The 72089-nt window shown below is 37.4% G+C and overlaps 1 long non-coding RNA gene and 1 pseudogene across 1 annotated transcript; one reads left to right on the top strand and one right to left on the bottom strand.

Moving 5' to 3' along the window:
• Positions 18960-66043, bottom strand: LOC109728391 (annotated as a pseudogene).
• Positions 51222-52924, top strand: LOC109727763. The gene is made up of 3 exons (XR_002220823.1): positions 51222-51750; positions 52265-52360; positions 52558-52924. It is a non-coding gene; the product is annotated as an uncharacterized LOC109727763 (long non-coding RNA).

Here is a 72089-nt window from a genome sequence, read left to right as displayed (position 1 = left end):
TAAATGCAAAATCAAGAAAACCACCAACACCCTCCAAGTATTGTCTACTTCCCCTTGGCCAATGCAACCATCCTTTTATAATATTCAAATCCATCAATAATTGCACAATATCTTAAGAAGAGCAAAAAAAAAAGAAAAATCAATTAAAACTAAAGAAAAGAATAAAGTGAAGAATAAAGAAAAAAGAAGTGAAATAAAAAGAAGCTTAATAATTGAATTGTGACAACCATCGGAAGGAGGAAAAAAATAACACCTCAATGAAATTCCTAAAAGCAAAAGGTTCAAGCTTGTGACAGAAGCTACTAAAAACTTTAAAACTCCCTTATTTAGTATTTGCTTTCTGAAAACATAAAGCATCTGAAGGACTATGACACCAAAACTCTCATTTCAATGTTTCTTTAAATGATCTTGTTCTTTGCATTATAAACAAATGATATGACATCTCCCGGGAGGAAAACAAACTCCTAATCTTATAAAATTACATCTAATTGGAACTAAACATGCATGAATGCAAATAATAGCACGGATCGTACGGCTCAACATTCAAAATAGGCAAGATATGATAAAGTTCATTGTGATAGCTGAGCAGAGGTCCACCAAAGCAACCAAGAAAGCATGATAGAACAAGCTATTTAGTTTGAATTACGTAGAACATTTTCACCTCAGCAAGCTTCTAAGAGCTTATATAAACTTACTAAATCAGGAAGTCTTTAAAAAATAGAAAAGAAACCATAAACCTCAGTGAAATTATTTTGACCATGTCTAAGTGCACCCTAGTCTTTTCTTTTTAATTTGTAGTCGCAATCATTTATATGAAAGAAACTAAAGGACTATCCAGAAGGTACTTATAGTAATAGTCATCTAAAGTAACCAAGAAATAAGAAGTGTAAGATCAACCTGCACTCCAGTAAGAATACCCAAGTGTTAATGAAGAGGGAACTACTTCGATATTGCACAACTTCTTTAGTGAGTCCAGCTTTTCATCAACGATCTGGGATAAATCTGTTTAATTTATAGGAATTAATCATCAATAACAAATAAAAACAGAAGAAGATCGTAAATATCATACATTACAAATCACGAGAAAGTGAAGAATCAGTACTACTATCTCCAATCAAAAATTCAATCCAACTTTTCTTTTTCTTTTCCTTTTCCATTTTATGATAGAAATAACCAGTAAACACAATATAACAGCCACTATCAGGAGTCTTATCTAATAATTTAAAGGCATGAGTAAAGCAAATTACCTAAATATTTGTCATATATACTTTTGGGAAAATCAGATGGCAATTTGATCACGATGTTGAGAAATTGCTTGCATATTATTAAGTTACCTAGCTACACTAGTGTGGTAAGTAAAATGATGGAGCAACTTAAAGTGGGCACACTAGATCCAAAATTATTTCGCTTAAGAAATAGTGAAACAAATGGTGGATAAAATATTTCATAACACTAGTAGACGTTCTGAGTATCAAGAAATTCAATCCAAAGACATTAATATGTTACTTACCAGGGTGTTGGATCCTGTCAAATAATACAGCGAGGCGATTTTTCTCAAACTTTGGATCTTCAGTTATGGGTTTGATATGAGGCTTATCGGGCATGTAGCTGGAAAATGAAATGCAAATTAACAATTTTCACAAACTTGTCCAACGTGAAGAAATATAGAATATAAAAGAGCTAATGGGAGATTTTAGTTGGAGCTTGAGTATAACTCTCCAAAATTTATCCCTGGCAGGTTGGCAACCTTATCTATTGAGCGCAATGTACAGCCCCCATTAAGCCTAATAAAGTTTTGCCTTAGGATTTTATCACAAGAAGTTGAGGGCCCAAAATCAAAAGGTCTAACTATGCAAAATCAAACATCACTAATGCAAAAACTTTGATTTGAAGGCTTCGCCTCTGCTATAGTGAAAATTTCTTACATGGATTTTAATAACAATCAAACACCACTATCGCAGAAGCTCTAATTTAAAGTCTCTGCTTCTGCTATAGCAAAAACTTGTGAGATGGATTTTAATGACAATTAAGCATCACTTTTGCAAAAGCCCTAACTTGAACCCTTGCTTCTGCTACAGTGAAAATTCAATAGATGGATTTTTAGTGACTATAAACATCACTTTTCGCAGAAGCTCGAGTTGGATCAAATAAGCATATAGTCCAAAAAGGTCAAGAAAAAAGAAAGAAAAAAAAAATCACAATATCAAATTCCTAAATTGTTTCATGAACAAGCCACATTGCCTTATAGTGTGAATTTCCTACATCAAATCTATACATTTTAATAATCCAGCTCCCTCTAAGCTACCATTGTAGCCAACTAGATAGTACATTTGCTTTTGTTTTGCATTGTTAGGAAATCAACTGATCAATGGTTCGGAATTAAACTGATTATTAATGATAGCCTGTAGAGTACAACTAAATTTGATAACAAAATACTACAGTTGGTAGAAACTATGTATCAGAATTAGAAGGAATTAATCTGAAAAATATAATCACATACCAAATTAAGTGCTCCTCCACTGTAAGATCTTAAGAACAAAAACTGTCACGCCCGGGCCCCAGCGGAAGCTTGCCCAGTGCGTGTCCAGACCCGCCATATGCCAAGAACATATAAGGCGTCTACAATAATCATAACGAGAAAACACAAGATAAAAGTAATGTCTAGCATGATATCAGAGCATGGAATATAACTACTCCCCAAAGACAAGTATAGGAAAGTAAAATAGCTAAACAATAATAATCCACCAAACAATACATACAACATGAAATCCACATAAGGTAAAACTAAATACAAAATGGTGGTCTCTATACATCAGGAACAAAACATCTCTCTCCAACTACAAAAAAAGGAGAGATGACCACTTAGCAGAAACTCCCAGCTAAGTCTAGCTAGTCGCGACCCCCTTGCCGCGGTCCCTAACCTCTCCTGATATGGATGGCTCTGTAAACAAAAACATCAACAAAATGGGAATGAGAACTATTAGTCAATAGTTCCTAGTTGGTAAGCCGCCGACATCAGCGAATTACACCACTAGGTCATCGAGGCATAAGTAGTAAATAAGCATAACTAGATAAGCAACATGAATATTGAGCAAGTAATAATTTACTAAACTACTATGCCTCCATTTAAGCATAATGTTTAGCATGTAACGAAGCTATTCTAACATGAATGTGTAACATACCGAAACTTCGGTAGAAAATATCGAACTTTAGCCAAATTGACTAAAGCGTGCGAATGAAATGGTTGGGCAAGTTTCAATTAATGTTCCAATAATGTTGGAAGGGTTAAAAGTGAGTTCTAAAAGAGTTAGGATGGTTTTAGCATCGACCGGTGCGAAATAGGGTCGAAAATAAGCTAAAACTACATTCTAGAGCAAAGTGTACCGGTACATGTTGATGGTTGTACCGGTATAGCAAGCGACCCGAGGAGAAAACTTGCTCTCGGGTTTGAGAGAAAAATCGAAAGTGTACCGATACAAATGCTACGAAACCGAGAAGCAGCTCTTGGGTTTTGTCTCTGCGCAATTGTGTTACTGGTGACACGAGGAAGTGTACCGGTACACTTTGGGCTAACAGCATAGAATTGGTCTATTGCGAATGGAATTTTGGGGGGCTTAGTTGCATTTGTAGCAACCTATAAAAGACCCCAAACACTTTTCCTTCACAGCAGCCCCTCCTCCCTCATTTCTTCTCTCATTTCTCTCTTTCTCTCTCTAGAAATCTCCACAAGAACAAGGAGAAGAAGAAGGAGAAGGTGAATTTGGAGGGTTTTGGAGCTTGGGAAAGATCAAGAAGCTCTCCTACAAGGTGGACTTGGAGAAGCTCGGGCTAAGGTAAGCTCTCATGCAAGAATACATCTAGGGTTTAGATTTCTATCATAAGATCTAGAGTTTTGATCTTCTTGCAAGCTTTAAAGCATTGGGGAGGCTTGGAAACACATGAAGTCCATGGTTTCTCAAGGTGCTCTCATGGTGATCACCTAGGGTTTGTCTTAGATGCCCTAGGGTTGGTCCAAATGGCTTAGTAAGGGTATTAGAGAGCTTCCTAGATGATTCTAAGCTAATCTTTATTTAGGGATGAGATCAATCTAGGAAAATGGCAAAGCGACATTGTTAGGGCACCAAAATTGGGGCTTTTATTATGGGTGGGTTTAAATGTAAATTAACCCTATACAAACCTAATTGCTAGGTATACGAACGCGTTGGTGAAGTCGATTCGGTAATTCGTCGAGCCTACGCGAAGTTATTGAAGAAACGGACTGTTAAAGCTTCGTTTCCTCCTGGAGGGCCGAGGCGACGTCCTAAAATCATGAAAACGGAATCGTGGGCTCATGGCAACTAACCGTCGACCTTTAATTTCCGGATCGTGGATTGGAGGCCGTTCGGGTGGTCGCGCGAGAGTCCGGACTGAACCGGGCAACAGGTGCCGCGGGAGGCCGATTGCAAGTAACTACAAGCAATCGAAAAGCGTATTGAGGTGGGTTGTATTTACCGAAGCGACTAGGTCGCCTGTATGTCTAAGATGAGTGTTTATCATTGACACATATAGTGGTAGCTAATGTTAGAGTATGTGAATGCTTGAAATGAATGCTATATGGGCTACCAATGAATGCATGAATGACATAGAACAGAAATGCTAGATAAATGCATTGATTAATGCTAAGTGAATATATGATAAGCATGATATGGAAATGCTAAATAGATGCATGTGGATAATGCTAAGAAATGCAAGTTGACATATAGAGAACTATGTTAAATGACATGTGCATGTGGACGTATATATATACATATAGATCGAGTGGCATTGAACCTGGTGTCAATGACATAGGTTGAACAAGAGTAATATTGAACCTAGTGTTAGCAAACATAGGTTAAACAAGAATGGCATTAAACCTAATGTTAGAAAACATAGGTTGAACAAGTGTGGTATATAACCTAGTGTTAATAAACTTAGGTTGGATAAGTGTGGCACCGAACCTAGTGTTATTGAACATAGGTTGAANGTGTCAATGACATAGGTTGAACAAGAGTAATATTGAACCTAGTGTTAGCAAACATAGGTTAAACAAGAATGGCATTAAACCTAATGTTAGAAAACATAGGTTGAACAAGTGTGGTATATAACCTAGTGTTAATAAACTTAGGTTGGATAAGTGTGGCACCGAACCTAGTGTTATTGAACATAGGTTGAAAATGAACCTAGTGGCATGAACCTAGGATGGATAAGAATGAATATGAACCTAGTGTTAAAGAACATAGGTTGTGGAATAAACCTAGAGTTAAAGTAAACCTAGGTTATGTGATAAAGCATCAAGCCTAGAGTCAAGTGGATCTAGGGTGGAAAGAACATTGGACCTAGATAGGTCGATACTATAGGGTTAAGACCAACCCTTGAGTTATGTGAAATGGATTTCGGAATCCCAGAGCTTATGGATCACATCGAGAGTGGTGTGGGGCGTGTGCGACGATTTCGCCGCCCGGGGCCAACCATCGACGTGGCGTGTGCGACGATTTCGCCGCTGGATGGTTATGCCGGTTTGTGGATTGTATCGCCGCTTGACTTGAGTCATTGTCGTGGCGTTTGTGCCACGATTTCGCCGCCGGGTGGCTCAGTCATAGAGCGTGGCAGGTTGTGGTAGGCTGAGGTGCGTGCAAGAGTTCCTTCACCTCGAGCCGACAGAGCGCGGATTATTCGCAGTTGATTGACTCACGATCGAGTCGAGTGGCATAGTGTGACTAAAGTAAGAGTAACCTTAGGAAAGAATGACAATGAGCATAATATGACTAGGGTGCGAGAACCCTTAGCTAAGAATAAAGAATAGCTAAGAATAAAGAATAGCTAAGAAAAAAGAACGGCTAATAAATAAGAATAGCTAATAAAGTAAAGAACGGCTACAAGTAAAGAATGGCTAAGAATATGAAGTAGAATCAATTAATCTACTTGCATGAGTTACAGGTTTTGCATATTGCATTTTGTGAGGCATGTTATTTGTTAGTTGCATAATAACATGAAGATATATGTATCTGTGGATGTTTTTGGACTAACATGATTGCAGTGCCTGATTGGATCTATTGGTCGAGCTTTTTTCTTGGGTGGCCGTACCCACTGGGAACCATGGAGTTGGTTCTCACCCCACGTTGTTTTGGGGTGTTACAGGTACACACGTGAGCGGCGCGGCGGCGCGAGGCAATGGTTTAGCTCCGTAGATAGCGCCCTACCCCAGAGACCAGAGATAGAAGCACCCCAGTCGGCTAGCTAGGGGTATAGACAATGAAAAGAATACAAAGGGATCAAACTTGTAATAATTGTAACAATCGGATTGTATTTTGGAAGTTCAATGTAAACAAACTGTATTATTTGGACTTTGAGAATGAATGCTTGTAATAGCAAGTAGTTTTATGTTTTTGGTACTTCCTTATGCAATCTTTGGTCGAAATGTGTTCCTGGTTGAAACTTCGTGCATTGTATTGATTGCGACGCCTTGGACGTACAGGGGAGACTCTGTCCGCGGTACAGGAAAAACCCTGTTCATTCGGCGGTCTATTGGCGTGCCCGAACCTGACCAAATAGGCGGGGCACGGGGCGTGACAGAATAAGTATGTCCAACTAGTATGCACTATTTAGTAGTTGTCACGCCCCGAGCCCGGTCCTATTTGGCCAGTTCGAGCACGTCGAACAGACGTCGAATGGACAGCACCTCCCCCGGTCCGCCCAAGGCTCAACAACAAGTACAAATAGAGTATAAAATTTGTATATGCGGAAGTATACATAATGGCTCGCACGAGGGCAAGCAATAGCCAAAGTGAAAGTACTATATATCTAATCAACATACAAGTAATATGATTAACTTTAAATCACATACATGCATTCAACTTTTAATAAAATTCTTATACAATTCTTTGCATCATTTCTTTTTACATCACATATTCTCCCAAAATAAAGCTTTTCATTTAACGTCTTTAATACAACATTCATACAACTATAATCATCAAAATACAAAGATGATATATAAAAGATATGCAACTAAACCCAAAATGAAACCAACTCGATGGTCCCCAACTATGGCGTGATACCCTTACCGCGATCGTCCGTCGGCTCGCTCGGTCCCGGCTCTGTGGAAATAGTGGGGTGAGAACTACAACAAAGTTCCCAGTAGGTTCGGCCGCCGACCTCGCCGACTTTCCCACTAGGTCTAAATCAGGCATAATAGAAGAAAGAATAAATAGTAACCAACTAACAAATGCAGCTAATATGCCTAAACAATATAACAATGCTATGCTCAAATAAAATGCTCATGATGAATGCAAAATCATAATTCCATTGCCCAATATCTTGGCTAACCCATAGGTTTCGCCCTCAACAAACTCACCAACCCAAATCCCTACTATCGGGGAGATATTCGCTGCGACCCGACGAGACCGTCCTCTGGGGAGATACTCGCTACGACCCAGTGATGACTACTCTGGAGCTCATCGCCCGAAGGGGAGCTGCCGCCCTCGAGCTAAGACTAATGGATGAGTACGATCAATCCTTAACTTTAAGGATTTCAAGTTCAATCCAATCCTCATTAGGAGGGTGCAATGCTCATATGACCCTTAACTCTAAGGTTTCTATGTTATAATGTTCTTTATGTCCTTTACTTGCATTCTTTACTTGTTTTGATGCCACTCGACTAAGAGTTCAATCCTAGCATTCATTTGTTTACTAATGCCACACACACACTAAGTGTTCTTTTCTCATGCATTTCTTGTCATTTACTAATACCACCCAATCCATATGTCATAATGTCATTTATTCTTTACCTCTTCTAGGTCTTTGTCACTACACATGCATACATAGGGTTCCATATGTTCTCAAAGATTTACAACATTTTAAATGTATCTTATACTCAAAGCATGCAATCAAATACACTCACATCACCCTATTATGCATGAACAAGATATATATACATATGCTCAAAAATGACACTTTTAAACATAAGAGGAAATCCACCGATTTCGGAAAGTACCACCCACTTTGTATGGTTGGAAGGGTGCTACGGTTCAATTCTTAGAATTTTTGGACTCCTATTCCACGTGCTGCGGCAATCTGTACGATAAATGACGTTTTGTCAATAACTTTGCGTACACTCGTCGAATTGTCGAACCGAGTGCACCAACGCGTTCGTTATACCCCCAATTAGGTTTATACATGATCAAATTAGATCAAAACCCTACTTGAGCAAAATCCCTCTTTGGGATGCCCTAATATGACATTTGCTCAATCCTTGAATTTGATCTGTAGAACAAGCAAGAGAAAGTTCGTTAAACCTCTAGGAACTAATTTAGAACCTTTTCTAAGCCTTTCCAACCATTTCTAGGGCATACAAACCGAGCCCTAGAAATCCACCATGAGAGCACATGAAGAAAGCTTGGTTTTCATGTGTTCTATGGCCACTAGAAGGTTTCTACACTTGTAAGAAGCTCAAATCCAAAGATTTAGGGCGTAAAATCCAAGCCCTAAGCTAGATCTTACAAGAAAACCTTACCTTTGTTCTAACCTCTCCAAAGTCCACCTTGTAGGAGAGTTCTCAAACCTTCAAAACCCAAGAAATCTCCTCCAAATCCTTCTCTTCTCCTTCCCCTTAGCTCCTTGGAGAGATTTCTAAAGAGAGAAAGAGAGAAATGAGAGAGAGAGAGAGAGGGTGTTTGGCTGTGGGAGAGAGTGGGGAGAAGTGTTGGGGTGTTTATATGTTGTAACAATTACAAAAAGGCCCCCCAATAATTCAGATTTGCAGCAGACCTCAGTCTGCTGCGAAGCCCATCTGGTACCGCGGTACTACCCTCACGGGTACCAATACTCCCCTGTTCAGCAGCCCAACTCGAGAGTTGCTGTCTCGGGTGGCTGGTCTGGTACCGGTACCACCCACGCTGGTACCGGTACGCCAGTGCGCAACAGCCAAACCCGAGAGCTACTCCTCTCGGGTTGCTGGCCTGGTACCGGTACCTCCGAACCTGGTACCGGTATGCCAGTGCCCAGAGTTATGTCCTGGTAGTACTCCAGCACTTCTTCGCGCCGAGCAATGCTAAAACCTCTCTAACTCTTTTAGAACTCAATTTTGACCCTTCCAAAACCTTTGGAATGTCAAATGGAACATGTCCAACTATTTCTTTCGGACGCTTTAGTCAATTTGGCTAAAGTCCAATATAATCTACCGAGTTTCGGTATGTTACAGTAGTGATGGTCACAATATACTTTTAAATGTCATTGTTCAATTCAACTAAGGCCTACACAAGTGTAGTCCGGCTTGCGCCGTGCCTAGTGGCCCCATGGTAGTCAACATTCTTTCTCTAGGAATGAGCCTTCCCTACGGCATCCCACTTCGGCGCCCAACCCCGCACGGGTGAGCATGTGTCGCGTAAGCCAACTCCGGAGTGCCGGCTTATAGGGAGCAACCTTACAAGCATGTGTGAATGAGCACAATGGCAAGCAAGCATGATCATCCATATCAAGTCTTCGGTTATCATGTCTAAAATATGGTACAAGTAGTAGCGACCCAACGATTGGTTTTTATGTCACATTGTAGAGGTTTAGTCATTTACTAAGTCAAGTGTCACTACATGATGTTCATGTTAACTATGTCAAGTCTAAATCACTTGCCCATGGGAATGTAAAACTTGTCAGTTCACTAATCATAATATGATTTCTAACATGGTATGAAGGATATCTTTTCACATGCAAGTTTCATATACAACTCTCACTCTACTATATAGAGGATGTAATCTCGACACATAACATGTATATCTTAAGCATTCAAAATTTCATTTAGGCTACAACTAGCATGAATATGCTTGATTTCCCATTTTACAACATAGAGAATGACATAGGAGGAGTTCACCCATTTCGGTGATGTCAAATCTACCGGATACCCTTCGAAACTCCTACGTTTGCGCGAACGGAGTTGTCCACTAGCCTCCTAGCACCCTAACAAAAATTCTAAAGGGGTTAGGAGCATCGAAGGAACACCCCACGAAATTTTCCAAAAATCATACCGAAAATAAGTAGAAAATATCTTAGATGAGGAAAAACCCTTCCAAACTCTCAAAGGAGGTTAGGTTGCTTCAATTTCAACCTAAAAGGAAGTATTGGAACCAACAATTAAGCCTTAAAGGCTTTACCAAGAGAAAATTCAAAATGAAACCCTAATTTTTCAAAACTAGGTTAAACTCCAAAAATCTTTCCAAAATCACATCTCAATGGAGCAATAATGCTACTAACCTCTTATTGAGCTCCAAACCAAGCTAGGATGATGCTAGGGTTGGAGATATTTCCTCAACCAAGCTCTATTCCTCAAGTCCAAAGCTTCTCTAAGGTCCAAGGATCATCATCAAGCAAAAAAGAAGAAAAGGGAGGAGATCAATTTACGAGAAGGGTTATTTGCATACACGTCCCTACAAACATAGTGAATTGCGAAAATATCACTGCAAAACGGAAATTCCATAAGTTGTCCCTGCAAAAGACCTAAGTTATGCAGATATGTCCCTACCGTTAAGGTCTGTTAGAAAAATTGTATTAACCACGGTTAAAATACTTAACCATGGTTAATTAATAACGTAAATTGACGGTTTCACCCTTCTTCTTTTTCCTCCTCTTCCTCTTCCATCTTCTTCGTCGCCGGCAGCGGCGGCGACGACGGCGGCGAACCCTCTCCCTCTTCCTCTTCCTCTTCTCTTTCTCTCCCTCTTTCTCTTCCCCCTTCTTCTTCCTCTCCTTCTTCCTCTTCCCTTTTCTTCTTCGCCGGCGAGGGAGAAGATGTGGCGGCGGCGGCAATGGCGAACCCTCTCCCTCTTCCCTCTTCATCTTCGCCTTTCTTCTTCCTCTCCCTCTTCCTCTTCCCTCTTCTTCGTCCCCGGCGAGGGAGGAGATGCGGCGGCGGCGGTGAAGGCAAACCCTCTCCCTCTTCCTCTTTCTCTTCCCTCTTCTTCTCCCTCTTCCTCTCCTTCTTCCTCTTCCCTCTTCTTCTTCCTCTCCTTCTTTCTCTTCCCTCTTCTTCATCGCCGGCGAACCCAACCCCGCGCTGCCGCAGCCGCCGTCCACTTCGGTGGCCCGAAGAGGGAGAGAAAGGGAAGGGGAAGAGAAATATTTTGGAGGGATATATTTGTGAGGGCAAAAAAGTCATTTCACAATAAAACTGTTAAAAATTAATAGTTTCCTAACAGATTTCAACCAGAGGGACATATTTGCATAACTTATGATTTTTGCAGGGACAACTTATGGAATTTTCGTTTTGCAGGGATATTTCCGCAATTCACTATGTTTGCAGGGACGTGTATGCAAATAACCCTTACAAGAAATCTCAACCCAAAGAGAAGAAACTAGAAAGGGGAGGAGAAGAGAGCCTACCTCTTTTCCTCTAAGTCCCCAGCACAAGAGCTGAGTAGAAGGGAGGTGGGATATATATATATATATATATATATATATATATATATATATATATATATATATATATANATTATGGCCCTATATATATATATATATATATATATATATATATATATATATATATATATATATAAGTGGTAACAATCCCCAGAAGGCCCCTCACAAACAGCTAAATTGTAAACTGCAGAAAAGCAGTTTGCTGCACTGCGTATCGGTACTCGAAGAGGAGTACCGGTACCCGACAACCAACCCGCAAAACCCGTCTCTGTCAATCGAGTTATTTACGGTGTACTGGTACTAGGCAGCAGCACGCGCGAACTCGAGCCTCAGGTCTGCGAGAAAATGCACTGGGTACTGCTACCCGCGTGATGTAGTACCGGTACCCGACCCAGTACTGGTACCCGGCCAAGTCAGTACCGGTACTCAGCATCTCTCAGTTCAAACCCGAGCGCACCCCTCTCGGTCACGCGTTGGGGTACCGGTACCGCACTGTGGTACCGATACTCAGCACCCCAAAACTTGCAATTTGCAAATTTTGGTACTAAGCCCCCACTCTCGCTTCACAAAATGCAAGTACTTGGTCGACACACAGCCCACGACCCTCGAACATACCCAGAATAGTATCAAATACTATTCGGACACTGGAACCTTGCAATTTGTTAAAGTTTAGTGTGCTACAAAAACCCTAGATTGAGATTAGAAGCCTATCCTGCACTCAATCCAAGCTCTTGAACTTCTCCAAAGTTGATGACGAGGAGAGGACCAAAATTAAGGACGTTGTTGTGGCGGTGGTGGTGATGATCGAGCTACGCAAAAATGTCTCACGGAAAGAGAAGGGATCAACATGATATTAGAGAAATCTCCATAAGAGACACGGTGAGGTAGCAGCTAGAGCTCGCCATTGGAGATCGTGAGGGAGGCGAAACGGCGGAGATGATGCAGGGAAAAGGGATTGAGAGGAGCAAGGTAGGTTAATAGGTATCTTTTTTTTTCTTTTTTCTTTTTTTTTTTTGGGTGCTTTAGGTCTGGTAACGGAGGGTTCTTTTTTTTTGAGTGGATGCACCGTGCTTCAGTCAAAAACCCAACTTTTTGAGTGGATTAATGCTTGCACCGAGCTCCACTCAAAAACCCACTAAAAAAAACCCACTGCATTAACCCACTCAAAAAAGCCCATTGCATTAACCCACTCAAAAAGCCCACTGCATTAACCCACTCAAAAAAGCCCACTGCATTAACCCATTGCATTAGCCCACTCAAAAACTTTGGGTAATGCAATTTTGTTTGGATATATATGGGACACTTACATAAAAGTGTCCAAAAAATATGTCTCTATAGCTTAATTGTGTTGTAGTATGGGTCCCATCATCCTCAAATAAAGGTGGTACATTCATGTGGATTTAGCCATGAGAATTTATGTATAGCTATAGATGTATTGTTCATTCCAATTAATGGTGGAAAAAAGAGTGATATGGCTTGATATTATTAGTCATTACAAGACCAGTCGGAATCACTTGAGTAAAATACAAAGATGCCACATTTTAGCACCAGTAAGAACTTATTTCGGTCGTACAAGGAATGCAAAGAACTGCATCCATGAACAGCATCAAGAGGCATGCACTACATGTTGATTCTTCTCTAAAGAGTTCGGTTAATCTCACATCTGGAACTTTTCGCTTCTTTGCTACATATATGCCAGATATATATCCTCTATCTGTATTCAACAGCTTTTGTTAAACACATCTGCATGAGTCTACAATCGCAGGCGACTCATTATCGCAGAGTACAGTGCAAAGTGCAAAGGTAAATTCCAAGCTCGATCTTTTCAAGTACAAATTTGAATGTATTGATATTTATTATATCTGCACGATATCTGTTCGAATCTCAAACTATTTCGTTTTTGTAGCTTGGGCTTTTCATACTTAAGCATCGGTGAGTCAAACTACAACAGATCAAACTCCAACATAGATATGCATCAACTAATTAATCTGTCGGATGTATTTAATTTAGAATGTATATAAAGCTGCTTCTCGTTATTTGATCGAAAGGGGGTTCGAGTAAGCGATGACGAATTCTCCTCGACCATCCAGTAAGCTGCACGGAAACTGCTCGATCCATTTGACTAGGATTCCCATATTATTTTGATTGGCTTTCATTAGTGCATGTCTGATGCAAGAATGATTCAATTCATCTCTCCTGCTGCCGTTGACTTACAACAGAATGGCATGCAGCTCATCATGCATGCATGCACTTTTATAATCCGGATTTTAATTTAATACGCCTCCGAGACGAATTACGAGCGGAAACGGGGAACATGAACAGGAACCGACAGAATCTCCCTTGAATTGATTTGAAGAAGCAACTATTATTAGTAGTAGGTAGTAGTAGTATTAGTATTATTAATTATCGGATGCATTAATTATTAAATTTCTCGTCTGCTGCATGTATTAATTCTCATGTTCTGACCGATCGAGTACAATATTGCACGTCGACATTGATGTTTCAACTGCCTTCTGCTTCTCTGTATATATATGATGCTTCGAATTTGCTCCCAACATTCATTCATTCATTCATTCATTCATCGTTCTAACACGAATCGTTACCATGGGCTGCGTGGGATGCGTGGGATGCATGGGATGTTGTGGCTGCGGCTGCACGGAACAACCGTCGGAGAACGGTGGTGATGAGAACGGCGTCGACCCCATGGGGCTTCTGATAGCGCTGATCATCGCCCTCGCGCTTATGGCGATGTGCTATAAGCCGCGGCCCCGACAAGCGAAGTTCGCGGTCTACCGCTGATGCTTCTGCTGACCAGAGCGTACTCAAATATTTCTGTAATAACTCCTCAAACATCAATCCATTTTGTCTTTAATTGTCACGGTTGTAATTCCTTGGGGATCTCTTTTGCTTTCTAATATATAAACATTTGATCTACGAACAGTAATCAGGGAATTATAAGGTTTACTTTCTTGCAAGAATATCTTTTGTTTCTTCTATATACGTTGCATTCATGATATGCAAGAGTCCGGCCAGCTGGAGTGCTTTTGAGAGCCCCAATACTATTAGGGCTTGTTTGGTTCAAGGGTGGAATTGGAATGGATAATGGAATGGAAATGAATTGGAATGGCCCACTCCCCCAGGACGTTTGGTTTATTTGTGGATTGGGAATTGGAATGAGTTATTCACATTTCATTGTTTGGTTCGTATAAACTAAAAAAATAATAGGATACTATAATACTAATTTTACTCTCAAATATAAATTTATATTATTTAAAATTTATGAAAAATATAATATTATTCTCTAATAAGTTTTCCAAAAAAAATATCAAATTTATTTTTAAAAACTTTTATTGATGTGGGTTAGGGATAGGGTTTTGAAAGATGATAGGTTTTTTTTCTTTTTTGATGAGAAAGGGGTGAAGAGAAGGAGGGTGAGATGGTCACATGGGCTTCGAGAATTTAGTGGGCTTTCGGAATAAAATTTCAATCCAGGTTAGAAGACCGGAATCAAGTTGAAGGCTAATGGGCCATTCCCATTCCAGTCCGGAATAGGAATCCCAAACTGATTCATGCGAACCAAACAAAATTAACCGAATTTGATCAAACCGATTCCCATTCCATACCCAAAATGGATGAACCAAATAAGCCCTTAATAATATTCCAGCTGGAATCGAACCCCAATCTCTCTCGAACAGGATCCAAGTTAGTTAACAACCACTGATCGAATATACGAAATTAATTTTATCTTTCCACAAATTAAGTCGAATGAAAGAAACTACTAAAAAATAAATAATCCTTCATCTGCACAAGATACAACCTTGAATCTATTCTTCAATAATAAAAGAAGACAAAAGAGAGTTGCAGACAATTAAATTAAAGCAAGATGCATGCTCAAAGGAAGAAGTACTATTGGCATTAATTATATGCTGGGTTAATAATTTACATGCAATTGGTGAGAGCATAAATTAATTAGTTCACCTAGCTAGGCTTGGTCATGCATGGCTTATTATTAATTAAGTAACCTAGCTAGGTGGCCATTAATTTACAACATGAACTAAGGAAAAAATAAATAAATAAATAAATAAGTGGATATGATAAAAAAAAAATTGTTCATTAGATATAGATCAAGTACGTCATATTGGAATTTGAGATGTTACTAAATATGTCAAGAAGGAATTAGAAGTCCCGCGGGATTCAAGTCCAAGAACTCCTACCTATACTTTGATACAGTGAGAAATAAATATATGTAATAACCGCTTAGCTCTAAAAGCTTAAGCTACCAACGAATAGTATTTTAAATATCTATATTCAATATGACATTGGGCAAACATATTCAAGCTAGGTTTGTAAGATCCCGGTAATCCTTCATATTTTCTATTAAAAATATTCAAAACCTATCAACTCAAGTAGAGTAGTTGTAAAATGCGGTAGTAAAATAGTTAAATTATATTGTAGATAACTAAATGATAGAAATACCAGATTAACATGATTTAAGAGATATGTATCGTATTTCCATGCTTGATGGAAATTATCAGTAGTCCATTAATAAGATATACAAGCTAGTTATTAACAACATCTCAACTCAAGGGGCTTAATAAGTTAGTAAACAAATTTATTATTCCAATTAAATATAAAATATTGGACATTTTCGAATTATTACAAATCTTGAACCAAACTGCTCCATATAGTAAATCTCATCCGCGGGAGGTTAATACGATCAACGTAATATGCAAGATGTTTTATTCATAATAGATTAAAAAATTTAGAATTTTCTTTTATTTTTCAAATCTTAGATTATGATATTTCTAGTAAGACATGCATCTAATTAAGTTACATGAAACTTATAAAATTCTACTTTAACTTTTTTTAGTGGCCACAAGTTTTTCAAATATAGAAACTGAATGAAGCACATGCAATGATGCAAATGCATTTACCTTTATTTTTTTATATATATATTTGAAGTTTGATATATAGAATGTAATTTTCTATATTATATGTCAATGTGCAGAGAACAACATGGTTAGGTGACAATTCATGAAAATAATAATAATAATATGTTGGAGGTTAGGGTTTTTAGGTGCTTAAAGTATTACACCAAGAGACGTCAAGTTTGGAACGCTCAACAGTATTACCTCCAGCGTAGGAAACCCTAGATTTAATAAATAAGCTATTGGGCTCCAGAGATATGGGCCTTAATACGCTTTCACTTATTGGGCTTGTATGTGAACATATTATTGGATTATATTATAACAAAATATCCAATAACAATATATCCAACATAATATGTCCATCTCCACATCTCCTCAACTTTTTCTGAAGTGAGCTCCACCATTTTCCCATCTCTGTTACTCTGGCTTCTTTTTTTATTTTTTTGATTTTGAAAGGAAAACAAAAGAAAATAAATTGCAGTTAACTTTTACAGAGCACCCCTTGGTAAATCGTATTCGAAATATAAACCTTCGCTCTCATTTTTTTTAAAAGAAAAAAAACCTTTTTGAAAGAAATTGCATGCAGTTAATAACAAATAACAACATGCCATGCTTTTTTCTTTTCTTTTTTTTTTTTTTTATAATCAGAGAACAATAAAATTTGCATGCTACTGTCATGTAATTTGCATTTCAGTTTCACCATTTGTGACGTGCAAAAATGTCTCACTTCGCTATACATTCAAATGGTAGATTCTGGCGAGAATATCAAACATAAGCCTTGAACGGTAAAAAATCGCACGATTCGTCCCTAAACTTTAAATTATTGTAATTTCTGACTTGAACTTTCATAATTATTATAATCAAATTTCGTTACTCAATTTAGTTGACTAAATGTTGATGCATTGCCGAAGTAAAAGCGATGTACCATCTAAACTATCGACTCATCATCAATCACGATACTGCTACATTACTCTATATTAGCGATACTTTAATATTTAGTCAACTACATTACTCAATTATCACTCAACAACATGATATAATTGTAAGTAAAGTTAAAAAGTAGAACTAGTAATATGAATGTTAAATATAAAGTTATATAAACACCATTTTCTAATAATTTAAGTTTTTAGAGTACAACGATTGTTTCATATAGTATCAGAGCAGGAGGTCCTGAGTTCAAGTCATGCCAGACCTCTAACATAATTAATTTTCTTTTTTTTAATTCAAATCCACGTCATGGGCCTTGCAAAAAGTCTCGAGCCCAGACGTGAAAAGGAGTGTTAAATATAAAATTATATAAATATTGTTCTCTAACAGCTTAAGCTAAGAGTGTATGTATAGAAAACATGTATCCGTGTGTCTATAAACGATTTGTCTATAAAAAAGGCAACAAGAGTGTTTGTATAGATAACATGTTTCAGAGTCTAAGTAGATTCACACAGGTATAGCTTTAATATTGTACATAAAACATCCGTATATACATCCTAAAATATATACAACCCAGCCTGTCTCCTCCGGCTCAATATGTACAGTCTAATGTACAATATAATCATCCATTTGGCACGTCGTCGGCGGAGGACGAAAACGCCGACCACTTGCCAGCACATCGACGGCCCCAACGAAAGGGAAGATTTCATGATCATCCACTTCGCGCTTGACCGCCAGCAGAAAAGAAGACTTGATGATCATCCGTTGGCGCACCAACAACAAGTGCAAATTTTGGTCAAATTAATTAGGACCAAATTTTGGTGAAACTGAACATTTAGAACTCGAATTTGTAAACTCAAACTTAAAATTACATTTAGACAAAACTTGAAACTCAAACATTCAGATTTAAACTTTTAATTTTAACTTTAGATTCAAATGTGGCCAAGTCAAGTACTTTCATGTGGCCTTGGGCCTCATCTAGCCCAGAACATATTACAAACATATGTATATAATTATATATATGTATAATTATAAAATAAAATTTTAAAAAATTATATTATTTGTTTGCATATAAATTATACTAATGCAACAAATAAAATTCTAAAGTTAAAAAATTATTAACATTTAACAAATTTATTTTTCATCATTTTCTAAATATACAAATTAGACAAAAAATATATTAAAACTTACCTAACCAAATTTGATCACATCACCTAATCAAATTTAACAAGCTCCTTTCCCTCTTTGCACTTCACCGGAATTGACTTCGCCCCGTGGAAGGGCGAAGTCAATTACCCTATTTTGAGTGAACTCGACTTTCGGCCGTAATAAAATTACGGTAAAACAAACAACGAAAGTGATAGTTTACGGCATAAACAACTTCCCCCGTCTCCACTTCCCCCCTCACTTTCACCCAAACAAACACACCCTTAGGGATGTCAACGAGTCAGATTCGGGGCATAGTTTCAAAAATCAGAACCCGAACCTGAATATCAAAACATGAGCCCGAATTCGAATCCAACAGATTTTAAAAATCCATATTCAAATTCAAACCCGATCAAAAAATCGAAACCCAAATCCGAAACAATAATTTTTCTTTACAATATTTCAAAACATATTACATTAAATCAAAAATTTTAAAATACAAACTCAAATACAACATCAAACATATATACTATACTCCTGATCTTGATTACAGAATTCCTCCAATCACTTTTTAAAGGATATTTATTTTCAGCCGTTTATTTTTGTGTCCACTTGATGAACAAGAGAACAATATCGAAAAAACATAAAATTTGGTTTCTAGATGCTTCAAGTGGTATAGATCATGTTCAATGGTGTCGATTGTCGATTTGGAGGCTCCATCATTGAAACCAAACAGGTGGCAATAGAGCACGTTTACTACTGATAACATTTCAGCTAAACTCTCTCTCTCTCTCTATATATATATATATATATATATAATCAAGGTTCGAATGTCGGAATTTGACAATTAGATCCCCGAACAGCTTTATATAAAGATCGTGCGACGACACTTCTGTAGACGTCCTCCTCCCTTTTCTTTAGAAGGTAGCGAATAATGCGCTCGACGTCAGACTTAACTTCCAAGTACAAGTCATTCGCCGCATTCTTATCTGTAACCACACTTTCCTTTCCGCTTGTGGTAATGGGTTTACCAAATAGGTAGTAGAACCTCCCCAGGCACTTTTGGATATACTCCTGGGAAGAATACATCGCGGCCATCATCCCTACAGAAGCATCCCTATGTTAAAGGATTTAAAAATAATATGTACTGACGATGGCGATCACTAGAAGGAGATCAAGCGCCCGCTTACGGAGCAGATCATTCGCCACTCCCTCAAGCAGAAGTTTCTGGAGACCATTTTGTTCGGGAAACAAAAAGCAGAAGCTCCAATTTGCGGCTTTTGATGCGAGGAAAAACTTTTAAGATAAGAGAACTTTCATTGAATAACTCTTTTAAGTCGTCCAGCACTTCTGCAGAAGATCTAACCAAGCCAAACTAGCGAGTAAATTTATAGAAACGTTACCTCAACTTCAAATTTTGGGTATAAGCTTTTATCATGTCTTTTCCGAAAGGAAGGCTCATTATGTCATCATGGTAGAAAAGCAACTGCAGGAGAAAAAGCCGAGCATGACATTAAGCAACTTAATGATGCCATTTAGAAAGGAGACGAACAAAAAAAAAAAAAAAAAGTTGCAGTGAATGAGAAATGAGGTAGTAATGAAAAAGCATTGAAATATGACTAGAAAGTTGTGTATATCATGTTCTTCCTGCTAGGCCGCTATTTGCAATTTTTACCATCGAAGAGATTGGAAATACAAAAAGTCTCAAAACCACAATTTCCTGAATTGTGATCCGAGTAAATATTCAATAAAAAAAAATGTCAATCCAGAAACTATACAAGAGGACGTGAATTTTGAAATAACATCCCCAGCAGGTTTGTGTTGTATTTCTCTCCGAAAAGTAGCTAGATCTATCACTATTAGCCAAGCCATTTAGATGCTTACACTCTGTTATCACGAGAATTTCCAATTGATTTCTTAACTACTTTAGAATTACGAGCGAAATGTCAAACTATTAAATAACATCCTCAGCAGGTTTGTGTTTATTCGTACGTGTGATGTCCGCTCTTTTGTTTCCCATCCCTAATCAAATTTAAATTTGACAAAGTAATTTATCTATCGCGTTAAATTCGAAGTTGTACAGTACATCTATTTCATCGAATTCAACTTCAATAGTTTCAGATCAAAATCAATATTTTGGCACACTAGTCCAAGAAATTGAAATATGGTTAATCAAAAACAAAATTTTCTTATACTTTTAAGGAATCAATTTTTGTTTTATATTGGAGTCTTTACTACTACCTCTCCTGCTCATTAATCAAGATTTTAAGTGCCCATCGGCACGGCCCATGCCCCACCATACTGTGCCGACAAGATATCAGCATGATACATCCCCGATGCCGATGGCACGCTCGACATCCTTTTTCCTTTGATATTAGCACGCAGTTATTTCAATAAAGGGCAAAAGATTTAATAGAGATATATAATAAGCAATTAAAATATATTGATGCTAAAGAAAATAAATATTTCATGTCGTTATGTGTCGGCAAACATGTCTTTTTGTGACCGACACACATCCACACGGCACGGCAAGCAAATTCTTGGCACAACCCCATGCCACGGTACTTAAATTCTTGCTGTTGATATATTCGAAATGGTTCATTAAGAGAGAAGAGGAGGGGTCAGAAACGAATGATAATTTATCCATTTCATTCTAAGAAACTCTCACCTGAGAACTATTTTCATGCATCTTATAATTGAGATAAGTGAAAAAAGCTTAGTTCAATTCTATGAGTGAAAATGCAGTCATTATTCCTGTCATACATATTATACTTCCATGAGTGAAAATGCAGTATAATCTTCTGGTTAGTTCAATTCTACTTTCGTTGTAAACAAGATTTAATACTTAAACGACATAAAGATTTTAATGGTTCACTTGACGGGTACGCTGACATTCAGATGGATTTCTACAGGCATTAATTGGTTGAGATTGTTTTTTCGAATAATGTGTTTCTTTTTTAGCTAATACAAAATGTATTAACATAGAATTAATAGTTCATAAATAATTATTTATGATATAACCCAGTATTGTTGGATTTAAGGGTTGATGGTTGCAGTTATGAGAACTTCTAATGCAGCAAATGCGAATAGAAAAGAAAGCATGTTTTTCTTTAAATCCACAAAGAAAAAGTCCGCACTTTCTCTGGCATTTAGCAAAAGGGTAAGCTACAACACAGGTCACTGAACTTTTGATTAAATTTCATTTACGTCACTGAACTTTAATCATTTCAATCAAAGGGTTGAACTTTAATTTCGGTCTCAATCAGGTGACTAGTTTAATTTCGACTGATTTCTGATGAAGTATAATTTAGCCGCTAACTACGCGACCAACAAAAGATATGAAGAAGGCTGCTAGTTATTTCAACTGCTGTATCATCTCAAAATTCTTATTATCTTATTATTATTCATCGGTTATATCATCTCGCAGAGGTGATCGATTTACTGCCGATTGAGCACTCGAATCACCACCAATAATAGATAGATTAGTATCGTGTCATCTCTCTCTAAAAAGACGATTTAATAACTGAATTACCACCTAACACATAATTTATCGTTTTGTTGGAAAAGTTACGGGGAATTTAACGAAGTCACCTAATGGAAATGGAAATGGAAATTAAAGTTGAATGCTTTACTTGAAACAAATATAAATTTGGTGACCCAAATGAAATTCCACTCGAGGTTCAGCGATCGATAATGTAATATCTACGTGAAATATAAAGACATCAGTAAATACTGCAATGGAGTTGGGAGCGTAATTGGAACTCATAGCTTACTTCCACTAAATCATCTGCGCCGACTGCTCCAAACGGTATGATTTTTGCCCCAAATTTAGCTGCCATTCTTACAAATTCAGGCCGACTTGGCCGAAATAACTTGTGCTCTTCACCCTGGGCCATCCAGGAACAGAAAAGGGCTATCAAACATTCTATCATATTCTCATGCATTAAATTACAGGAATATTTGTAGACACCGCGTCCTACAGAAAATAACCATGACCAGAATATCAAAGCAACACTTGCAAGTTACTATCTTGCCATTTTCATTGGTTGAGAACATCACTGGACTAGTAGCTTGGTACAAGTCTCTGTTTGCATGAACCAGAGCTGTTACTCAAAGGTAGCACAATTAATCTCACAGGATATTGATTTAATGGGCTTTTTTTTGTACACATCCTGGCAAAATGATCTATTTAAGAAGCTTGTACATTTACATTCCTGTAAATTAATCTGTTTAGATATGTAACAGGCCCCGTAAAATTTGAATTTTCATATAAACCCCCCAAGAGCGCGATTTTTGACAAAAATACCCTTATCTTAAGTTGACGAGTCATCCAATTCATGGAGAAAAGTTGGTTTTGTATTAAAATAGGTCTCTTCAGGAGAGATATTTTTGCAGGTACGACCTCGTAAGGGCAAGTAGCAAATACTAAGATTTTGTAGGGATATGCAAGTAAAAGGGTAAACTCCCCTTGTGGCTTAGCTCATTTTTTCACTTTGCCACCCTGTGGTTCAAAAAGTTTCACTTTGCCCCTTGGTGGTTTAAATTTTATTTCACCAAAAAATTCTTCAGGGTGGCAAATTAAAAGTTTCAAAAAAAACTATAGGGCGGCAAAGTGAAAAATATGCTAAACCACAGGGAGACAAAGTGCAACTTTTGAAACCACGGGGTGGCAAAGTAAAAATAAGCTAAACCATGGGGGGTAAAGTAAAACATCTTGAACAACACGGTGGCGAAACAAAAACGAGCCAAATCACAAGAGCAAGGATTTAAGTGCCGTGGCACGGGGTCGTGCCGGAAACTTGTCGGCACGGTACGGCATGATGCGTACCGAGCCGTGCCGATGCGTGCCGGTCAAAAAAATTCTTGTGTGCCGACACATAATAGTATGAAATATTTATTTTCTTTAGCAACAAAACATTCTAACTATTTATTTTTTCTTTTTATCACATCTTTTAAACTTTATTGAGGAAATTATTTACTGATTTAAAGAATAGAGTGTTTTGAGCTGTGCTATCGGCACAGGGTTTGTATCGTGCCGGTATCTTGTTGGCACGGTACGGCACGGTGGATACGGCTCGTGCTGACGGGCACTTAAAACCTTGACAGAAGGTCAGTTTGAAGTTGACCATAAGTAAAATAAAAAAAAAAAGAATAGTTTTTGCAAGGTAATATATTTTGATATTTCTTTGATTAAGTAAATAGATCATAGATCATTACCTGGTTGCTTTATCCAATTCTCTCAGTTCTGTCAAAGTTGGTGGTAGGAAATCAGATATGCGGTCATACTTCCTTGAATGACGATACATGTTGGAACATTTAAGAAGAGTTGGCAAATGGACACCGTGTTCCTGTATTATATGAGGATAGTACAAGCTTTGCCAAATTTGTAGAGTGATGATAACATACGAAAAGCTCAATAGCAAAAAAAAAATGAATCGACTCTGATAAATAACGAAGACCTTGTGACACGCATGCCAGTTAACTGAATCGCACGTTTCTATATAATATTCCACGACTAGAACTTGCATTCTAACTCATCGTAATATGTTTATTTAGAAAACTTATAGTGGCTATGGAGATATTCTAGTGTTCTTAGTTGAAAAAGGACAACTTAGATCTCTCTCTCTCTCTCTCTCTCTCTCTCTCACGCATGCACGCCTGTGTATACTCATGTGTGATTAGCTCCTATTTACATACCAGAAGAAGATTGTGTCCATGATCCTCGAAGTAATGAACTTTGCAGTTGGCTAATAAATTTTGAAGTCTTCCAGCTTCAACTTTGCTAGGAAGCAAATTGTCGCGGCAGCTGAGTAACAACACCAAAAAAAGCATGATTACTTTTCAATGGATGAAAATGTTTGATACCAAGATTTTAAGTGCATAGGCATGTATAATGACTATAACACCGTTCTCCAGCAGCCAGAGCCATGCCAGTAACCGGTTTTTCTTTAGTTTGAGGCTGTGATGAGCCCTAGTCGGCAAGACATGGTGCCATGCAGACATGTGGCTTGCATTCCGTTGGCATCAAGGGCCTCTGACTGGCACACTTTTGCACTGCCCTTTCTTGCTTTCTAGGTCTAACTAGGGTTTTGTGTTCAAAGATTGTTTGGTGATACAAAACGATCCAAACTTCTTATTATGTAACATATGAGCAATGGTAGGTTAGAATCTTACAAGATAAGACTACACATGTAGTACAATAGCCAGAACCACCAAGTTACCACAAAAATCTACATGTAGTACTTAGTGGAAGGATGGCTGTCATCTAGTTGATCAAATCATTTAATTCAAATTTTTAATTACCTATATTTGGAAATTTGGTAAAGTTCACTAAATCTTACAATTTGTCGAGAAGAATCTAAGATTCTCCAACAGAAATTGATGGTAAGAAAATACAATAAGTAGATCAAGCTGATCTATACATCATTTACTTCAAAATTCTATATTTATTTTCAGATTCTATGAATGAATTTTGATAGACACTTAGTAATTTTTAATAGGGATAACTTCAGAAACCCCCCCCCCCCTGTAGTTTCGCATTTTTTCACTTTAGTACCCTGTGGTTTAAAGTGTATCAATTTGCCCCCCTGTGGTTTCGTTTTTCTCCTTTTTTTTATCAATTTTATTGTTTTTTTTTTCTTAAATCAGTGACAAAATTAAAATTAAAGGGTACTAAAGTAAATATTCGGTAAATCTAGATAGATATCTGATGATTTTCTGTATATAATTTAACGAAATATTAAGAGAAAAGCTATAGAAAAGATAAAAACAAAACTACGGGGGGGCAAATTGATACACTTTAAACCACAGGGTACTAAAGTGAAAAAGTTGGAAACCACAGGGGGGTTTTTGAAGTTTTCCCTTTTTAATATGTTTTACGTTATATGAATCTTAAGTTTTCAAAATAGATCGATCCTAGCTAAGTAGCTAGTAAAAGTACTAGTTTTTTTTTTAAGCACTAATCTCATTCTCATATTTCAACACTAGGTAAAATAATTTTTCTTAAATGTAATAAGGACTCTTTTATTAAGTTATGAAAGGGAAGGCCATATGCAGTTGAGGCCTGTTGACCAGTTGTACTTTCTAAGTTATAAGAGCTCTAGTAGTTAATGAAAAATATATATGAAGGCTTTTTACTTGGGGCCAACTTAATGCTTTTACTCATTTTCTTGCAAATTAACACTGTAATAAAGAGAGAGAGAGAGAGAGAGAGAGAGAGAGAGTCCGATTACTATACTATTATGAGCACGATCGCCTTTGTACTAATATGCTGTTTTCGATAATAGAGCTTCCGAATCAACGATCCATCTCGTTAAACAAAATTTAGAGAATTTAAACATTTTAGAAATCGAATTCATGATTTTTTTATTAAACAAATTGGTTGAATTTTGACAGAAAATTCTATTCACTATTTAGATCAATAACTCCAATCGTGAATTGGATAACTCGATCCTCTATTTTTAGTAGGTTGTTCAATTTTGGCCATTTATTATCTACCTGCTTGATAGATTCTATTATAATTCCAAAAAATTACAAAATTTGGTTTCTAAGTACTTTAAATGGTTTAGATTATATTTAACAGTATGAATCATCGATTCAGAAGCTTTATCATCGAAAACAACTTATGAGTACAAGGGCCTCCGTAGTGATAATAGTATAGTATCTCTCTCTCTCTTTATATATATATATATATATATATATATATATATATATATATATAGTAGGTTAAGTAATAGATCATGTCAACGGTGCCGATCGTCCGATTTGGAGACTCCATCATCGAAAACAAATGGGTGGCAACGGAGCCCGTTTGCTATCGATAATATTCTAGCTCAACTCTCTATATATATATAGAGAGAGATTTTGCTAGAATACTATCGGTAGTAAAACGGCTCGGTTTACTATCGATTTGTTTTCGATGATAGAGCTTCCAATTGATGATCGGCACGCGTAAACATGATCTAAACTATTTAAACTATCTGGAAATCAAATTCACACATTTCGATATTGTTCTCTTGTCCATCAAGCGAACTGAAAAATGAACGGCTGGAAATGAATATCTTCAAAAAGTGATGATACAATTTTTATATTTGAGAATCTAGAGTCTAGATCTTATTTTAAATAGTTTAAAGAATTTTTCAACAAAAATTTAGTTGATTTGAACTCTTCGATACCGTTAAACGAGCAAACGCACCATATGGCCATAAAATTATAGATTTTGTGACCCTTTGATCGTTCAGTTAGTGATGCCAAAAATCAATGAAATTTGATTTCTAGATAATTTAAATGTCTAGATCATGTTCAACGGTGTCGATCGTCGATTTGGAAGCTCTATCATCAAAAAAAATCGGTAGTAAACTGAGCAGTTTACTAACCGATAGTAGCCCAGTCAAACTCTATATATATATATATATATATATATATATAGAATTAGGCTACTATACTATTTATAGTATCGGAGCTCCGGTACTATGTCTTGTTTTCAATCTTAGAGTGTTCAAATTAACGATCCACACCGTTAAATATGATCTAGGGTATATGAAGTTCTTAGGAATAAAATTTTAGTTTTTTTCGACATCGTTTACTTAGTAAATAAATTATGTCAAAATGGACGGTGGAAATTGAATATTCTTTAAAATTTGAGCATAGGACTTTTAAATTCAAGATCAAGAATGTTAACCTTAATCTAGATAGTTTAAAGTATTTTCTATCAAAATTTGAAGAAATTTAGATTCTTCTATACCGTTAAACTCCAAACTTGCCATAGTAGCCATTGAAAATTGACAACTTTGAAATGGTTTGATCATAAAGTAAACTATGTCGAAAAAATATTAAATTTTATTTCTAAAAACTTTAAATACCCTAGATCAGTTTTAACGGTGTGGATCGTTGATTTGAACACCCTAAGATCGAAAACGAGGCAATAGTACTAGAGCCCCGGTATTACAGATAGTATAGGAGACTAGCTCTCTCTCTCTCTCTCTCTCTCTCTCTCTCTCTATATATATATATATAGAACTAGGCTAGAATACTATTAATAGCACAAAGTTATTGGTGCTATTAGTTTTTTAGCCCTTGGATTGAAAAATGTGCGGTTAGGTTGATGTGGGCCCCTAGGGTTGAGTGGGTGGTTGGTTGAATAGTATAATCTAACGGGTGAAAATAATCAAAGGATTAAATCTAACGGTGAAAAACTCGATAGTATCCCAGCCGGACTCTCTCTCTCTCTCTATATATATATATACAAAAAGAAATTAAGTTGTTGAAGGACATGTGGAATTCAAATAAATAATTTTGCAATGCTATATATGTAAATAATCGTTTATAGTTATTTAGTATCTCAAAGATGTTATCAAGCTGAGACAAGGCATGGAAAACAAATCTTTTTTCATTTTTCTTTTTCCTTTTAGTTTTCGACCTGGCTAGTAGTAAGACTTCCGCTTCAACTGCATGCAGATGGGAGATCGCATAATGAAATGAGCAGCAGAATTGACAAGGCCGACTTTCCATGAAAATGTGTCCCTTGGTAATTTATCAAGAAAACACTGCAAGAAGCCCGTCAAAATCATTTTTAGTACAAGGCATTCTTCTAGTTCGAAAGCCAAAAGTGAGAAATATGATTATAAAAGAGAGAAATATGTCAAAGAAGCAAGACCAATAATTTTTCAATTAAGGTAAACACCAACTGTACACATGCTCCAAGGCCATAATAGGGGTTTAATTGAGATTGCAGTATGTGTGTTTCCATCATACGAGTTTCCCCAGAGTAAGCAAGCATTTAATGCTCAAATTTTTTTAATCCATTTATCCTTCGAGTACTGAAGAATGCTAATTTCATTGTGCTCCATAATTGTAGATGCTTTGTACAAGAAACCAGAGAGAATTTCAAAAGTTTGCATATCAAAGGGAAATAATAATAGAAGTCCAATAGATGTGTCAAGGACATTTGCTAAAAGTAAATACGAAAAGCATATTTAAAAGAATGTTTGAGATAATCAAGTAGAAAATAAAGAATCAATCTCACTGAGATTTGCATTGGTGCAGCGAGGTTCTTTATAGATTTGTTGAGTGCTTCCAATGGATGAACCCCATTTTCAATATTACTCAAGGCTGCCTTTACTTCAATATCTAAATGCCAACAAGTAAAAACAACTAAACAAGTCAAGTGATGTTCAAGAAAAATGGTAAGTGTTTGTTTTTTAATTTTTTTAAATATAAAATTTTTGTATATCAAAAAAGTGTAGGAGTGGATAGTGGATTGCTAGCAATCCTTTTATTCAAAGTGTTTATTTGACAACAAAAAGCAAAAAATGTTGAAAACAACTTCTTTTTACTTCCAATTTTTTTTAAAAAAAATAAGTCGTCATCTACCATTTGATCGGATGCATTGTAAACTAACCAACTATAACAGTAAAACAATAGTCTTTCTTTCAACACATCAAATTATACAGAACTAACGTTTGAAAAAACAAAAAAAAATGGCAACAATACCGAACCAGGCCTAAACATTTTGTTAGCAAATCAGTTTATTAAGATTTATAATCAAAACAAATTATCTTGCTCTGAAAGAAATATAGTTTTATTAGAAAAGTTGCTCATCTTCAAATTTACAATGTAGTAGGCATGTAGAGTAGACAAAACAGAATGCGAGAACAAGAGTAAGAATATTTGATAAGATGATAAACCAGGAGAATAAACAAGATCCACTTAAAAATACAACGAGTAAGCTGCTGTTGTGGTTATTCGAGCAGCACATGCAAATTCACGAAACAAATTTGTTGTTTTGTAATATCATCTTAACTCTTAAGTTTCTCTATTATCATCAAAAGATTCAGACGACCTCAATGGTATCATTGATTGGACAATAACACATGTATATAAAGGACTTTTTTATAAAATAACCTTTTAAAATTTTATTATTTGCGAAATAACCTTGCCAAAATTATATTTAAAAAACTAATCTGTTAAAGACGGTGAATGATTCACCGCTTTCATAAAGATTCTAATTTCTCAGAAAAGCGGTGAATCATTCACCACCTTTCACTTATTTATTGTCTCTTTCTATAATCCTAACAACCACATAAATATTTCAACAAATCACATATAATCTTAAGTTCTTAACAGCCTGAAAATTCTAATAATCTATCCATACAATCCTGACAATCAAAAAGATACTAATAATCTATCCATACAATCGTAATAATCAAACATCACATATAATCTTAACAATTTGAAAATCCTAATAATATATCCATATAATCCTAACAATCAAAAAAATTTAATCTATCCATATAATTCTAACAATCAAACAAAAATTCTAATATTCCACACACAATCCTAACAACCTCACTTTTTTTATTTTCCGTATAATCTACGTACAATTTTCACAACCTTATTTTTTTCTCTTTCCCAAAAAATTATGAAGCAGACGGTGAATAATTCACCGTGTTTTGAGAGTTAATTTGCCAAATATAAATTTGATAGGGTTATTTCGCAAATTATAAAATTTGAAATGGTTATTTTGTAAAAAATTCCATATATAAAGTTGTAGTGCTCTTAAGATGAAACGCCATGTTTCTATCAGTAAAGCGCCTAGACATATTAATAGCATTTCAAGAATAAAAAGTATATTTAGAGGCACCAAAAGGACACAGTAAAATTTTTGAACTTGAGAATAAGTTTTAGAAAAAACCAGTATAAGGAATAGAACATCAAACAATCGCCAAAATTGGCAGTCATAACTTCATGGAGGAGCTATAAATTACCAGCAAAAGTTTGAAAAAATTGGCTTACCGAAATTGAGGCTCAATAAATATGTTACTGTTATGTCTTCTCGATTAGAGAAGTATTTGAAAATCAGGAGCAAAGGCTGGACTTGTGACTTTCCAAATGATGTAGCTGAGAGAAAATGCAAATAAATTACAATCCACCTAGTATTTGTCGGCGACAAAGAAAATGTTCACTGACCTGGATTAGATAATACTAGAATTATATCAATGTGAGGATTACGAGCAGCTATGGCAAGTGCTAAGCATCCTCCAAAAGAATGGGCCATTAAATAAATTGGTTTGTTTGGAGAATTGGAATGCTCAAGCCTTACGGCATCTTCCACGAATGTAACAAGTTCTACAAATGACGGAAGTAAAACAAATATGTTAGAACGAGTAAATCAAATATGCAAGTATAAAAGTATCTAATAAACAGAAAATACGCAGCAACACTTTGTGTTAAGAAAGGTCCTATTAGCATTCTCAGAAAGTCAAATGCTGAAAAACATGTTATATTATCACCTTTTAATAATCGAGGATCCTAGAATTTTGAATCTTTTGTCGGAGGACCTTATGTAAATTTTACATTTATATGTAATAAAAGTCATCATTTCATGTGGCAAATAGATTTTTTTTGGTATTTCAAGGATCCCTCGTGCTCATGCCTCTTATGAGGTGTGAATGAGACTTCGTCAAAAACGGAGAGTTGTCGAGATAGTTCAGTACGATAATAATCATTATGAAAGTGGTCCCCTCTTTGAAATTATCATTTTATGCGACTTTTTTCGAAATTTTCGAAAGTAAAAGGTCTACGGGCGAGTTGGCTAGGAAAGGGTTGTGCTAGCTTAGAAACCGAAGCTCGAGGACCATTGTGCGATTTGCCGCGACCATATTAAAGGGGGATGAGGAGACCTTTAGGGTTTCATTTGCTTTTCTCAAATCGTAGTCCCCCAAATCTACCTCACTCCCCCGTGCTCTCTTTCCTTGTTGTGCCGTTACCATTTAGGCAAGCCACCAATCGTAGCGACTAAGCCGCCTCGTCGACCGAGCCGCCCTGTTGTGCGGCCGCATCTCTCCTGACCGAATCTGTGATATACTGAACTTTAGCAAATTGGTAAGGTTGCAGTATAAATTTTTTTAATCGGAATTTTTTTACAGTGTTTGACTGGATTGGAGACGTTTTGGTGCGAAATAGGCGGAAAAACAGACTCAAAAACTCAAGAATTAGCTTGTGGGGACTAAAGTTGAATATGTGATTTGTGAGGGGCCTTTTTGCATTTTTGCTATCTTTAAGGCATGGAGTCCACAGAGGCCTCCATCCTTAACCCTTCTCCTTTGTTATCTTCAAAGAGAGAGTATAGGAAAAGCGGTTAAGAGAGAGAGAGAGAAAGAGAGAGAGAGAGAGAGAGGCGAGCCTGGTTTCAAGTAGCGAGTCGAGCGTGCGCGAGCGTGTGTTTTTCGATGTTTCAAAGTCGGGTTAGTGTCACTTGACCAGTTGAAGACGTTTTGGTGCGAAATAGACGCAAAAACGGACTCAAAAACTAAAAAATTAGCTTGTGGGGACTAAAGTTGAAATATGTGATTTGTGAGGGGCCTTTATGCATTTTTGCTATCTTTAAGGCATGGAGTCCACGGAGGCCTCCATCTTTATCCCTTCTCCTTTGTTATCTTCAGAGAGAAAGTAGGAAATTCGGTTAAGAGAGAGAGAGAGAAAAAGGCAAGCTTGGTTTCAAGTAGCAAGTCGAGCATGCGCAAGTGTGTGTTTTTCAGTTTTTCAAAGTCGGGCTAGTATCATAATATTATTATTTTTTTGTTTAGACTCTTTTGATAAATTTTGTATAAATTGAGAGTTAGAAACTGATTTCTACACGTTTTAGGAACTGATTTCATGCGATTTTGACGAGGGATGTTTTGAGCTACTCTAGGGTGTTGTGGCTGCCGTTCAGACTAGGAGAGCAGTAGCGGATCACCACGCTATCCTGATAATCGTTCTATTCCTCGAATTTGCGATATAGGTGGGTTCCGTGTTGTCAAAATTGGCGGACTAACTTCTATGTCCCTATTATATTATTTAGCCTATGAGATGACCTATTGACATAGTTGAGATAATAATAGTATTTTGAGACCTATCTGTAGAGTATATTGAGACATGCATATTTTTAAGAGTGATAGATAGTGTGAGATTATAGCTGTATTTGGGACACTATGATAGTATTGTCATGATCTGTTTGATCTCGCATTTGACTACAGCCTGCATGCTATTTTGAGTTTGGCAGTGATACTATATTCGGTTGGGTTAGCGCTCTGCGAGTACCACTCTGGAGGTAGGCTATGAGGCAGTATCATGGCATGGGCCAGACAGTAGACTACGTGGTACGGACCACTATAGGTTGGTGCTGGACACGAGGCGGTGTAGGCTAGACATGATTGTTGAATCGATCACTATGATTGGGTATTATTGCATTATTTTATTCAGTATCTAATTGATGCATGACATGCACGTTTATAGTTTTCAGTTATATTATAGAGGCATTATAATAGTAGTTACATTCAGCAATTATTCATATTAGTATCTGTTTATTTCTATTGATTAGTTATTTACTATTTCTGTCTCTTATGGACCTATTGGTGTAGACAGTCGATGGTGTCGACCGTACCCACTGGTGCCTATTGATTATAGTTCTCAAACCATCTTAATCTTTATTAATATTTTATTTCAGAGCCTTTAGTACCAGTGACTGATCGAGATAAAGGGATTACGAAAAGTTAGCATCTTCTATCCTTTTTGTGTGTGTAGTTGGACCACCTATTCCTATGTATCGCAGCCTGTACGGTGTTTTGACGTTTGGAGTGGTCAAAGAAGTTATACCATTTTGAGGACTGGTGTGGTGATGATTGTATATTTACAGTGCTGCTATATTACATAGTTTTTATTTTACTTTGAAACTTACTGTTCTTAGATTTTAGTTAATTTTTGTTGGACAGGTTTTATTGACGCTTCGTATGTATAAGGTGTATCCTTGTGCATGCGGCAGGTCAGTTAACGTAACTCGGGCTTCCGTTGTCATCCAGGGCTTGACAGAATCTCTCCCTTTTTTTTGGCCACCATCTGGCTGGACATCCTTGCCTCGACGGCCCCAACGTCAGGGAAAATAACTGGTAGCCTCCCTAGCAGCCGACGGCTTTCCCCAACCTGGCGACTTCAACCCCCATAGCCTTCTCCACCCACCACTGAGTACGGGAAAGTTTTGGGCCGAGCTCCCTCATCCGTGCATCCGGAAGAATCTGGCATCCAGGAACCACATTCCATGCATCCACATTGTATGACGAGAGGTCAAATCTACCTCAGCACCGCGGCTTAATTCCAGTTGAAGAAACGAGGTAATGATCCCCCAAACCTCTTTGTTTCTTTTATCGCATGTGTGGTGGTTCCTGTTTCGAAGTCGTAGGCCATGTTTATCGTCGAAAAGCATTCGTGGACAGAGGATCACGCTGGTTGAGACCCTGGGGTAGCCGTGTTTGCGACTTAAGGCTTAGGCGGCCGAACCCAGGGTAGTGTTCGCGACCATGGCCAGATAGACCATGCTGCTTGGCCAGTGCAGGCGGGCTAAGGTGCGGTTACACCTGAGTGGCTGAGCACACCTGGTCTGGCCTACCTTGGATGTCGAGCTATTTTACGACCTTCTTGTGAGAGCAAGCCTTGGATTCGGCCTGCAACGGTTGCATATTTTTTGCACATTGAATCTGTAATATACTGAACCTTTGTAAATTGGAAAGGTCGTAATATGAGATGATAGTTAGTACTTTTGGAGAGTTTTGTGTTGAGTTGGGTCCGTTTAGCACGAAATGAAAGTGAAAACGGAATTTAAAAATTAAACCTACTGAAAATTTAAGTTTTAGAGTAGTTCTAGATGCCCGGAATGGGTTGTAGGGGCCCGGAAGCCCTCGGAGAATCGAGGTGGACCAGACGCCCGAAAAATATTCGAGTGGAGTTCTGGACGGTCGGAAGTCAGTGAGAGTCAAGTCCAAAGGGTTGGGGTTACTGCTTACGCGATCTTGCGGGTAGGGGTGTCAACAAGCCGAACACGAGCGAGCTGGGGCCGGCTCGTGTTCGGCTCGTATTAAACGAGCCCGAAGCACGAGCGCGCTCACCAAAGCTGAGCGCAACGTAATAGTAAATTACAAGAATTAGATTGAATATATATAAAAAATAAATTTATAAAATCTTATCCATTAGACTTTGATCTAATAGTTGAAAGTTTACATATAAATGAATCTTTTTATAATTGAGCTCGTCTTTATATTTTTATTTTGCTAAAAATCAAATAATAAAAATATATATTATATATATAATTATTTATTTATATATATAAATATATATAAATATAAATTAAATAAATTATATAAATATAAAATATATGTATTCGAGCTGTTATCGAGCCGAACAGGAGCGAGCTGACCCCAGCTCGTGTTCGGCTCGTTTATTAAATGAGCTGAAAAATTCGGCTCGTGTTCGACTCGTTTACTTAACGAGCGATTCGATCTCGAGCTCATTTCGAACCGAACACGAGTTGGCTCACGAACAGCGAACTAGATTGCCACCCCTACTTGCGGGTGCCCGATAGCAAGGATTTAAGTGTCGTGGCACTGGGTCGTGCCGGAAACTTGTCGGCACGGTACAGCACGGTGTGTGCCGAGCTGTGCCGAGTCGTGCCGATGCATGCCAGTCAAAAATTCTTGTGTGCCTACACATAATAGCATGAAATATTTATTTTCTTTAGCAACAAAATATTCTACTATTTATTATGTCTTTTTATCACATCTTTTGAACTTTATTGAAGAAATTACTTACTAATTTAAAGAACAGAGGGTTTTGAGCTGCTCCATCAGCACAGGGTCTGTCTCGTGCCGGCATCTTGTTTGCACGATACGACACGGTGGATACGGCCCGTGCCGACGGGCACTTAAAACCTTGCCCGAAAGTACGATGGACGCCCGAATGCTTTTGACAGGTGCAGCCGAGGTGACTAGGACCCACTACGTGAGTTTCGGACGCCCGAGAGGTGGTTTCGAGTTCCTGAAAGTTGAGCTAACATTGCTAATTAAGTTTTGGACATCGAGTTAATGTTTTGGGCCCCCGAAACTATTGGACTAAGGAGGTATCATGTCACGCCCGGGCTCCAACGGAAGCCCACTCGGCGCGTGCATAGACCCACCGTGTACACCAAGCACCCCTGGTGCACACTAGGCGTCTACAAACTCAAGAGAGAAAAGGAATATATTCTAACATGATGATCAGAGCAAGTACAAAATTCTACTATATAAACAAGTCTAATACAAATATACATTCACAAGGTATATACAAGAAGTACACCTTGAATGCTAGGAAATCTCTAAACAAGTACACCTTTCATACTAAAATCAAAAGAAAGATGTCAATGGGTCCCTCTATAGCAACACCGAGGAGGTTCTAACTAGTCGCTAATCCCTTGCCACAATCTCTAACCTCTCCTGCTGCGGAAGGCTCTGAAAACAAAAACAAGCAACCAATGGGGGTGAGACCTATTAAACAATAGTTCCCAGTGGGTGAGCCGCCGAGAATAGCGAAATACACTAGGTCAACTGAGGGAAGGATAGTATATAACAGAAACATAAAGCATAAATGTAGAAACTGAAACGAAATGGTTCTACTACTATCCTGCCTCTAAGTGATAATGTCAACTAACATAAATGTGGTTCTACCATTGTCATATGTACAAGTATAAATATACAAGTTTTCATATATGTCCATCTTTATGCTAAGAGCAATAATCTTTATGCTAAGAGCAATAGCTAAAGGAAAATTTTCCATTATCATCATGTGGCTACACTACTATACTGATCAATATGTGTATAGGTTTACTACTATTAAGTTTGCAAATATAAGTAATGACCAACATGAATGTCCAACTACTCTGAATGCATCAACTAGTGGTGATGTACAATGTCACAATGTAATAACCAACTTGAATGTCCATCTACTATGTATACATCAACTAATTGTGATGTACAGTGTCATTACTATTTTACCCAATCAACGGGGAATTTACACATGGTAACGTTCCGACTTGTACCGTGCCTAACAGCCCTGTGGTAGTCAACATTCTCACTCTAGGAATGAGCCTCATCCACGGCATCCCACTTCGGCGCCCAATCCCACACGGGCAAGCATGTTGTCACAAAGGCTAACTCCAGAGTGACAGCTTGTAGGGAGTGACCCTTACAAGCTTGTACGAATGAGCACAAAGGCAAAACAAGCGTGGTCATATGCGTCATGTCCAAGGCAATAGGTCTCAATTATCATGTCTAAAACATAATCTCAATCATCTTCTCCAAGGTCGGGTACTATAACATATATGCCATGTTTATCTTCTCAATCAACTTGGGGGTATGGCCCTACCAATATGCAACATGTCTCAAACATGTAAAGGTTTACATCTCATTTATCCTAAAAAGGATGGTTCTATATCTCATGCATGACCATAACGGGTTACAAATGTATACTATAGTATGTAAGAGAACAATTTACTAATGCCATATTCAAAAAATACGAGGATGTCAACCAAGTTTATATTTCATGTCATGCATGTGTCTTGCTACATAAACCTCTACCATATAGAAAAAGAAGTTCATCATGCAAGCAATTACCTCTCATTTGACTAAGCAATTATATAAATTTGTCATTCACGTCTTAATAAAGTCATTCCATTGAGCATGCGATGTTAAATGCACATGATAGTCCAACTATATACATACTTATAGTTTACATGAGAGTAGTTTAACCAAGTACTAAAACAAGTAAAGAAATAGGTTTCCAAGCAACTTATATGTCATGACATGCATGCATTTCATCTCATATAACTCTACTACATAGAGAGGATGTAATTCTTCATGTAAAGTATGACCAAATCATATGCTCAAAAATTCAAGAATGCCACAAGGCGCATGTTAAACTCTTTATTAAGTCCTATAACATAATAGGAGACATAAAGAGAGTTCACCCATTTCGGTGAGGTCAAACCCACCGAATAACCTCCGAAACCTCGTTCGCTCCTCCGACGAAGTTGTTCCCTAAACTTCTTATGCCCTTAAAAAAATTCCTAAGGGGTTACAAGCTTCAAAAAAGCTTACCACGAAATTCACCAAAATCAAATAGAAAAATAGGTGAAAATTACCTTAATCCAAGAAAAACTTGTGCAAAGCCCAAATCGACACAATGGCGCTTCAAATACAACCTACAAGAGTGCTCTACGCTTATCAATGCCACCCAAAAAGCTCACAAAAGGAAAGCCCTAAAATAAACCCCAATTTTCACAAAACTAGGTTTTCTTCCAAATTCTCTAGCAATCTCTTAAATAGAGAATACAAGAATACTACTAACCTCAAATCAAGCTCCAAACCAAGCTATGAAGTACTAGAGTTGAAGTTTGATCCTCCAACAAACCCTTCTCTTCAATCCCGAGTTCCCTCCAAAGCCTCGATGCATGCATCCAAATAGAAGAAGAAGACAGAGATCAAACCCAAGAATTAGAGGGTTAGGGAGGAGAAATCCAAGAGAAAGAGAGTGCAAGAACTCACCTCCACTTCTCTCAAGCTTCAACACAAAAGAGAACAATGAGAGGGGTGAAGGCAAAGATTAAAGTATCGGCCGGGCCGCACCGTGCCGGTGCGGCACGTACCGTGCCCCCAAGAAAGGGGCACGATACGGGGAGGTCTCGGACCCCCCTGTGTGCCGCGGCACCCCCATGCGTGCCCCACAAGACAAAGCGGCACGCGTGAGGGTGCCGCAGCACTGTGCCGTGCCGCAGGGATTTTTTTTTTTTTCTTTTGCTTTTTGGTTTTTTTTTTTTTGTTGTCTTTTTGCATTTGGTGGTTTTCTTTTGCACTATGGATGCTTTTGGGTTGTCTTTTTATTGGAGGGGGGTTTGGCCCTTGGGTAACCCGAAGACCAAGGATGCTTTCTTTTTTTAATGATCACCCTCCCCTCCTCGTCTTTTCCTTCTTATGCTTTTTTTTTTTTCTTTTGCTCTTTGCTTCTTTTTTCTTTTTTTTTTTTGTCTTTTTGCATTTGGTGGTTTTCTTTTGACTGTGGATGCTTTTTTTTTGTCATGTTCCCCCTCCCCCCCTCGTCTACTTAAAGCAACTTCCCCCTCTCTTTCTCGGTTATCCTCTCCTCTACTCTGTCTTTTTTTTCTTCTCAGTGTCGATATATCTTCCTAAAATTATTTAAAGGAGGCAAAGACGTTGCATATCGTAGATTTGCTTATTAGGTAAGTCAAAAAAATTATAATTTAATTTTTTTATTTATAAATATAGGAGTTAATTTTTATTGATATATTCGATCCACTACAAACATCTATTTTCTTTACACAAATTATGTTATCAAACTTTTTCGCACCGCGAAACTTTTGGCGAATCAAAGTAAACAAGCTTGGAGGTACATCAATCTTAAAATTTTATTTTTGCATTAGAAGATTTAAAATATTGATAAAATCAGAAGCTAAATTAAATCAATTGATACTTATGTTTATTTAATTAATTTGTCATTTAATTTATTACTATTTTTTGATGATCTAATAAGTTTTCTAAAAAATTTAATAATAAAGTATTTTTTAAACAAATTTTAAATAAAAATTTGTAAGTTAAATTTAAAAATTATTTTTTTGTATCTTATAAAAGATAGTAATTCGATCGAAAGAAAGAAAAAATAGATGTCTTTGTATTTTAAAAATTATATCATGCAATAATTTTAAAAAATAATATAAATAATTTTAAAAATTAAAATTTCCAGAAAACTATTTCTTTAATATTATATTTTATAAATTATTGAAAAATGAATAAAAGAAAGAAAAAAAATAAAAAGAATTTTAAAAGTTAATCATTTCTAAGTTTCTAACAGATTTTCGAAGAATTTTTTAAAATTTAGTTTCTTAGAATTTTGATCAAATATTTTTTAAAAGAATAAAAAAGAAAAAAATTATGAATGTAATTGTGGTTCTATTTTGATTGTTCTACTCATTATATACTTTCTAATCGAATCAATATATAAATTTTGAAAAAAATTATAAAAAAATAAAATTTTCTATAATTTTATCTGCGCCAATTTGCATAAAAAATCCACTTATTTTGGACTTTTGCAAAACCGGGCCACATTTTTCGTTTTTGCAGATTTGGTCCGCTTTTTCAGCAAACTGACCAAAATACCGTTATACCTTTTTCTCTTTCCTCTTTCTCTCTCCTATTCGTTTCTCTCATTCTTTTTTCTTTCTCTTCCCAGAGAGCGGCGGAGACGAAGCGGAGGCCCCCTTATATCTTTTTCTCTCTCATCTTTTTTCTCTCGTTCTTTTTTCCTTTCTCTTCCCAGAGAGCAGCAGAGACAGAACGGAGGCGACCTGCTTCGATTTTGTCCGGCACATCCTTATTCTCACCCGCACACCCCCATCTTCCTCGCCTCCGATCCCGTCGAGGCCGCGCCGCGACTCTTTTTTTTTTTTACCTCTCCGACTCTCCTACACTGTCTCCGACGACGACGCCTCTCTTGCCCTTCTCCGCTCTTCTCGTTCTCTCCCTCTCCCTCCTCCTCTACCGCCTCCGACGACGATGCATCTTCGCCGGCGCCGACGCCGACACCGTGGAGGTCACTGCATCACTGCAGCCTCGGAGCGGGGATCCTTAGCGGCGTCGACGCCGGCGCTGTGACCGTTGGCAGAGAGGGGTGACCAAAAAAATAATAAAAGAAGCAAGAAAAAAATAAAGATAAAAACTTATAGAAAAATAAGGATAAAGATGAAATTCCATCGTTAACTGCAAAAAAAATTATAAGTTGCATTACTTAAAATGTAAACTGCAACTTTAAGACGAAAATTACACTCTTTAAACGAAAATTACACTCTTTGGGAGATATTTACACTGTTTTTTCTCTTATTGCACTCTTTCAGATGTAAACTGCATCCATTAAGATGAAAGTTACTCTTTAAACGAAAGTTGCACTGTTTCTCCTCTTGTTGCACCATTTCTCCTCTTGTTACACTGTTTTTTATCTTAAACTGCACCCCTTTAAGAGATATTTATACTGTTTCTCCTCTTGTTGCACCGTTTCTCCTTTTGTTGCACCATTTCTCCTCATATTACACTATTTTTTATCTAAACTGCACCCCTTTAAGAGATATTTATACTGTTTCTTCTCTTGTTGCACTGTTTTTTCTCTTGTTGCACTATTTCTCCTCTTGTGCATGATGGATGCAGTTTACATCTGAAAGAGTGCAATAAGAGAAAAAACAGTGTAAATATCTCCCAAAGAGTGTAATTTTTGTTTAAAGAGTATAATTTTCATCTTAAAACTGCAGTTTACATCTTAAGTAGTGCAACTTATAATTTTTTTTGTAGTTAACGATGCAATTTCATCTTCATCCTTCTTTTTATATAATTTTTTATCTTTATTTTTTTCTGTTTTTTCTATAATTTTTTTGTCACCCTCTCTGCCAACAACTACAGTGCCGGCGACAACGCCGCTAAGAACCCCCCGCTCCGAGGCTGCAGCACCGCAGTGACCTCCACGGTGTCGGCGTCGGCGCCGGCGAAAATGCATCGTCGTCGGAGGTGACAGAGAAGGAGGGAGGGGGAGAGGCGAGAAGGGCGGGGAAGAGCGAGAGAGGCGTCGTCGTCGGAGACGGTGGAGGAGAGTTGGGGAAGAAAAGAAAAGAAAAAAATAAAAAAAAGTCGCGCGCGGGCTCGGGGCTAGTCGGGAAGGCAGAGGAGGTGGGGGGAGGGGGGGCGTGGACGAGGGCAAGGGCGAGGGCGAGAGCATGAGGGTGAGAGGCGAGGCAGACCGTTTCCGCCTCCGCCTCTGCCTTCGTTATTTTTTTCGGCGAGAAAAAAAAAGAACGAGAGAAATGAAGAGGAGAGAGAGAGGAAAGAAAAAACGTAATAAGGGTATTTTGGTCAGTTTGCTGAAAAAACGGACTGAATCTGCAAAAACGAAAAAGGTGGCCCAATTTTGCAAAAGCCCAAAATAAGTAGATTTTTTATGTAAACGGCCTTTTTATCTGTTATAATTTTTATAAATAAAAAAATAAAAATAAAAAAATTTCTAAGTTGATACATATGATTCTTTTTTCATCATGTCGTTCTTTTTTTTATTTTTCTGGAATAGATTTTATTTGAGTTGTCTGTATGTCAGTAATTATAGATCATAATGCCACCTAAAAGAACAGAAGATTATGGTTGGCAACATGGACAAATGATTAATGGAAATCGATTTCATTGGAAGTGCAATTACTGTAATATGGTCGGAATGGGCGGAGGTGTCCCTCGCCTAAAGAAACATATCGCTAGAGGTTTTTCTGAAGTATCGAACTGCCCTAAAGTCCCTCAAGAAATAAGACATGCAATGAAAATTGAATTAGAATCTTCAAAAATAGCAAAAAAGAAAGCAAGGGATGATCAAGATGAACTAGATAAACGAGCGGGTGAATATCCCTCTACTAACCCATATGAAGGTGTAGGTGATGAATTAAATACTGATACTAGAGCTACGATGGAAGCATCTGTACAAGAAAGATGGCAGCAAAATGAAGTCCAACGACATATAGCACAATTTGGACGCTCTCAGTTTGATACTGGTGGTGGGTCTGTGTAGCACACTGAACTTTAGCAAATTGCAAGGTTCTAGTGTTGGAATGGTATATCGAGATTTTTTTGGTATTCTTGAGGGTCGTTGACTGTGTTCCAACCAATTACTCGCGTCTTGAGAAGCGAGGTTGAGTACTTAGCACCAAAACCTCAAAACTGCAGGTTTTGGGGTACTGGGTACCGATACCAGAGAAGGGGTACCGGAACTGCGTTGCGTAACCGAGAGGGGTGCTCTCGGGTTTGAGCTCTGCGAGGCAGAGTACCGGTACTGCATCGCCCGAGTACCGGTACTGGACCTGGTACCGGTACTGCATCGCGAGGGTACCGGTACGCAGTGTGTTTTCTCGCTTGACCGAGGCTCGGGTTTGGCGAGCTCGGCTGCGGGGTACCGGTACTCCGGCCCGTGTGCCGGTACGCAGTGCAGACTGCAGACTGCTTGTTTTTTAAGGGTGTTTTTGGACTTGTTACAACTCTATATAACCCCCGACAGCCCTTGGAAGCTCTTTTGAGCCCTAAACCGTGGAGAAGAGAGGTAGGAGCTCCCCTCTCTTGATTTTCTCCCTTTTTCTTGTGATTTAGCTTGGTTTGATCTCTTTTTTTTGCTTCTCTTTGCTCTATGTTGGTTTTCCCATCTTGGAGAAAAATTGGATTAAGGATTGGAGCTCATTGGAGGAAAGATCTTCAACCCTAGCTCATTCCTAGCTTGGTTTGGAGCTTGTTAAGAGATTAGTAGCTTTGATCTTCTCTTTAGATCATGTTTTGTTGGATTTTCAGAGATGAAACCTAGTTTTGTGAAATTAGGGTTTCTTTTGGGGGTTTTTGATTTGTAGCCTTTGGGACTAAATTGATAGGTGTAGAACCTTCCTCTAGGTTGGATTAGAAGTGCTCTAGCTCTCATTTGGAATTTGGGAGGGTTTTCTACCAATCTAGGTGAGTTTTGACCTTTTTATGGGTTGGTTAAAGTTTAGCTTTTGGGGTGTTCGTTCATTGCCCCTAACCCTCTTAGAACTTTCATTAGGGAGCTAGAAGACTAGTAGACATCTTCGTTAGTACAAACGAAGGGGTTACGAGGAGTAGTCGGTGGGTTTGACCTCACTGAAATAGGTGAACTCCCCCTATGTTATCTTTTATGTTTTAAAATGGCAAATCATGCGTATTCATGCTAGATAGAGCATAATGGAATTTTAGAATGTTTAAAATGCATGTGTTATGTATCATGTTTTCATAGCCTCTATGTAGTAGAGAGAGAAATGCATAATAGCTTGCATGTGAAGTGGCATTCTTGTTCTATTGATAGAGATCATGTATTCTTTCGTTAAATGACAAGTTTTTAAATACTTATGGACATAGAACATATGCTTGCCATAGTAAATCATAATGTCATGAAGTGGCATTGGACTTAGAAAACGATTAAATCTCTACACTATGACATAGAACTAGACCTTTGGGTTGCTAGTATTTATACCATATTTAAGACATGACGACCATGTACTTGAGATGATGACCATGCTTGCTTGTCATTTGTGCTCATTCGCATATGACAGAGGGGGAAAGTGAAAAATCGGGTTTTGACAAAGGGTTTTCTGTAATTTAGCCTTTAAATTTTTATATCTAAATTTAACTTTTTAATTTTCCAATCTAAATTTAAATTTTGAATTTCAAATTTAAAATGTAAATTTAAAATTTAAGATTTGAAATTTGAAATTTGAAATTTAAAAGGCTAAATTACATAAATTTTCCTATCAAAACCTGATTTTTCACTTTTCCTCCTAGTCATTTAAAAACCTACACTTTGCCCCCCTAAAAAATAAAAAATATTCACTTTGGACCCCACAGTGTTCCGTTAGGGTTCCGTCTATATCCTATTATTATATATTTTTTTATACCGAAAATACCTTTCTACAGACAAAGAAGGGTTGGGGGAGGAGAGGAAGAAGGAGAGGGCATTTTGGTCATTTTATCAATACTATTAGCACCGTATCCCCTGTAAACATTTTTTACCTTTTAGAGGGGCAAAGTGTAGGTTTTAAATGACAGGGAAGGAAAGTGAAAAATCGGGTTTTGATAGGATAGTTTTCTATAATTTAGCCAATTCAAAATTTAAAATTTAATTTCAAAACTGAAAATTTAAAATTTAAAATTTAAATTTTAAATTTTAAATTTTGAATTTTAAATTTTGAAATTTCAAATTTGAAATTCAAAATTCAAAATTCAAAATTCAAAATTCAAATTTTAAAAATTGAAATTTAAAATTTAAAATTTTGAATTTTGAAATTTAAAATTAAAATTAAAATTTAGAATTTTGTAATTTGAAAATTAAAACTTGTAATTTTAAATTTTAAATTTTAAAATTTTAAAATTTAAGTTTTAAAATCTGAAATGCCAAAATTTAAATTTTATCTTAAACTTAAAATTTAAAGTTTTTAATTTTAAATTTTAAAATTTGAGATTTGAAACTTAAATTTAAAATTTAAATCTAAATTTTAAATTTTAAATTTGAAAAGTTGAGATTTAAAAATTCAAATATGAATTTAAAATTTCAAAATTTAAATTTAATGTTAAATTTATACTTTGAATCTAAAATAAAAAAAAAATTTGAAGTTTGAGTCCAAAATAAGAATCAGTTTTGGAGAAGCAGCTTTTTTCTGCTTCTGATTCTGGAGACTTCAAAATCAGTTTTCTGATTCTAAAAAGTAGAATCAGATTTTCCATCTGTCGTTTCCAAACGCTCTACTGAGCTCAAAAGTAATTTTGGAATCAGAATGACTTCTGAGAAGCTAGGCCAAACACCCCCTATATCCTATTTTGTTCTTGGTATAGATTTCTTTGACATAAATTATTGTATGCTTTGTATCCCGATGTCGTGCATGCCTAGCGAAGACTATGTCCATGTAGACAAGAAGTTTTTTGTGCATATGATGGATCTGTTCATGTCCGAGGCCAGGGTTTGTTGCGCTATTCTGGTTTTTTAAAAAATAAATAAGTGCTTTCCAGGAAAACACTTTCCAAATAGGCCCGGGAAGTGACACACCCACAAGTGAAAAAAAAAGAGGAGGAACTGTTGGAAAAAAAATGGCTAAATTACCTAAAACCTCCCTGTCAAAACCCGATTTTTCACTTTCCCCCCGTCATTTAAAAACCTACACTTTGCTCCCTTATAAAATAAAAAATGTTCACTTCGCCCCCTACCGTTAGAAATCCGTTAGGATTCTGTTTATAAAATATTATAATATATTTTTTTATGCCAAAAATGCCCTCAGCCTTCTCTCCTGTGAATATGGTGAGGGGCAAAATGGTGAGGGGCAAAATGGTCATTTTATCATCACAGTTCACACCATACCCCCCTGTGAACATTTTTCATTTTACAAGGGGGCAAAATGTAGGTTTTTAAATGACATGGGGGGAAAGTGAAAAATCGGGTTTTGACAGGGGGGTTTTCTATAATTTAGCCAAAAAAAATTGTTGCATGATAAAGAGAATAAAAAAAGGAAGAAATCCATAGCAATGGCTTTTCAATTTTGTAATAAAAATCAGAAATAAGGAACTTATCCTGGAAATCATCTTATAATATTATGTGGTCACCGTTTTTCTCGAGTACTAGATAATTAATGATGACAAATTTTAAGTCCTGCTTACGCTAAGATCGGGCTTCCTTTTGCACAAGCTCACTCACAAACTGTTCAACACAATATAAATTATATGCTGCAAATGTTTTCTCTTCTCTTCTCACCAATTCTCTAGATTTCCCTTTCTTAACAAACAAAAAGAAATTTATGGTGATTTGTGTGAACACCTGAACAGTTAAATTTGTGTTACTTCCTCATTTAAATATTGTTGTAACATTTTATTATTAAATAAAAGGCTAAGTTATAGAAAAACCTCTTGTAAATACCTTTTTTTACTTTCCCTCCCTAACTTTCAAAAACCTACATTTTGTCCCCTTAAAATTTCAGAAATATTTTTAAAGGGATATGGCATTAATAGAGAGGGCAAATGTCACGCCCCGCGACCAATACCAATTTGGGCCGGCCCGAGCACGTCGAACAGACGCCGAACGGACAGAATTTTCCCTATCTGCCCAAGGCTCATCACGTGTACAATTTCAAGAGAACGGTCGCGGGGCGTGACAGCAAATGACCAAATTGCCCTTCTTCTATAAGGGAAAAAATAATTTTTTAATATATTTCTGTCATTTTGAAGAGCATTTTTAGTATAAATTATAAGAAATAGACGGAATAGTGATGGAACCCTGACAGAGAGGGGCTAAATGTAACAACTTGAAATGTTGAGGGGGTAAAATGTAAGTTCCTGAAAATTAGAGGGGGAAAGTGAAAAAGCGATTATTTATAAAGGGGTTTTTTGTAATTTAGCCTAAATAAAATATTTTTTTTCTTTGATAACCTATGAAACCATAGTGGAGTTGCAAGTAAAATTATAACTTCTTTTGCATTCACTGTAAATTCCTCTAATTTGTGTCTTTTGAACTTATCTAATGTATAAACATTCACTACTAAACCTTTCTTTTTAATTCTACTACAACACAACTAACCTGCATGCCTTAAATTGTCATAACTTGTGTAACCTAAACTTTAACTAGTTACTAAATGTTATGTAACATATGGTTTTCAACTCTCGTAACCTATCGACCTATGGTGCCTATAAATTGAGTGCTCTTCTACACCTTTGAGACACAACAAAAACTTGTTATATTAGAGAAAGAGAGAGGCCAAAAAAAGGTGTTCTTTTTTGTGGAGCTTTCGTCTCATCCACTTGTGCAGAGTTGGTAAATACACAACGAGGGCCGAGCCGTTGTATCCTAGAGGGAACAAGCCAGTGTTCTGCTGTACCAGTTCGAGGGCTTTGCCAACCGCAAAGGGCATGAATCTCCTTAAAGAGAGCAAGATTTCTGTACATCGGCTTGATTGACTTGTCGACACTTTATATATTCTTTTGTAGTCTAACCTCTATTTTTTTGTATTTACACCAACACATATCGTATTGAAGAACAAGTACATGTAGAGAGAGAGACGTGTCAGCGACTTAGAAAAATTCTGCACAGCCCGGTCCCTGGCCCAACTCCGCAAGCTAAACGGGTTATCAATGAGCTCGATTCCAGCCCCTCTTTGGGAGAACAAGGGTTGCAAACTGCTACCATTATGCCTTATTATGCCTTAGAAAAAAAAAAACTGCCAAGAGTTGTGGGAGACTTGTCACGCACCGGGACCCAGCGGAAGCCCGCCCGGCGCGTGCCCAGACCCGCCATACGTCTAAAACGTATAAGACGTCTAAAACAACAATAATAAAAGCAATAATAAAAGACATCTAGGAGTATCAGAGCATAATAAATGTCTAAATGCTACAACAAGGATAAGGATAAAACTGTAAGTCCACTAAATAAAACATAAAGTGATACAAGAAAATCCCAGATACAAGTGCTATAGGTAGATACATAGGCGGTCTCTATACATGGATACAAAAGCCTCTCACTCTCTCTCAACTACAAAAAGAAAGAGTAAACCACCTAGGCAAAGTACCGCTCCTCGCTAGCTAGCTAAGCGATCCCCTTGCCGCGATCCCGTGCCTCCGCCGGTGCCGAAGGCTCTAAAAAGTAAACCATAAAACAGGGGCGTGAGAACTATTAAAAATAGTTCCCAGTGGGCAATTACTGACTTCAGTGAATGCACCACGAGGCCCAAAGCTACAAAAGATGTCAGTGACTATAAAAGTAGAAAAGCGAAAGGTAAGTAAAAAAAATGTAACTTACTACAACATGATATCTCTACTTAGCATAATTAGCATAAGTATGAAGCAACTATGCATGAAGTAAAAGTCTCCAACTATCATAATGTTCACAATGCGAAATAGTAAAGTTTCGTGGTTTACTATTCTAGTCAATGTCCAAGTAGTACACTAAGTCATTATCTGTCACATGTCATAATGAATACTCAAAGTCAAATCTGAAGAGACCCACCCGAAGGCTGTTTATGGCCCTGAGACCTACCCGTAGGCTGTCTGGCCGGTGCCGAGCCTAATGGCCCTGTGGTAGTCATCATCCCCACCCTAGGAATGAGCCTGTCCCACGGCAATCCACTACGGCGCCCAATCCCGCACAGCGAATATGAATCGCGATGGCTATCTCCGGAGTGCCGGCTTGTAGGGAGCGACCCTCACAAGCATGTGCGAATGAGCACAATGGCAAGTAGTCAAACGATCTGTCGCAAGTACCAAGTCCTCATGTCTAATAATATGGAATGTATCGAATATCCCAAAGGCCTATCTCTATGTCATCATGTCTCTAACATAGAATATATAGCAGATGTACAATGGCCTATCATCAGGTCTCTAAGTTGCATTTTCATAGTTTACTAATTCCACGTGCCCCTTTATGACACTTTTGTTCAACGAGTCCCAAGCATGGCATTAATATATTCATGATGCATAGTTCACTCAATTCTAGCATGGAGACATGTTCTCAACTTGCACAACCAAGCACTATCTACAATGCATGCAAACTACACATATAGCTCTACTATATGGAGTACAAATTTTACGATACATGAGGTATGCATGTTAAGTGTTCTAAAATTCATATAAATCATGTTTAGCATGAATTTGTATTCAAAAATATTTTACAAAAAATTTAGAAGGCATAGGGGCCATTTTGCCCCATTTTCATGAAGTCAAACCCACCAAAATCGACTTCTTCGTTTCGCCGAACGAAGGTATCCACAAGCTTCCTAGTACCCTAGAAACATCAAAAATAGGGTCACCCAAACGAAACGAAGAGCAAATAGCTCAATCATTAAGCTTCTCAAGCTAGGGTTGGGAAAAACTCACCTCAAGTGGAAAACCCTCTCTTAATCTTCAAATGGAAGGTAGGGGTTTTCCAATCTAACCTATATAAAGATTCCAAACCATTCAAATGAGATCAAGAAGCCTCAAATCAAGAATCCCCAAATCTAACCCTAAAATCCAAAATCTAGGGTTTAAACAAGCAAAAAGCTCCAAAACTAAGATCTAGAGGAAGGAACCTTGCCACTTACCTCTAGGATGCTCCAATCTAAGCTCAAAATCTTCTAGGGTTGAAGATTGATCCACCACAAAGCTCCAAAAGCAAGCTCCAAGCCTCCAAAGGTGAGAAATGAGGAAGAAGATGGTGCTCCAAGGCCTCCAAGCAAGCTCCTTCTCCTCTTCTTCTTCTTCTTCTTCTTCTTCTTCTTCTTCTCCCTCTCTTCTTCTCTCTCTAGAATGCAAAGGGTTGAGAGAAATGAGGGAAAGAGAGAGAAGAAGGGCTCTCTATAGGCTCTAAAGTAACAAAATCCTGATAAGCCCCTCAAAAATCCAAAATCACATCAGCCCGATCTGGGCAGTTTTCGCCCAGAGGGACCGGTCTCTCAGCCTGTCCCCGAAAATCCAACGTTCGGGAACCGGTCTCTCCCTGCGCGGGACCGGTCTCTCCCCGAGCAGACGCGCTCGGGGACCGGTCTCGATTGCCAGGGACCGGTTGCCTCGCCGGCTGCGCAGCACTGTTCACTGGGGGACCGGTCTCTCCTATCAGGGACCGGTCCCCGAGAGTAAAAACTCTCAGGACTCTGCCAAAACTCTCAAGATCGAACTTTTAGGCCGGTATACCATCGACGGCCCTCCACCAAGTATGGAAAAGTTCGGAATACAAATCGAACACTCGAACCTCGCAATTTGCAAAGGTCCAGTGTGCTACAAGACTCTTGGGCTTTGCATTAATAAGGGCTCATTATGTGCATTAGTGGGTAAGTTATGTAGGCAAGATTCATTGTATCTTTAGGCCTATAAATTGTGGGAATGGCTAAGGCCAAACACAAGAGAGTGTGCGTGTTGTATTCCTCTTTTTCTAAGTAATTGAGAGTACTTAGCTTTTTTTTGTGGGAAAACTCTATCTCTCTCTTTCCTTCCCTTTGCTTACTTAGTCGTAGAACGCAAAGGTTCAGGCTAGCAATAAGGAGCAAGGCTTGTCTATCTTTGCAGAGAAAGGTGAGCACCGCTCAGGCGTTGCAAGCAAAAACGCTAAGTCCGTGACAATTGGTATCAGAGCCAGTTTGAGCAAGGAACCATGTCAACATCCGATGCTGGAGTTATCGATGCTGGGGTTGACCCTCCAAGGCAACCTTCCAAGCAAGCAAAAGCAAGGAACCGCCGGCAATCACGAGGGATTCCGCGCCATTGGAGGACCGTCTCGTGCTGTTGGAGGACATCATGTTGAAAATGGGTGTAAGGTACACCAAAATAGCTAAATTTAACTCGTTTAATGATGAAGTCCGCAGCATGGAGGAAAGCGTCGCTACTGCCATGGCGACCTTCTGAAGCGAACTCGAAAAGCTCCATGGTAACATTACTCGTCATGATGAGGAGCGAAAGAAGCCAATTGAGAAATTCATTACTCGGGTTGACAAGGTCAAGGACCTCAAGACACGGGTGACGATCCTTGAGAAAGTGGTAGGGTGTGGTCATAAACCACAAAGAGAGCAGGGCAATGCTGTCCAAATCGAGCAGGGCGAGGGCAATGCGAAACCGACGAAGATGGGTGCGCTCAGGCTTGTAAAAGCAGTTTAGGGTCTGGCAAGCAGCAGCAAGCCCCTCAACAAAGAGCTCTTGTACATCGATGTGACCTTCAACTGCAAGGCCACACGAGCGCTGGTCCAAGCACTCATCGACGAGTTCCAGAAGCACTGCGCAACGAGGATGCCTGTACATTAGGTGGGGGAGAGTGTCGGGGACTTAGAAAATTTTTGCGCAGTCCGATCCTTGGCCCAACTCCGCAAGCTGAAACGGGTTATCAATGAGGCCCGATTCCAACCCCTCTTTGGGAGAATGAAGGATTGCAAACTACTGCCATTATGCCTCATAATGCCTTAGAAAAAAAGTGCCAAGAGTTACGGGAGACTCTTGGGCTTTGTATTGAGGAGGGCTGATTATGTGCATTAATGGGTAAGTTATGTAGGCAAGATTCATTGTATCTTTAGGGCTATAAATTGTGGGAACTAGTGTTGAACTCGCGCTTCGCCGCGGACAGTTTTAACACCAATATTTTGATGTGAATTTTAATATATAATAATTGTGAAAAATGAGGAAAAAACAAAATTAAATATCAATACATATATATGTAAGAGAAAGCAAAAGAATAGTAGCCAAGAATGAATTGCTATGCAAAAATAAGATGGAATAACAAACTATGCAAAAATAAGAATGATTACTAATTATTTTAATACATCTATAAACTCTATTAATCCCCATTCTTTTTTGCCACGTGTCCAGTTTATCTTAATCCAAACTTCGGCCACGCCTCTTCAATCGCTCCCCAATTCCCACCACTTCGATCCCTGCCCCGCCTCTTCGAACCCTCCCCCACAACCGCCGCTTCGATCCCTCCTCCTCTTCGATCTCTCTCTACGCCTCTTCGATCTCTCTCTACGCTTCATCATCTCGCGGCGATTCCTCCGCCTTTTTCGTCATTTCGTTTTTTTTTTCTCTCCGCCTTGGCCCCCGCCCCTCTCTCTCTCTCTTCCCCTCCGATCCCGCCTCTCATCTCTCCCCGATCTCCCCGTCGAGATCCGCGGCGCGATCTGCGGCGCGATCTTCGCCGGGATTCGCAGCGGGGGGAGAGGAAGGTGGCGTCGTTGAGGGGCTGGTAGTCAAGGGAGAGTGATATCTTCTTCTTCGATCCTTTCTCCAATGGCGATCTCAGGGACGAAGATGAAGAGAACGATGATAATGGTGAGAACGCAGGGGAGGAAGAGGACACGTACTTGAGCGACGGTGTAGAAGAGGAGGACGACGACTCCGACTTCGGGGAGAACATCCTCAACGGCCTCGAAGACTCCGCCGTGGTCGAGGATTGTTCCTGGTCCGTCTCCACGGTGCGATCACAAAACCCGAACCCTAATCTCCTCCTCTTCCTCTTCAGTCGCGTTGCTCGAATAAAATTTGTGTTGCGTTCTTTTGTATAAATTTTCTGTTTTGGATCGCGCCTAACGCTATCGATTGATGTGTCGTGAGTGTCGGAGCTCGATTGTGAATTGTTCGATTGTGCACTGTTTCGGGATTGTGCCTGATCGATTTCTTCTCTCTGATTAAATCACTTATTTAAGGAGTTTTATCATCTCATCATCATTGCGCATTTTTTTTTTATGGTACAGATTGCGAACATCTTAAATATACTTCTCATTTTTTGAAAATAACATCCGAAATTTACTTGAAATTTTGTTTTCGAATAGATAGTTTGCTACAGAATGCGAATAACATCCTTAGCGTCTTTGTATAAATTTGTGCCAAAACTATGAGGACCAAGTTTCTTAGTACAACTTGGACTACGTCTACTATTTTTTTTTTTTATACTCTTCCTGCTTACATCTGAATGAAATTTTGTTTTAGTGCCGTTTGAGAGGTAAAATTGATTCCAATGGTGTTGTGGCTGCTTTCCTCGAGGAGAGATTAAATATGGGTGTCAACTTTATCCTTTCTACAGAGGTAAGCACTATAAAGGTTCTCCCCACCGCTCAGTTTACTGTTGCGGTTTTTATAGATTTTGTTTTAACCTTTCTATCATAACTATAAATTTGTTTACTCATTGTCAACTGATTTGCTGGGGAGGCTCTGATGGTCCTGTAAGACCGTGTGGAGCTTTATTGTAAACATTTTTGTTTCTTTTTGATGAATTTCCGCAGATCGATCATCTAAAGAAAGACTACAAATTTGCGTTTGGCATGACCTTAGGAGAATAAATTTGCTTCTAGACAACATATATCAGAAGATAAGATCGGGTTTGCGGCTACTGGTTTTTCTGGAGAGTGCCTGTTCCGAAGATTCTTTTCGGCTCCTCAAATCCTAGCAGACAAGTTTAATTGATATTGGATAGAAAATTAGGACATTTTTGTAATCCATGATTCGATTCCCAACCCGTTTGCGAGATAATATGTCGATGCAAGGACATGATTCTTTGTCCATCTTTGATGGAACAATGTAAAATCATGATTTGATACCTGTGTTCTTTTCTACCAATCAAGAAATGTTTTGCGGTCTCTTGCTTTTGGTGCTTCGTGCTCTCTGTTTGAAAATTGAAAGCTGATGGTAATCGGAGTGCCGGGCATAATTGCAATGGTTTCAATTTAACTATATTCTGCTATGTTAGCCTCTGCTTTCTGTTGTTTTTTGCGCCTCTACTTCCTTTGCAGGTTATCACAAAGGAGTATCTTTTGGTGGCGCAGGTAACCCAACTGTTTTCTTTTTGTTTGTTTTTTATTTTTCATCTTAGGTTTATATTGTTTGTTCCTTTTTTAAAGCACGCTGTGGGCCACGCAGCAACTGTCGTCGGGGGAGGCGCGCATGGCGGCCGGGAATGGAGTGGGCAAACTGCAGGCTCTCAACAACGGCGCACAAAGCTAGCTTGCTATTTACTGATACTTTTGATACTTTCTAAGGTTTGTCTTTTCTGGATTCTAATTTCTTAAAAATTAGTGCATGTGCTTTACACTTGAGATTTCTTACATGCTCTTCCTGCCACTTCTTGATCCCGATTATTCCTATGGACAAAATAATGCAGCATTATTGTCATAGTGTTGAGGAGGATGTATCACCATTTCTATTCTTATGTATACTACACGCGGCTGCTTGCAAAATACGAGAATTTGACCGCAAGTGGGTGCCGTTCTTGCTTCAAGACTGTGATGAGAATTCTCAGCAGTGATCAATATTGATAATCCAATTGCTCGAGGTATTAGACTGCGCTTGAATGTCAGTCTTGCTTTGGATTATCAGTAATGATAATTTCCTAAGATCATTTTAATCTTTTAAAATTGCTTACTCGAAGTTACCTATACTTCATGAAGCTACTTTCTTACTAAGAAATTGGTGAAGTCCTTTTTACAATAGTCACAATTATATCAGAAGAAAAAAAATGCTTGCAAATATATAGGACAAGAATGCAAACAATTGATTATTGGCATAGTTTGAGGCTATTATTGGCATTGTGTTGCTGCTTTTGTTTCTAACCTGCATCACAGTTTTGTCGGCTCCTTTAAGAGGAAGTTTGCAGGTTTATAATATTGATATTATAGTTTTTAGTATCACAGCTATCATGCCTCTTTTGCCCCAATCCTTCGGTGCATTGTTACTTTTATAGCTTAGTAAATATATGTCCTCTGAATTGTTGGTCTGTATACATTCTCTTTCTTACTTTTATAATTCTTCTTATATATTTACTATTTTGTCTTACTTCAGCTTTTTCTACAGGATCTCAAATAGTTCTTCAGTTTAACTATNATCACAGCTATCATGCCTCTTTTGCCCCAATCCTTCGGTGCATTGTTACTTTTATAGCTTAGTAAATATATGTCCTCTGAATTGTTGGTCTGTATACATTCTCTTTCTTACTTTTATAATTCTTCTTATATATTTACTATTTTGTCTTACTTCAGCTTTTTCTACAGGATCTCAAATAGTTCTTCAGTTTAACTATGCATCAAATTTTATTCTCTTAGTTTTATTTTTTTTACTCTTTATTTGTTCTCTATGTTGGAAGTATGATATATTATTTATATTGTAAGGAAGATAATCAAATATTATAATTTAAAGAGAAGAAAGAATAAATTTTATTACAAAAACTAAAGTTAAATATCGAATATTACCTATCCGCCGCATCGCGCGGGTCACTACACTAGTATATAAGTAATTTGGATTGATAACAAACTATGTAATTATGCAATATGCAAACATATATTTAGCTTGAACAATTTATTTTTTAAACAATTCTAAAATAAAACAATTTTAACTTTTGTTTTCGAAAAATTATAAGGATGGATAAAGTAGAAAATATTATAGAGAAAAAAGGTTTAGATGAAGCCTGTGACACCTTCCACCCCGTCGGCACGTTTTCAGGGTGGTGCAACACGAATCCAAGTAGCTCTCAAAGGTCCAGCAAAAAATACAAAAGAAATATAAAACTCGGTGTAAAGACAGGTAAAGTTCAGTGCATGAGGGAGAGAGAAAGAAGAAACAATTAGAAAAATTTTTCAAGATTCGAACTTGATGAGTACAAGTTCTCCTATATACACATCGGAATCAAGGTGAGGATTTTGTCGTTTCCCGAGGTAAGGAAATATTTGGATAGATTTGGTACCTTTCTGAGGTGGATTTGGGAAGTCCCGAAAAATGAACAACGGAAAAACAAAAATATTTAAATAAATAAATAAAAGGTGTGGTGTTGGTAAGCGTGGAAATTTATTAGGGGTGCAATTTTTTTATCTTTTTTTTTTTTATTTTGTATTTATTTTTGGACTATATATTCTTTAACAGCGAGCAAAGAGATATATTGTACAATAGATAACGTTCGTCAGAGTTAAGTGGGTTCATGCTTCCTGAGTAACCCTAGGTATGCGGGCCACCTCCGATTAAGCTGGTCATAATAAAAAATACCCTTTCTCTAAATTTTTTTTGTTAAATAAAAATAAAAATAATAATAATAATAATAATAATAATAATAGATGCTATTTAGGTTTCTATTGTATATAGTTATTTAACATACGTACATAAATACATACATGCAGCATACATACATACATACATACATACATACATATATATACATTATAGTATATAATAAACTTTTTAGTATTTTTTAAAAAAAATAAACTCTAATAGATTTTTTTTCATATATATATAACATGATAGTTTATTACCCAAGCATATTATGGGTTACATATTAGCAACAACAAATAAAAAATAGAAGAAAAGACCACTCCACCCCTTTAATTAATTTCCTCCTTGCTCGTGAAGCAATGAAAGTTGTCAACTTCAACCTTAGCTTTAACGACGTCAGAGGCTTGGACGGCAACCACCTCGGACGCGGTAATAGCGAAACCGGCCGTGGAGATGCCAAACCCGGCAGCTTGGACGTTGCCTGTGAACAGGTACAGCGGCAGCTGCGGCGGCGTTGGGCCGACGTCGACGGGTACGGCAGTGGCGGTGGCTTGCGTGGCGTTAGGCGATGTTGGTGCGGGCACGGCAGCGGACAGCGCCGGATTGGGGTAACTCCGAGCGAATTTGGGCGACATCGGCGGCGGGCACAACAGCGGACGGTGTCAGTGTTGGGGCAGCGTCGACAGCGTCAGCGGCGGTACGACAGCAGCAAACATAATAAGGGGAGAAGCACAGCCTTTTTTTATTTTATTTTATTTTTTAAATCTTTTTGTTTGTTATTTTTTTTAGTGCCCTTCTCTTCTTTTTCTACCTTCTCTTAACTTTTTTTTTGTGTGCAACCCGTGAAGTGTGTGCACCGGATGTGGACGACCTCCACTCGCACAGCTCCGTCCGCCCCCCTCTCCGGTCCTGTGCGATTCGCCCCCCTTCGAGCTCCTCTCTGTAGCCTTTTATAGAGCTCAAGACTGAAGATTTCTTCAGATCTTGAAGAAATCTATGATCCCAGATTTCCCAAGATTGATTTGGGAAGATTTATTACCTTTCCCAGGAAAGATTTGTTACCTTTCCGATGTGTACCTTCCCGAGGCGTACCTTCCCGAGGCGTAAAGATTTGATATGAGTGGGAGAAGAGAGAAGAGATGAAAGGAGAAGAAAAGAAAGAAGGAACGGACACGTATACAGGAGGAACTGTCAATTAATGGATTTGTATATTTTTTAAATCTTTTTGTTTGTTTTTTTTTTAGTGCCCTTCTCTCCTTTTTCTACCTTCTCTTAACTTTTTTTTTATGTGTGCAACCTATGAAGTGTGTGCACCGGATGTGGACGACCTCCACTCGCACAGCTCCGTCCGCCCCCATCTCCGATCCTGTGCGATCCGCCCCCCTTTGAGCTCCTTTCTCCAGCCTTTTATAAAGCTCAAGACTGAAGATTTCTTCAGATCTTGAAGAAATCTGTGATCCCAGATTTCCCAAGATGGATTTGGCAAGATTTATTACCTTTCCCAGGAAAGATTTGTTACCTTTCCGATGTGTCCCTTCCCGAGGCGTAAAGATTTGATATGAGTGGGAGGAGAGAGAAGAGATGAAAGGAGAAGAGAAGAAAGGACGAACAGACACATATACAGGAGGAACTGTCAATTAATGGATTTGTATGGATGGCTAAGGACAAAACACAAAAAAGTGTATGTGTTGTAATCCTCCTTTTCTAAGTAATTAAGAGTACTTAGTTTTTTTCTTGTGGGAAACCTCAATCTCTCTCTTTTCTTCCCTTTGCATACTTAGTCGCAGGACGCAAAGGTCTGAGCTAGCAACAAGGAGCAAGGCTTGTCCATCTTTGCGGAGAAAGGTGGGCGCCACACGGGCTTTGCGAGCAAAAATGCTAAGTTCGTGACAGACGGCTAACTAGCTAATTAGCAATAAAAAATAAATAAATAAAACATGCTGTATCATTTTCGAAGTTAAAACTGTATGAGATGGCAAACCTGATTGTTTAAGAGATAAAATCTATGTATCTTGCTAATCATAATCCTATCAATGTTTACTTTGAAACTTAAAAACTAGATAAAATATCTAGGAGATTGTCACATGGAAGTTGGAGATATGATGATGTAATAAAAATAAGATGCTGCAAGATAAATAATAATAGGCATTTTTTAGTAACTAAACTAAAACTGAAGTATCGGTGCAGTGATAAGTAGAAATTTAGCTTGATACAGGAAGAGAAAAACCTTCCAATGGTGTGCAATCGCGGACAGGGATGTGCATGCATGTAATTTCGAATATCCTGCAATTAAGAAGAATTGAGCTGTAAAATGTGGATTAAAGAACTAGGAGATGCTCGCTCAAAATTACATTGCGAAAAAATCACCGTACACTCTTTTTGCTAATTAATGTACACATACAGTGATTCATATGTACATACAATATATAAAAAACATGCATGAACAGATACATCAATTCATTTATATACATAGTACGCTGACATGGTGAACACACATGTTTATGCCTATGTGCATAATCATATGCTAATTTATATACAGCAAAAATATAGTAAGAAGTCAGGAAAATGCTTGAATTTTCGGCTGCACCTTGGAAACTGAAAATTGAACATTTGGTTTCAACAGAATGTTGCTAGAAATAAGGATTAGAAAACAACGAAAAGGTGAAGCCTTTCGTTTTCAGTTAAAATGTGCCTAAGAAAGTTTCTTTTAAGTTGGAATTATATGGAAGGTTAGATTGTTCTTCTGTATCACAGTTTTAGTGGCTCATAAGCCATTCTCTCAGTGCTCAGTAAACCTTTACATCATGCTAGTGAGGTTCTGATGCTTTCATCAGAAAAACTACATGGAAGGAAGTGGAAAATGAGTGAAGGGAAAAAAGTAGATGGTTAAGCTGGATGGGGTATTCATCGTTAACTACAAAAGTAAGCACCTCTCGATACTTGATAATTATCAAGTATCGAGAGACTAGACTTTTTATTAAAGTAGAAGGAGACAAACAGAGGTAATTATCAAGTATCGAGAGACTAGGCTTTTCATTAAAGTAGAAGGAGACAAACAGAGGTACTCTTGCCGATGGAAGAAATTCCATCGTCGTAAGGGAAAGCCTTGGTCAATCAACTCACTGCCATTGACCAGGGGAGGGGGGAACAATCTGACGAGCGAGATCGTAACACGTGAACAACAAATCATACCGATAGGTTGATAGTTTGATGTTGGTACGGCCTGTGGTCACAGGAACGATCGGCGGTCGTAGCATGACCTCAAGAGTACCTTCCCTCCCTTGTGTTAAGCAAATGCATCCCACCATTTGCTCGTTAGAAGCAAATGGAATAAGGGATGACCACTTATACCCCCATCTGCCCAAAGGGCAGATATCCTTCAAAAAAAAAATTTAGCATTTTTTTTTTAACTTCCTGTCTTTCCCTTTACTAAGCTACTAGGCTCCATACAAAATCGATACCGTATCGACCCACCGTCGCTTTCGGCCCTTCTCTTTTCCCAAAAAGGGAAAAGGAAGGGCAGGCATGGGTAATGCCCGAGGGATCTCGCGGCGCCTGCATCGACAAACCTATACGAGATCCCTCAATCACTGCCTTCTTGTCTTCTCACTACTTTGTTTAGGAACTAGTTGTACCCAGATGCGGAGGCATCCCTCTCGGTTTTACGCTAATCAAAGCTGCAAACATACTATATGTGCATATGCATGTATAAAGGTCATTTTAATTCCACGTTGTTTTTAATAATAGGGGATCCAAACAGAGGACTGAAACCAAGCAAACATGTATTAGGATTTGAATTTCCTAGGAACTGAAATTCATGGTTTTTCGATATCATTTGAGTAGTATTCAAGCGGCCTACAAATTTAATGGGTTATATGAGGTGTATTTGAGGCCACTTGATCACTTTGTGAATAACATTGAAAAATCACAAAAAATCAATTTCTCAAAAGTCCAAGTACTATAAATCCAATTTAACACGGCCGATTATTGATTGGGAAGTACCGTCATCAAAAATAAGGTGGAACAAAAATGATTTTTAAGTTTAAATGTATTCTAGCGCTATATAGGTTTATTTATATTTTTTGATTTGTTTTGGGAACATATTTTGGACATACTCAAGCATTGTATTTGACTTCATTTTGTATCAAATAGAAAGAAAGGTTAGTACATTTGGTTTAACACAAACTTTTAGTAGCTTATGACTTACTCATATTTGATTACTCATTTATCCAACTAATGTCTGAAAATCTTTTGTATGAATCAAACATGAACAAGTTTATTCTAACACGTTTCTTGAAAATCTTTTGTATGAATCAAACATGACAAGTTTATTCTAACACGTTTCTTGTGCAACGCATCATAAATAGAATTAAAAGTTAAAATCAAATTGCTGCCATACCTTCCAAGGGCTGTATGATGCATGAAGAGGCCCAAGCCAATGCCATCCACTCCTACAAAACCACAAAACACGCCAAAAATCTAAACAAGTAAACATTAGAATATAGCACTGACAGATTCATGTTATTTGGTTCATTTGGACTTTTTTCTTTTTTAAGCTGAACCAAATCTGAAACACCAAACTTCCTTTTCAGTAGTCCAAGCCAAAACAGACAAAATTATATTCTTAACCAAACAGGGGTAAGTTACACTAATGGTCTCTAGTCCTTGGAAGTTTAATTTGCTGCACTTCACTCCTCAAGCTTATTAGGCAAGATGCAAGCAAAGTCCTGCTGTTACATTCCACTGCTCAGGTCTGATGTAGGGATGGTTTGGTGTTCTCCTTGACAGTAAGTTGGTTGCAGGAAAATGACGCAATATGAATTAGTAAGTTATTGAGTAACTTTTTCTTTCTTTTATTTGAATTAACTCTGTACATTTCGGTTTTATTTTGGAGCAGAAATTGGAATTCTCGTGACTCGCCCTGCATCGAAAAGGTTCGACAAAACATCTTCATAACATTTGATCCCATGTACTTATATTACCTTACAGAGTTGGGCTTGATTGCAACCCGCCTTCTAATTTATTTAAGAATTAAAGTGCAACAAATTAAAGTTTGAGGAGTAAAGAGCAACCAAACACAATATTTTGAGAAACATTTCTGTAATTTCGCCCCTCCTTGGTCGGCTTTGACATTCTTTAAAATTACTGCAACAATCCGACTCAATAATATTAGCAACTTGTCGGACCAAACTGTCACAGAAAAGATTGATCCAGTAGGAAACAGTCCTAAATTTGTCTTGATTTGTCTTGACGCCTAGACTCACGTGCATAGTGGATATCAAGTGAACCATGTTCATTGGCGGACCTATAGCCCCCTAGTGGGGTCTATTGGGTCTATTGACCCCACTGAGGTAGCAAAAGAAAGGGCTCTATAGCCTTTCTTTGGTCGTGTTGACCCCACTTGGGGTATTTTTTTGTTTATGAATAGTAGTTGTTTCGAATTGTTGTAATATATAAAAGTATAATCAGTATATCTATACCATTATATTAGTCCCCAATAAAATTTACCACGTGGCATTCTTTCCTTCAGTTTGGTTGTGAGTTCCACCTGCCAGTAATTCATGCTTTGAACTGAACCGCTCACCTCTTCCTCATTTTCTCTCTTTGAACCGGACTGGACTACTTTGTAATATAGATGTATAGATCTATTGAACCCGGTTCTTCTCTTTGTTAGACCAATTCTTGATTAGTTTCTTCTTTGGACCGAACCAACTCAACTTTTACCCTCTTTCTTTGAACCGAACTGACCGGCCAACCTTATAATGCAACACACCAACCTTATAATGCACTCTGTGTTTAACCCGATTTTTGTTCTTTTTTAGACTATTTCCTTTTTCTTCTCCTTCTTTGAACCGAACCGTTCACCTGTTAAACTGAACCGAACCGAAATCCTCTTCATCTTCCTTCAGCCATTTCATTCCTTCGTCGAATTGAAGCATCCCTCCCTGCACGATGCGTTGTCCTTCTTCCTTCCCTAGCCGCCGTTTCTACTACTGTTGTTTCGTCTTCCTTCATTGTCGTTTCCTGTGCTGGATTCAAGTTGCATCTACAGTCGTACAAATCGCGATCGCCGCTTCGATGGCCGAAGGGTTTCTCTTCCTCATTTTCCTTCTTTGAACCGAACCGAGCTATTTTGTAATATAGATATATAGACATGTTGAACCCGGTTCTTCTCTCTATTAGATCGATTCTTGATCGGTTTCGTCTTTGGACCAAACCGGCTCAACTTTTACTCTCTTTCTTTAAACCAAGCCGACCAGCCAACCTTATAATGCACTTTGTGTTGAACCCAATTTTTTTCTTGTTTAGACTATTTCCTTTTTCTTCTCCTTTTTTGAACCGAACCGAGATCCTCTTTGTCTTCCTTCAATCATTTCGTTCCTTCATCGAATCGAAGCATCCCTCCCTGCACGATGTGTTGTCCTTCTTCCTTCCCTAACCACCATTTCTGCTATCGTTGTTTCATCTTCCTTCATTGTCATTTCCTGTGCTAGATTCAAGTCGCATCTGCAACCGTACAAATCGCGATCGCCGCTTCGATGGCCGAAGCGTTTCTCTTCATCACTGTTTTTTTCCTTTGAACCGAACCGGGCTACTTCGTAATATAGATGTATAGATGTGCTAAACCCGGTTCTTCTCTTTGTTAGAACAACTCTTGATCGGTTCCTTCTTTGGACCGAACCGGCTCAACTTTTACCCTCTTTCTTTCCTTCTTTGAACCGAACCAGCCAACCAACCTTGTAATGCACTCTATCTCTATGTTGAACCTGATTCTTTTTCTTCTTTATACCGTTTCGTTTTTCTTCTTCTTCTTTGAACAGAACCGATTACCTATTAAACTAAACCGAACCGAGATCCTCTTTGTCTTCCTTCAGCCGTTTTGTTCCTTTGTCGAATCGAAGCGTCCCTCCATGCACGATGTGTTGTCCTTTTTCCTTCCCTAACCGCTACTTCTGCTACCGTTGTTTCATCTTCCTTCATTGTAGTTTTCTGTGCTGGATTCAAGTCGTATTTGCAGCCGTACAGATCGCGATCGCCACTTCGATGGCCGAAGCATTTCACATCTGTAGAATTCGAAAGCGGAGGGGCAGGGAGAAGATGCAAAGGAAAGGAAGAGGATAAGGAATTAATAAGATTCAGGAGATATGTCGCCAAAAGTGGAGAACAAAGTAGAATTGGATCCATAAACCATTAAAACACCTCAAGGTGAGATTTTTGACTTGATTTTTGTGTGAATTGTTGTGTGAAATTTGGGTTCCAATTCTTAAAAAAAGGTTTTTTTGGATCTAGAAATAATTCAAACACATCAAGGTGAGATTTTTACTGCCTTTAACCTAATTTTTGTGTGAAATTGTAATGTGTTTTCCTCTCAACTATATTATTATTTGGCTTTTGATTCTCAAAAATTGGATTTTTGATGCAGAACCCATTAGATCTTCACCAGGTAAGCTGCTGCTTCTTCTTCTTCTTCTTCTTCTTCTTCTTCTTCTTTTCGTTCTTTTTTGGAATTAAAAATTATTTAATTTTGTTTTAATTAAAATTGGAATTGATGCAGAAAACAAACCAAATCCAATCGCAGATCGCAAAAATTTGAATCCTGAGACCAATGACCAACAGAAAGCTGAAGCTTTGATCTACGGTGCTCTCACTGGATCAAAAATATTTTTTTTCTATTTAATTTTGTTTCAAATTACTAATTTTTACAATTTGGATTTGATTTAATGTAGAGAAAAAACAGGTGACAATGAATCGAAGAGCTATAAATCCGGAGCCCTCTCTAGGTGAGATTTTATATTTCTATGAACTAAAAATATATTTTTTCCTTTCTCAAAAAGAAAAAAAATTTTCTATTTTTTCTCTAATTATTTTATTTTGTTGTAATTGATAATTTTTTTTGAAATTTGGTTTTGATATAGTAAAGGAGAAACCAGAACCCGTTATAATTAGTCGAGCAATGAAACCAAACCCAACGAAATAACCTAGCTAGGTTTTTCTTTCTCTTTTGTTCTTGTATTAAATTATGTTTTTTTTAATTCCTCAGGATTTATCTCATCTAATTTTGATTTGTTTTATTTTGATATTAGTTGAATTCTATGATGACGAAGTGCAGAGAGCACATGTAGCAATCACAACAAAATGCAAAACATTAGTAAGTTTTTAAACCATTTTATTAACTTAAAATCGATTTCAAAATATTTTTGAACAACTTAATTTTTTTTATTCCAAATTTTTTAGTGGAGGTATTCTTTTAAGTATTTTTTACATTATTAACCAGTCAAATGTGGTTATCTCATGCTATTTTTTTATGTTTTTATATGCATATTTAATCCATAAATTTTTACTATAATTTCTACCTGCCGTATCACGCGGGTTGCTACACTAGTTAATTATTTTTAGTTAGTTGTATTTGGTTACTATTGTTGTTTGTGAAAAATAATTATTGATTTATTTTTCTATTTTTGTTGTCTATTGGCGTATGGTTAATTTTATGTGGTTTGTATGAAAGTAATTTATTTATCATAAATTTCGGCTAATAAATACATAAAAGATGTATTCGAGGGTGTTACCAATAAGGCTATATATTATAAATGGTTTTCAAAATATAAAAATACGTTGAGAATAATTATAAATAGAAATGATAATTTTTCTGTTTATACACTATCTATGACTAATTTGGTTTTTATACCCACTTGAAAAAATTCTAAATTCGCCACTGAACATGCTATGGGCATGTTTGGTTCGCCTATTTTTTACCTAGAAATCGAAATCAGATTGCACGATTTCATTTGCAGGTGTTTGGTTTGCGGGAATACCATTCCAATTCCGATTCCTAGGTGGAATAGGAATCCCACAATCACCCATTTTTTTATTCCGGCCTAGAAGGCCAATATGGAAGTTGAATCAAGGCAGAATGGATGTTTGTTCGGATTATATTTTTAACCTTATTTTTAATTAAAATATATGTTTAAATTTAGAAATTAAATTTATTAATTTTAAATTTTAATTTGAACTTGAATTAAAAATTAAAATTCAATCAAGCATTTTAAATCTAATTTATGAATTTAATTTAAACTAAAATTTAATTTAAAATTTAAAGTTTTATTTAAATTTTATTTAAAATGTAAATTAAATTTTATGGATTCAAATTCAAATTCAAATTGTAATTTTAAGTTTGAATTTGAATAAATGAAAATTTAGTTTTATATTGTGAATTATCCACTCAATTTCAAATTTTAATTTTTTAAAAAATATATATTTAAAATTTTGACATCATTTCAAAATTTTGATGTAAATTTTTAATATTTAATTTCTATTTGAATTTAAATTATAAAATTCTATGTTTTGACTTTTGAACTCAATTTTAAATTATCTTGTCAATCCAAATTTCGATGGATCCAGCAGAAATGTTTAGAAATTTATTTTTAATTTTCAGTATCATAGTTCTGAGTAATTTTATTTTAAATTTTAATAACAAATTTTTTTTAGACTGTTTGGAATTATGATATATTATTTTGAATAATTTTTTATTGTTACCAGTAATTTTAGTTTGCTGTAATAATGGTCTTGAAAATATGACTTCTCTTTCACTTTTCTTTTATATTATTCAATATGACTTCTCTTTCACTTTTCTTTTCTTTTTTTGAGGATATGGTTATGTTTTGTTAACTATTCTATTTATTAGAATCATATAAAATTTTGTGATTTAAATGTTACCACATAATTATCGCAATAAAAAATAATAAATAGTTTACTTTCATATTGAATAATATAAAATATAAAATTGTCTTACTTTTTATTAATTATTTTATAAGTTACTCATTTATATTTTAATAGGGTATTCAAAATGGTTAAAAATAATTAAAATATATTATAAGGGTAAAATTGGTATATTAATTTGACTCCGTTTCGGATATCTATGCAAAGCAAACACCGACAAGAAGAATGATTTATTCCGATTCCGATCCGATTCCGAGTCAAGTGGCGAACCAAACAGAATGAGGTAACGAGTCATTTCGATTCCGATTCCGATTCCGATTCGAGCTAATTCCCATTCCGATTCCGACTCTCGAACCAAACACACCCTATGTGTAATATAACGAAATATGATGATAATCAGAAAGATAATAATGAAATATGATATGGTGGAATATATCAATTACCAGGCAAGAAGAACAGAACGGGCGGGTCGGCGACGGCGGGGCGGCCGTCGACGGGGCAGAACCAGCGGGGCGGGCCGTCGCGGTCGTGGCGGACGGGATCGGCCACCGCCTCGAAGTAGTCGTCGAGCCCACCGACCGTCTGATACCCGTCGTCGTGGAGAACTTCGAGGCCGTTGTAGCTCCTCATCCTCGTCCTCGTCCTCGTCCTCCTCGCCATTAATCTCCTCCCACCTCCACCACCTCCTCCTGTTCCCCTGCTAATAATGGTGGCGAGATGAGGAGGAGGAGGAGGAGGAGGAGGGGGAAATTGCGGGAGGACGGGGAGGAGCACGGAGGCCATAAAAAAAAGGGATTGATTAAGGAGGTGAGAAGCTAGGGTTTTGCTTTTTTGCTTTTTTCTCTTTTCTTTTTTTTTCCTTTTTCAAGAAGACGAGGTTTCATGCTTCGCTCGCTCTCGCGCTCTCTCTCTCTCTCTCTCGCTAACGGAAAAAACTGAAGAATGTGGGTGGGGGGAATGGGGCTGGGGCGTGGTGGGGGAGAGGAATGGGAGTGCGAAGGGCGTGAGAGCGACCGAACGGACGCCGGTACAACGCATGAAGCACAAGACATGGTTTTTTTTTTTTTTTTTTTTTGTATTTATTACAGTTTTGGTCCTCAAACTTTGAGCCTTCCAATAATTTTTGTTCTTAAATTTTAAATTTTAATTTTATTAAATTATAAAAAGAAATTAAATGAACCCACTTTTTTATTTTTTTTTTCTAATTTTTAAAAACCTATATTTTGCTTTCTCAACCTTTCAAATTGTTGAATCAGGGTTTCACCTCCATTCCGTCTATTTTTTATAATTTATATCAAAAATATTCTTCAAAATAATAAAATATATTAAAAAATTATTTTTTTCTTATAGAAGAAGTAACAAAAATTTTGGTCATTTTGCCTCCTCCATTAACGTTGTACCCTTCTAAAAATATTTTTTTAAATTCTAAGAGGACAAAATATAAGTTTTTGAAAGTCATGGATGAAAAGCAAAAAAAATGAGAAATTACAGGGGATTTTTTGTAATTTAGCCTTTTAATTTAATATAATTTTTAGTTTAAATTTTCTAAATTGTTATAATTAAGTCTCATAATTTGATTAAGTTTAATTAAATTTATGTGCGGCTAATGTGAAAGTGATATGTTAGTAGTTTGATTTATAACCTGATAAAAGTTAATATATCACATCATTTTTATATTAACAATACATCAATATTTAATCAATTAAATTATGCCTTTTTATAAAAAATTCACTAATTTTTGAAATTTTGCAAAATTGGGCCATTATTTTAGATTTTGCAGATTCTGTCCAAAATTTTAGAAAACTGACCAAAATACCCTTATTTCCTTTTCTCTCTTTTTTTCGCTCTTTACTGTTTCTTCCTTTCCTTCTCCTCCTCCTCCACCGCTCCCACATCAACGTAGCGCTCTCCTTTTTGTTCGCTCGTCTATTTTTCTCCTTCGGTTCCGGTTCATCTCCTTTCTTGCCGTTTCTTCCTCTCCTTATCCTCCTCCTTCACCGTCCCTACATTGATGCCACGCTCCATGGATGGCGACAACGGCGACGATAGCAAAGAATTTAAGGACGACGGGAGAGTGCATCAGGAGTGGGCGGTGGCTATGGCAGAAAGCGAAGGAGGGGGCGCGATAGCGAAAAAAGATGTAGAGAGTGGAAGAAAAAAGAAGAAAAAAGAATAAAAAGAATAAAAAAAATATTTTTTCCTTATGTGTCGCTGTTGATACAAGAAAAGCAAAAAAAGAAGAAAAAGACGAAGTTGCACTGTTTGAAATAATAGTTGCATTTTTTAAGACAAAAATTACACTTTTTAAGAAAAAATTGCACTGTTTGAGACAAACATTGCACTCTTAACGAAAGTTACACCGTTTGGAAGAAAATTATGCTCTTTGAGTGAAAGTTACACTATTTGAGAAGAAAATTACAGTTTTTAAGTGAAACTTGCACTATTTAAGAGAAAAATTGCATTCTTTGAGGCAAAAATTATAATATTTGAGAAAAAAATTACACTCTTTGAGCGAAAATTACACACTTTGAAAAAAGTTGCACTCTTTACCCTTGTTTGGTCGGGGGTTAAGGGGTGGAATCCAAACACCCCAAAAAATGGGTGGGGTTAGCTAACCCCACGCTAACCCCACCTCAAATAAATTATCCCGGGTTAGCTAACCCCACCTAACCCCACCAAACTCCAACCAAACACTATTTTCTATTCATAATAACCGACTATCTTTCTTATCACACCTACTCCAACCAATCATTATCCTTCTTTATCAATCATTATCTTTTTATCCCACCTACTCCAACCAAATACTATTTCTCATTATTCTAGATTAACTCCAACCCCCAACCAAACACAAAAAAATTTTAACCCCACTTTAACCCTGAACTTAACTCTATCCCTGGAATAGCTACTTTTTCCTTAACCCCGAACCAAACGGTAAGGGTCTGTTTGTTTCAATGTAAGTAAATTTTGGGTTGAAGTGGACTTTGTATTGAACTAGAGTTCATGTGAAAATTCTGTTAGTTTTTATAGCTGTGGAAATGAAGTTCCGTCAATTCTGCTGTTTATTTGGCAGGAGGTAATAAGGTAAAAAGTGCAGTTCTCCACTTCCTCTATTTGTTTTATCGAAAATTGTTCAACTCCCACACCCTGATAAACTTACCTCCTACATGACATTATTGCCTATATTGTAACTTAATAAATAATAAATTATAATATAATAAATAAAAAATAACACAATTATATTTCTATACAATTATAAAATACGATTTAAAGTAATTATATTAATTTTTTCATATATAAATTACAATAATGCAAGAAATAAAACTCTAAAGTTAAAAGTTATTAATATTTAACAAATTAATTTTATCGTATTTTAAATGTGCAAATTAAATAAAAGATATATTAAAACTTAACTAACTGAACTTCATCATATTGTAAACATTCAATCTAAATAAAAAATTAATTACTATCATAATTAAATATATTTGGATGAAATATAACTAGCATTATCCAAAACATCACACCCAAACATAGTGAGAGAAAGTAACCCTAGCATAGTCACCATAATTAAGTTCTCTACTAATATTTTATAATTTTTTTCACCTTCACTTCACTTCATTGGAATTGACTTCACCCTATAGTAAGGCGAAATTATTTTTGGTGTTTTGGGTGAACTTGACTTTTGACCGTACTAATATTATGGTGAACCAAACAGCGGAAGTTTTTAATTTTTACCGAAAATCACTGCCCCTTCCTTACTTACGGTGGGGGCGTTTGGATTGACGAATCTGTAGATCCAACATAAGTCAAGTACAGTGGTGTTTGAGTTTTCCTGAAGTGTGATTATATTTTTGTTGTTTGTTTTGACATAACCCGTACAGTCTGAAAGCTAAATTGTTTGAGTTTTCCTGAAGTGTGATTATATTTTTGTTGTTTGTTTTGACATAACCCGTACAGTCTGAAAGCTAAATTGTTTGAGTTTTCCTGAAGTGTGATTATATTTTTGTTGTTTGTTTTGACGTAACCCGTACAGTCTGAAAGCTAAATTGTTTGAGTTTTCCTGAAGTGTGATTATATTTTTGTTGTTTGTTTTGATGTAACTTGTTCAGTCTGGTAGCTAAATTCAGTTACTTCTTCTATTTGTTTTGATGTAACTTGGTGCTGGTAAAATTAGTTTTTTGGGTTTCATTATTTATTNTCTTTCTTCTTCCGCTACTTCAACATGACGAACTCTTCTTTCAACGTGATAAATTCTATTTTTAACGTGAAATACTCCGCTTTTAACGTAATAAACTCTATTTTTAATATGACAAACCCATTTTCAACGTGACAAACATGTTTTCGACGTGAGAAACCCGCTTTCAATGTGACAAATTCTCTTTCAATGTGACAAATTCTTTTTAATGTGTTAAACTATGGTTTGAACGTGAAAAACTCGCTTTCGACGTGACGATCTCTGTTTTAAAGTGATAAACTCTCTTTCAACGTCATAAAAGAAGAGTTTATTACGTTGAAAACAAATCCCAGGCAAACAAAATTATATTCACCTCACTACCTTGAGTTCAAGGTAGAGAAGGCAATAAATAAAACCACATTCAATTTTTATATTATATTGAGTTCAATGCAATCTGGAGATGAAGTGGATGAAAGCTGAAGGAGGAGATTTCACGGCTTGAGCTGAAGGCGGTGTGAGCTGGAGAAGATTTTTTAAATAATTTATCATTTTGGATTTGAGATGAAGGAAATATTACCCAATCTTAATGGAATAAATATTATGTAATCCTCTCTGGTTATTGGCCTTCCTTGTAGCAGTGATGATACATAATAGTCTTCTCAAGGAAAAAGTTTTTTTTTATTTTTTCTTTTTATTCTTTCTTGTTTTTTTTTTTCCTTCTTTTGCTTACATCTTTTTTTGCTATCGCGCCCATCCCTCATCTTCTGTCACAACCACCGTCCTCGCCCGACACATTCTCCCATCCTTCTTAAACCCTTTGGTATCCTCATCGTCGTCACCATTCACAAAGCATGGTGTCGATGTAGTGGCGGTGAAGGAGGGGGAGGAGAAAGAAGAAAAAGCAAAAGGAGAAGGAGAGAAAGAAACAAGGAGAAAGAAGATGAACAGGAGCAGACAGAGAAAAACAAATGCGCGAAAAAAAAGGAGAGAACGCAACGTTGATATCGAAGTGATGGACAAGGAGGAGAAGAGAGAGGAAGCAGGAGGAGCAAGAGAGGAAGAAACGCCGAGAATGGAGACGGAACAGAAGAAGAAAAATGAACTAGCGAAAAAAAGAGAGAAAGAAATAAAGGTACTTTGGTCGATTTTCTAAAAATTTGGACTGAATTTGCAAAATTCAAAATACTGGTCCACTTTTGCAAAATCTCAAAATTGGTGGATTTTTATGCAAAAAGGCCATTAAATTAAATAGTAAGACTTCATTGCAATAATTTAGAATACACAAACTACCAATTCTAAAATATTAAAGTTTGAGAACTAAAGTTTCATGCGTCTAAAAGTTTTGAGGACCAAAAGTGTAATATAGTCCAATTATAAATAGGCAAAAATGAATAGATATGACATAAACTATAGTGTCCCTGGTGTTAGCTGTTTGCAAGGCTTCAGCATCTGTGGCTTGTCGACAGGTCTGGAGAGTGTCGGGACGAGTCGGAATCGTTTTGGCGTGAAATTGACGCGGAAATAGACTTGGCGCAGTGCGAGTTGGAGTTCTGACACTGAAATCTGCAAAGTGCAGGATTTCAGTGTTGAGTACCGGTACCTGGGAGGAGTACCGCTACCCCTGAGGGATACAAAACTGAATACTCTCGGGTTTGCGCAGTTTGATGCTGAGTACCGGTACCGAGCTTGAGTACCGGTACTGCATAAGGCTAGTACCGGTACCCAGTGTGTGGGATTGCTGGTCGAGTACTGAGTACCAGTACCCAAGTTGAGTACCGGTACTCCAGGCAGCAAAGTGAGTTGGTAAGGGGCCTTTTGGTCATTTTGCTGTGTCGTTCATTCCAACCGACCCGAGCTTATTTATATGTGTTGGAAGCTTGGAGAAACACTGGTAGTGTGTCTCCCTCTCTCTCTCTAGCTTCTCTTCTCTTTTCTTTGGGAAATTGGAGGAACGAGCTGATTTTCCTTCTCGTCATCTTGGAGGATTGCTCGTGTGCCGTGGCCGATTCCGGTTGAGCCGTTGGAGATCGAGCGAGTGTGCGAAGTTTCTCCTATCGACTTCTAGCCGGTGTTGGACGAGCGCTCAAGGTGGGTTAATGTTTACCGAAATCGTCGGATTTTCTTCTAAGTCATAGAGTTGGCAGCATGTATTGCTTGGTTTTGTTCATCATGTTTAGTAGCTCGAATTCATAGATTTGCATGTCTTTTATGAAATCTGAATTTGGAGCTTAGTTTAATAATTTTAGAAGATTTGTTACATGCTGAACTGGGATTTAACTTAGGAGAAAACTCGTTAAACCTACACTGTCGCTTTTCAAAAAGTAACTGAATTAGCTTTAGGAGCTGTTATCATTTTGTATCACCATTGTTAGTGCATAGTGGATACTCAAATTAGTGTAGGTTGAGTTTACGCTTGTGCTGAGCGGTCGATCTCGTTTTATAGTAGCGTTTGGACTGTTCCGTATGGTGGGGTACCGTTGGAGCAGATGGTGGACCCAGATGTTTACATCTTGTTTCAGATTGTGCCGAGGGCACGTGAGCTTTGATTTTTAGACCAGTTTGACCCATTGCATTGATTATAGCCTGTGTGAGCCTGATTGAGCTCGACAGAGGCACGCTTGCATACTCGGTTGGGTCGCTCCCACGAGTGCCGCTTTGGAATGAGGCTTTACTTGCGTTGGTGTCTCAGCCATCCCGTTTGGGCAGTTCTTGGACCGACCACCCTGTGAGTGGTGTGCGGTGTAGCTCGAGTACAGGCTGGACAGGCCAGTTGGCAGTCCCTCGAGATTGGGACAGTGTGTAGCTAGTGATGCATTTTTGTGTCTATAGTGAGCCTGGTGTGGGATAATGGTAGTATAGTGGCATATAGCTGTAGAGTTTCTTCCAACTTTCTTA

Source organism: Ananas comosus, linkage group 23 (genome assembly GCF_001540865.1).
Source record: "Ananas comosus cultivar F153 linkage group 23, ASM154086v1, whole genome shotgun sequence".
In the NCBI taxonomy this organism is placed as follows: Eukaryota; Viridiplantae; Streptophyta; class Magnoliopsida; order Poales; family Bromeliaceae; genus Ananas; species Ananas comosus.
The sequence above is the reverse complement of the archived record's forward strand: the minus strand, read 5'-3'. Positions and strand labels throughout refer to the sequence as shown.